The 69,212-nt window shown below is 54.1% G+C and overlaps 2 protein-coding genes across 3 annotated transcripts; one reads left to right on the plus strand and one right to left on the minus strand.

Moving 5' to 3' along the window:
• Positions 1–12,866: 12,866 nt before the first annotated feature.
• CISH (cytokine inducible SH2 containing protein) lies at positions 12,867–18,161 on the minus strand. Its single transcript, XM_002920574.4, has 3 exons — positions 17,999–18,161; positions 14,692–14,912; positions 12,867–14,451 (listed from the first exon to the last, which is right to left on the minus strand). The coding sequence occupies exons 1-3, from the start codon at positions 18,016–18,018 to the stop codon at positions 13,919–13,921; spliced, it is 774 nt and encodes a 257-aa protein (XP_002920620.1). The 5' UTR covers positions 18,019–18,161; the 3' UTR covers positions 12,867–13,918.
• Positions 18,162–22,685: 4,524 nt separating this feature from the next.
• MAPKAPK3 (MAPK activated protein kinase 3) lies at positions 22,686–49,197 on the plus strand. 2 transcript variants are annotated; one of them, XM_011226589.3, is made up of 11 exons: positions 22,686–22,833; positions 23,134–23,410; positions 40,342–40,481; positions 41,657–41,721; positions 42,186–42,265; positions 44,410–44,533; positions 45,743–45,818; positions 46,162–46,286; positions 46,741–46,826; positions 47,094–47,174; positions 47,756–47,908. In XM_011226589.3, exons 2-11 carry the CDS (start codon positions 23,186–23,188, stop codon positions 47,906–47,908), a joined length of 1,155 nt encoding a protein of 384 aa, XP_011224891.1. In that variant the 5' UTR covers positions 22,686–22,833; positions 23,134–23,185. The 2 variants fall into 2 exon arrangements, with proteins under 2 accessions (XP_011224891.1, XP_002920619.1); XM_002920573.4 differs by having other exon boundaries at positions 22,709–22,863; positions 47,756–49,197.
• Positions 49,198–69,212: the final 20,015 nt, after the last annotated feature.

The raw sequence follows: 69,212 nt of genomic DNA on the forward strand, positions 1-69,212 counted from the left end.
TCTCTCCCTTTTTTCTTTTCCTCCTTCCCATATATTCATCTGATTTCTTTCTTAAATTCCACACGAGTGAGATCATAGGGTAGCTTCTCTTGGATTTTCTACATTGATGTTTCAACCCCCCAAAATAATGACACATTTGTCTCTTCCTTTCTAATATTTAGAGCTCTTATTTATTTTCCTTGTCTTTTGGCTCAGCTAACACCTTCAATGTAATTTTGACTCATAGCGATGGCTAGAGCACTCGTGTCTCGTTTCACACATATGCAGCGATGCCCCCGTGCCTCCCTGCCAAGTGCACTCGCTTTGATTCTGGAGAGACAGACTTTCTCTGGTTAAGGATGGCTCCGCGTGGTCCTGGCTGCCTCTGTTTTGCTCGTTTATTTTATTTTATTTTATTTTATTTTATTATTTTATTTTATTTTATATTTTTAAAAGATTCTATTTATTTATGAGAGAGAGAGAGATTGAGTGAGGGGAGAGGGAGAAGCAGACTCCCCGATGAGCAAGGAACCTGATGCAGGGCTCCATCCCAGGCCCCTGGGATCATGACCTGAGCCGAAGGCTGACGCTTAACTGACTGAGCCACCCAGGCGCCCCTGCTTGTTTATTTTAGAAGCTTCTTTATTTGCATCATTCGTGTAACAAACCTTCAGTGAACATTTGCTGATGTCAGGCCTACCCTTGGTACCTTAGTATGAAGGAAAAATTGCCACCGATGCTGTCCATAGGAGCTCCCAGCCTAGTGGAGGATAGAGGCAAGTAAACAGGTCCTTGTCCTTGGGCCACATGGCACACACTTGACGACAGTGCGCTCAGCACCATGCGGGACCCTGGGGACGGGCAGTATTCAGATGAGGCCCTGCTCCCTTGGAGGCCCTGGGTTGGACCCTTTCCCACTGAAGTTCCCACATAGCAGTTGCCATGCTCAGCCTGAGGCCTTCTCTGATGCGCAGGGCAGCTTGGTAAGTGGCTGAAAGCCCATCCCCCGGAGCAGCCCTAGGCGGGCGAAGGCGGAGGTTGGCTACACACCCCCACTTGGCCACTCGTTGGGTGGAGCAATGGTGAGGTGTGTTCTACTCCATCTCTCGGCTGAGGACTGCACCTCAGTGGTCCACAGAGGGAACCCACTCATTAACACAATTGGCTAAGTGTCCTTTCCTTCCCTGCCTCGCTTCCCCTCTCCTCTGTGTCAGGAACTGGGAAGGCTCTGAGATTTTGCCCACCTCGCAGGCTAACAAGTTAGCCCCTTATATTTCCAAGGCTGCTGGCAGAAGGCGCTAGACTTGTGGCTCAGGAATAAGAATCAGATTGGGGGCACCTGGGTGGCTCAGCCGTTAAGCATCTGCCTTCAGCTCAGGTCATGATCCCAGGGTCCTGAGATCGAGCCCCACATCGGGCTCCCTGCTCAGCGGGAAGCCTGCTTCTCCCTCTCCCACTCCCCCTGCTTGTGTTCCCTCTCTTGCTCTCTCTCTCTGTCAAATAAATAAATAAAATCTTAAAATAAGAAAGAAGGATCAGTTTGGTACAGTAACAGCAGGAGCAGTATTTTCTTGCACCACTTCCCTGAACCCCAGTTCCCATGGGGTGACCCCAGAAGTGCCAGATGGTGCCTGCACATGCCGTGGGTTTGCATGACAGGAGAGGAGCCCTGGGGTCGGGGGCCTGAATGTTTTATAACAGGCTGTCAGCAAACTTGCCAACCTTGGCCTCAGAGGGAGCTACTGTCTTTGCTGTGCTGGACATGAAAGAAATCTGCCTTTTTTCCTACAGGGAGATACTGTCTCTGTTTTCTTTCTTTCTTTCTTTTCTTTTTTTTTTTTTTTTTAAGATTTTATTTATTTATGTGACAGACAGCCAGCGAGAGAGGGAACGCAGCAGGGGAGTGGGAGAGGAAGAAGCAGGCTCCCAGCAGAGGAGCCCGATGTGGGACTCGTTCCCGAAACGCTGGGATCACGCCCTGAGCCAAAGGCAGACGCTTAACGACTGCGCTACCCAGGCGCCCCACTGTCTCTGTTTTCTAAGGCTATAATAATCACCCTTGAAAGGATTGTTTGGACAAGGGAGTCATTGCCTCTATAGGCAAGGATACAGAAATGGGAGAGAACCATGGAGAATTGTCTCCCTACTCACCCTACTGGTGAGTGTATATATATATATATGTTTCAAGTAGGCTCCATACCCAGCATGGAGCCCAATGCACGGCTTGAATTCATGACCCTGAGATCAAGACTTTAGCTGAGATGGAGGCAGACACTGAACCAACTGATCCACCCTGGCGCCCCCCCCCCCCCCCCCCCCCCCCCNCCCCCGCCCCGGTGATTCTTGGCATCACCTCCAGAGTAAGCTACTTGCATTCCGATCCTTGTCTTCGGGCCTACTTCTGGGGGAAGTTCCGCCCGCCCCCCAGGCAGGGAGACAACACTAAAGGGCATTAATGCACGTCTGATGTGACTCTCCTTTCCCCAGACTGACCTGCCCTGCAAAGAATTCAGGGGAGCACATGAAGGAAGAAGAGTTTCCTCACCCAGAATTGATACTGTCGTGACCCTAAGGGAGGTGCTCGAAAGGGCTCTCAGGGTTTCCTTTTTCATGTTTAAATAGTTAACATTTATGGCGGTTGCCTGGGTGACGTAGACATTGGACTTTTCTTTTTTCCAAAGCATTCCAATACCACTTATTGGGAATTGTGCCTGGTCTCTTACTGCTCTTTCCTCATCTGCCTGGGGCCTGTCATTTAGATTGTATCACAAACACACAAACGATCAATTCACAATAAATGGACTAAGAACACGGGGGCATTACCATCCCTGGGGATTGACACTCAGCACTGGCACAGTGTGAGACAGACCCAAACGCCCACTCGTGGTGACACCATTCAGGCCCCGGGGAAACGCACAGAGGTTGTGACCCTGCCTCAGAGTTCACAGAGGATGTGAATGTGAATTGGGAAGGTTTATTTCTATAAGAACAGTTAACAGGGAATAAAAATTTCAAAAAGTTAAATAAAGTTTTAGTTTTAAATCTTTTTTATTTAAATGTTGATATCAGTTCATTGTAACATAATGTATTTTTGCCTTTTAATTTTACCAATTTTGATTTTTGTTAAAATAGCTTTTTGGAATATATTTTAAACACTTTTCAATTTTTATTTTTATTTTTTGAGAGGGTGGTGGGGAGGGGTAGAGGGAGTGGGGGAGAGAGAGAATCTTAGCGTGGAGCCTGACGCAGGGCTTGATCTCATGACTCTGAGATCATGACCTGAGACGAAATCAAGAGTCAGATACTTAACCAAATGAGCCACCCAGGCACCCCAATACTTTTCAGTTTTTAAATATATTTAATTTAATTTATATTTTTATGCTCTTTGAATATAATATTTCACTTCAATCTTTTAAATCATTACTGCCAATAGGATAGTAATTATATGAAAAATATTGATTATAATAACATAGCCAATAGTTTTACTGGAATAAAAGAAGAATAGTGAATGTTACAGAACAAATATATAATACTTTATGAATTCAGCATGTCTATTTTCTTACTCATCTAACACCACTGAACACCTGGACATGAGCAATAATCATGAAACTCAATCATCTTTGCTATCTGACTTTCTGATATTTTTATATGATTTCCAGACATAGAAAAACTACAGATTTACAGATTTTGTATTGTTACAAAAGTTTCTTTGTTGAATAGGAGGATAGAACATATATTATTAGAAGTTCATAGTTTGATTTATGATGTTTAAGTATTTAAATCCTGGGGGCTCCTGGGTGGTTCAGATGGTGAAGCGTCTGCCTTCGGCTCAGGTCATGATCTCAGGGTCCTGGAATCGAGCCCCGCGTTGGGCTCCTGGCTCTCCCTCTCCCTCTGCCGTTCCCCCTGCTCTTGCTTTCTCTTTCTCTCTCTCTGTATCTCTCTGTCGCAAATGAATAAACAAATTCTTAAAAAAAATATTTAGATTAATGTGGGCCTCCACGTGTCCTTTTGCCCAGAGCACTGCTAGGGTCAGGCCTGTGCTCCAGTGAGAAAAGCAGACGTGTCCTGGGTATTTTTTGCTGCAATGAGGGCCCGAGAAAGTGCGCTGCTGGGGCTCATGTCTACGTGGGCTCCTGTGAAGGGGGAGTGGAGGGCTGGGGTGGGACCAGGGAGGAAACCCCAAGGAGAAGGGAAATCACATTTACTCCTTACCATGATAAAGGTGAGTGATAACATCGCCCCCACTTGACAGATGGTGGCTCAGAGTCACGCAGGTCGCCTGGCTCTGAAACCACCTCAGCCACTGTATCCCCCTGCAAGCCCAGGAGTTGCCAGCCAGCAGCTCTCCCCACTCAGGGTGGCTGGGCTCCAGGTCCAGGTGTCCCATGGCGGGTTCTTCGAAGCAGCCTTGCCCTGGGGGCAGGTGCCAGGGCCTCTCACTGGTGGAGCACGCCCTTGCCAGCTGCGTCAGGAAGCCTGAGAACCGGCACTCCCAAGCGCAAGCTCGGTGATGAACTGGGTCCCTAGGCTGCCCCACCATCCTCCTGCAGGGGACAAAGGGCCTCTCTGTCACAGCCCTGCCTCACAGCCCTGCCAGGTCACTGAACCACAGGACTTCTCACTCCCAGGCCTGGCCCCGGAGGATGGGTTGGGGCCCCCTCTCTGGGATGCGTTGGGGGTGGGTGGTAGCGGGCTTGTGGCTGTGCTCGGTGAGAGGTGAAGAGTGACCTGAGGGCATGAGGGGAGAGGTGAGTCCCTGCCCCCTGTCCAGCCTTGACTAGGGAGGGTTCCCCATTCTTCTGAAGGCAAACATGTCCTGAGTGGTTTAGAAGGCTGCCCCAGGCCACGCAGCCAGAGAGGGTGGCCCTTACTTGCCCACTGTGCGGATCCTGACCTGCCCTAGTCCCCCCTCAGCCAGACTTCTCCTCTGACGTGCCAACCCTGCGATCCCGTATGAGGAACACAGAGCCACACCCGCAATGTGTAGCTGGACCCCAACCCTGTCCCAGACCTGGGTCATAGTCCCTGGGGCCTTCCTGGGGGCCCTGTAGCGTCTCCTTTCTATTTTCCAGGCAGGGAAACTGAGGCTCCAACAGGCTGGATGTGTACTGAAGGCTGCCCAACTGGGCATCGGGCTGGGACTACTCCACGTGGCCCGATGCTAAAGCTGAGGCCTGTACCCCAACCGTGGGCCAGGGATCTGAGGGAAAGGCCTTGAAGGAAAGACTGCCTATAGGAATGACAGGAGAGCGGGCCAGAAGCTGTCTGTCCATCAGGAAGGGGAAGTCTGTGAGCCAGGCCTGGCACCACTGACCCCACCCTGCTCTCCACCCTACTCGCCTTAGTCCTTCACAACCTGGCTGCGCATCCCACCTTCACCTGTGTGCCCACACCCTCATGCTGCCCCACTCTTCCCCCCACCCAGGCACCCCCCTTTCCCTACTGTTTCTGGTTGCCCACTCTGTACCAATCCCCGGGCTGGACGCTGGGTACCGCAGAGGCTGTGCCAGAACTGGGCCTCTCCTGGGGCCCCGCAGACTTAATGCTGAGATAGTGGAGCCTCAGTAGGCACCTGCAGTCTGGTAGGGCTTCCTGGAGGCAAGGACCCAAGCTGCGGCCTCAGCAACCCTGCCCCCCACCCCCACGCCGCCCCGAGGTCACTGCCTGTCCTCTGAGCTCTCTCCCTGGAGTGGCCAGCAGGTTCCAGGAAGCGGCCTCTCAGCCTGCAGTGCTGATTCCAAGAACTGCAGCTCCTGGCAGCCCTGGGTCAGGATCCTTTCCTAGAACACAGGCCTCGCCCCGCCCGGGCTGCTGGAGTCCCATTGGGCAGCCGGTGGAGGTAGTGGAGGAGGGGGTACCCTGGGAGGAGCCTCTGCAGGAACCAGACACTGGGAGGGGCAGTGAGCCTGGAGGGGATGGAGGCCAGGAGGTCAGTGAGTGTGAAGGTGCTTTGATCCCTGTTCGCTGTGGGGGGGCAAGTCCAGTGAGTTCAGTTCAGAGCCTCCCTGCACACCCGCTCCTTGGGCCCAGAAATTTGGCTGGCTGCTGCAATTCCACCCTCCATCTCCCTCTGTCCCCCACCAGCCCGGCACCCCAGGGTCCCATCCCGTGGGCGAAACGCTCGGGCCGTACTCTGGCCTCAGAGCAGGCCTTCATCAGTCACTTCCAGAGGGACAGGCGGGTGACAGGAGTGGCAAGTTCGGAGCAGGGAAAGGGGAATGGGACAGTCAGGCTTGGGGCCCTTGGAAGGATGTGACATCTGTATTATTAATCCTGTTAGAATTTCACCTAGCCTGGTTAGGACGGAGGAAGTCACCCCACCCCATACCTTAGCAAGTCAGGTCAGGTAGGTGGAGGTCTGGGGTGACAGGCTCGGATTCATGGGCAAGGACAGGGCCCAACTTCCCTCAAGGTCACTGGGCTGCTCCTCTGGGGTGAGGCCTCCACCCCCACCACCTCTGAGCTGGCAGCACGCCTGCCTGCCCGCCTGGGACCTGCCAGATCGCGTTGAGCAACCAGTTCCTGAGAAGCGTGGAAGGCTGTTTGGTTTAAAATTAACTCCCCCGCTCCTCCCTCCCCTGCCTGTGGGCCTCCTCTGAGTTCTTGGAAGAGGCGCTCTGCTCTTTCTTCCTAGGAAGAGGCCTCCAGCCGCAGCTGCTCTGGTTCTAGTGAAAACACCTCACCCCGGGTGGGGGTGGGGAGGTGCCCACACCACGCCTTCTCTGCCCTCTGAAAGGCCCAGGGATCCTTCTGGAGCCAGCACGCCCTGGTTTGCTGAGACCCCGAGGAGAAAGGGGGTGATTGTCAAGGCCCGGATAGGGGTGCTACTGCCCCCAAAGCCCACAGCCCACAACCAGGGACCCACTGGCCCTGAGTGAAGAGGTAAAGGGCTATAGAGACCCAGCCTGGGCACCTCTGGGGTAGGAAGATCATGCACGCTGGCAGCAAACCCAGGACTTTGGGGGCGCCTGGTGGCTCAGTCAATGAAGCATCTGCCTTTGGCTCAGGTCATGATCCCGGGGTCCTGGGATTGAGCCCCGCGTCGGGCTCCCTGCTCAGTGGGGAGTCTGCTTCTCCTTCGCCCTCTGCCCCTCTCCCCACTCATGCTCTCTTTCATAAATAAAGTCTTAAAAAAAACCCAACAACCCAGGACTTTGGCTTCTTTGAGACATATATGGCTCAGAGAGAGAAAGCAACCCGGGCAGGGTCACCCAGCTTTACTGGCCAGGCTGACAACACTGAGCTGGCGATGATGCCCACGGGCAGCCCCTGCAGGCACGCACATCGGGGCCAGAGTGCTCTCTGTGAGGAGGCCCTTGTCTCTGACCCACACTCCTCTAACTGCCCTGGGAACCCACCTTCTTTTCGTAGACCTTCATCTTCTACTGTCTCCTTGGGCTCCATGTCTCTGGGGTTTTGGAGAAAAGGTTTCCTGAGAACCTGTTCTCCTAATAGCTCCTCCTGCCATGGCCATCTACCCAAAAGAGCTGAGAAAAACAAAGGAATGTTGGCCAAGTGGAAAGGTCAACACACACCCACAGACACATACACACACACACACACACACACACACACACACACAAGCTCATAGTAATGTTGGTCAGAGGTGGGACTGGTGGGGGTAGGGTAGGGAGCAGTGAAGTGGTCTTTGGAAGGAGGCTAAGGGGCTAGAGGCCCTTTCTAGAGCAAAGCTTTGGCCCAACCCAGACTATGAGTAAAAATTCTCCCCTCTGATGGAGAAGGAGCCCAGCTCTGCTGAGGAAGAGCCGCTCTGGTTCACTGATGCCGTGTGAAGGGACAGTCCTCGGAATAGGGCTCTGCCGGGGGAGCATTTGCTGGGCACCAACCCCCTTCAGCAATACCATCCCAATGTGGGGCTCACTAGTGGGGATTGTGGTGGAGCAGTCCTAGAGGACTTCCTGGAGGAGTCGCGGCAGTCCCGAATGCCATTGGCCCTCAGAGACCACTTCCAGCACTCTGGCCCTGCCTGCTTCAGCCAGGCCAGGGTCATGGAAACAACTATCTTTCCATTAAGCATGAAGCTCTGGCCACACCAAAAAGTCTCCTCCTGCTCCAAGCCTACCTCATCTCCTCTGGCTCATAGGTGAGCATCATTCCATTCACTCCACGTTATCCCAAAGCCAGACCCAGCCATTCTCCAACCACCCTGGGGCACGGGCACTACCACTATTTCTGTTAGACAGATGGGGATACTAAGGCTCCGGGAAGAAGAGCCCAGGTCTGGACACGGGGACTCTGAGGGGCCATGAACCAGGCTCTTCAAGTTGCCAGCCAGCAGGCAGCTGAGTCCAGGTCAAGAGTTCTAGCGGGAGGGGAACAAGCTGTGGCGTGGGACTCCGAGCCCTGGGCTCTAACCCCATATGCCCACTTCCTCTCGGTGACTATGGACAAACTACTTCACCTCTCTAGGTTTCAGGCTTGCATCTTTGAAATGGGGCAGACCCAGAGGCACCTGCCCAGCTCACCTCCATCACCTGTAGCTCACCTCTGCAGGTGCAGACCACTCAGGGCCGGGAGAGGAACAGGCCTTGAGGGAGACCATGCCCTGGGGCTGGAGGAAGGGTAGCAAATGGCCTAATCTTTACTGTTACAGTGAGAGAAGTTGCTAGAAGGTCGGGCTGGCCACAACTGCCCCCCCCCCCCCATGCAGAGACCAGACCAAAGGGTTGGTTCACTAGAAACCAAGGTCATGGGCAACTGATGCCTGAGTATGGATGGCTGGGCTTGGAGGGCAGAGCTAATGGGGAGAGCGCCTGCTTATAGCTCCAGGCGGTTCCAGCTCAGCTCCCCTGCAGCCCCCAAAGGCACCTAAGCAGACATTGACGCCAGCCCAGCCCTCCTCTCAAAACAGACGAAAACAATGGACAGGGACTAATTATAATGACAGCCACAGCCGCTCTCCTCAGCATCACCTCATAAATCCTCCAGGGCTCCCCATATCCTCTCCTTGGGAGGCGCTGTCACTCTCCTCACTTCACAGCCAGGAATCTTCTCAGGGTCAGTGAGGTTGAGGCAGACTCCCTGGAGCCCAGCGCACAGCCCCCAATCCAAACTGGAGGGGGGGTCGGGGTAAAACCAGGGTGGGGCCGTGTTGGCCAGGATTCAACCTCCAGGGCCTGTTCTTCTCGAGTCTCAGATGTGGGAGGCTCAGCCTGCTGCCCTGGGGTGACCATGGCCACGACCCCTCCCCTCGGGCGACTGGCTGCGTGGCCTAAGCTGGGGAGCAAGGCCCACACGGTGCAGTCGGGGCGGCGAGGACTCACTGTGAGAGCTAGTTGAGTTTCTGGCAAAGCGTGAACCTGCTTTGTATGAAAACTGGTCTAACGGGTTGGTGTGAAGGGACTGCCCAGGCCTGCACAGGCTCTACGTCTCCTGGAGGAAGACGGCCTCTGTGAGGTCCCCAGAATCCTCCTGCTTTCTTGGTCAGGACTTACTGCCCGTCACTGTGGGCCGCTGTGCAGGCTGGGAGCGCTCCCGCCAGAGAGTGCAGGCTGCCCAGCTCTGCCCCCAGCCCTGTCCAGACTCGTGTTCCGCCTTGGCCCAGGGAGATGTGCTCAGTTGGCAGATTAAAAGCTGAGCCCAGGTACAGGGGCACCGATGATCCAGGGGGTGTTAGGACACTTGGTGATCATGCAGAAACATCCCAGTAGACCTCACTGCCGAGAGAAATCTGGATGGCCTGGTGGTACCTCTGTCCCCAAGTCATTCCCGAAGGCTACTGTGAGTCCAGGGAGGGATACTATGCGAGATCATTCTCCAAACCCACCTCCCCATGGCCTGGTGGAATCCTCCAGGGCCAAGCCTTCAGCCCCTGCCCCTGCTGGCTACTCCAGCAAGTGCTCCTGATGTGCCCCCCCCCCGGGTACTCTCTGCACACTGCGGATGCCAAGGCTTTAGCATGCCAGTCCCTGGAGGGCAGAGCAGAACAGTGGTTATACCAACAAGGTCTCGAGTGAGGGTTTGAACCCTGGCTCTGCCCCGTCACAAGCTATGTGCCCCTGAAAAAAACCACCTCCTCTCTCTGAGTCTTACCTCTTCTGCTGCAAATGGGGACAACCTCTCCTGGTATTCGAGGCTGCAGGGAGAATTCCCGGGTCACAAACTCCGCCCAGGATCCCCAGGTTGCCGTCCTGGCCTCCTCCTGCTCCCCACCGCAACCTCCCCTGCCATGACCTGCACCCTTCCTCCTTCTTTCCAGCTTCCTGCCCCCAGCCCCATCGGGGCCATCCCCACCCAGGTGACAGGCTCGCCCCTGAGAAATGAACATGACATAATAGCATTTCCCTGCTAAACCCGGAGGAGGCCCTCCACCACACCAGAATAAACTTCGTGTGCCCCCTCTGCTCTCTCCAGCCTTCCTCTGTCTCCTCCGCCCCCCTAGGCAGCCGTTCTGGACTTCTTACTCCTGATCACAGCGGTTCTGTTCCTGGGCCCTGGCACTGGCTGTTCCTTCTCCCCGGATGTCTTTTGCCTATGTTGTCTGCACAGCCAGCTCCTGTTCTTTGCCTGAGTGCCCGGGCTCAGAGGCCCCAGAGCTCTCCCTGCCCCCAGTCTGCGACAGGGTCCCGACACCCAAAGCCACTCTCTGCCCTGTTCCCTGTTTTGCCTTCTTTACACTCTTAAAACTTGTCCCGAGTGCCCATTTGTTCACTTGTTTATTGTCTCTTGCTCATCAGCTCAGGAGCCCCAGTAGGATGGGGACCGTGTCCCGCTTGTTCCCTGCTGTGTCCCCAGGGCCCAGATGGAGTCGGGCCCAGACCGTGCCTGAGGAGCATGTGTGTTAATAAAGCACTTAAGGGAATGGCTCCTTCCCTTGTCCCCGGCCGGTGCTGGAGGGCATGGCCCTTTTCCTAGCCCAGAGCAACCCAGCAGTGACTGCGCTGACCAGAGGACTTTCAGCATCTGTTAGGCTGGGTCTCTGACCTGGGTTTGGGCCCGATGACATGCCCACTATCATCTCTAGTGTCACAGGCATCACTCCCTCCCCTGATAGGGAAACATGGAAAGACTGAAGCAGAAAAATATCAGGTGTCTGAAGTAGCTGGCAGCCCCTCCCCAGGCCAGAGCTGGATCCTCGCTTGTACTGAGGCAAAGCGAGGGGGCAGGACCCCGTTGACCAGACCGATGTCTGGCCCAGAGGCCTTGGCACGCAAGGACATCAGGGGATAAAACCAACATCTAAGATCAACTTGCCTGAAAGCTGCCAACCCCAGCTGCCTGTTCTTGCCAGCTCAGGAAGCAGCCCAGGGGCAGGGGTGCCTTTGGGACCCCTGGAGGTGAGATCTGCTCTGTGCCTCACTTCCTCAGCCAGTGCCTTGCCCCCCCTGCGCCTCAGTTTCCTCATCCGTGGAGTATGGATCATACTTAGACCTATTCCCACAGTTGCGGTGAGCAGTGCGTGAAGTGCAAAGCCTTTATCCATTGCCAGCACCCAGCGGGCACCCTGAGCCACCTCCCCACTGCAGACAATGAAGAGTTCGTGGGCCTCATCCTGCTACAACAGCTTTCCGTCCAGGCTGTGGCACAAAGTGGGGAACGCCCTGCCTTTGGCCTTTCTGTGTCCACTACTCACCCATTGGGCGACTCGGATCCAGGGGTGGAGCAGACGGAGGAGTCACAGGGGGGCTGAGATCCAGGCTGGAGCAATGAGGAACAGCAGACATCCCTGGCAGGGTCATGGTGACCGGCAGGAGGCATGCTGTCGGGCCCTGCAGCCAGCAACAGAGAGGGTGCCAGGCTGGGCACCTGGGCCTGGGCACTAGTCCCAGTAAAGTCAGCCTTCACTCATCTCTTATTCACTCTCATCCAGTATCAGCTCTACTCTTTGCTAGAACTATCTCCATGCCCACAAGTTTCTGTGCCTCCACAGTTCCGGCTTTTTATCCCTTCCTGCTTCCTCCTTGTCATCACCATCCCTCTCCTTAGACCTTTCTGCTCTCAACCTGCCAGCATTTGTCTCTTCTAATCACCTAAGGCCCAAGAAAGCAGGAAGGTTAAAACTATTTCTAAAATAAGAAAAAGAACTATTTCTAAAATAACTCATTTCTATAAATGAGTTTCGGAGGAGCTTTCCTGTGTTATTCAAGAGAAAGTGCAGGAAATTTCAGGACATGGTGGAATTTCAGGTACGGAAGTGTTACACAGTCAGACCAGCCAAGGATGGAGAGTGTTTTCATTTTAATTGCTCTCCCATCTACTTCTGGGGTATAGGGCCCTGAGAAGACAGGGGTCCCCCAACCCTAACTAGCCTGTGCCAGAACCCTTCCAGGTCCCACTCAGGCCAGACCCTGCCAGCTTATGGGCCACTATCCGAAGCCCCATTGTTCTGCCCCGCTGCCCAGAATAACCCTTCTCCACGCCTCCTTGTGGTCGGGGAGTATGAGCTTCCCAGTCATGCCTCAGTGCCTTTGTACTCCCTGTACCTTCTCCCTGAAATGACTGGCCCTGACTTCTCTGTTGGCCTCATCTCAAAAGACACTGCCTCCAGGAGTGGGTGCCGCCATAGCACCCAACCCCCCGTATCCTCCACTTTCAATCTTTAATTGCCATCTCCTGTTTACATGTCTCAGGTCTGCTGCTCCCCTGCCGCCACGCCCCACTGGCAGCAGCCTGGTCAGTGACCCTGCAGGCAGTCCAGCTGGCCTTCACCTCCTGCCTCCCAGCCTCCAAGCGGAACAAGAGGTAGTGAGAGAGGAAGGCTGTTCCCTCTTCCCGTCCACCTTTAGGGGGTCCCCTAGCAGGGCCTGCTCAGCCACATAAGGTCGCTGGGCCCCAGCTGACCCAGACGTAAAGTGGGGGATAATAACAACATCAAAGGAGGACAAATTGTATAAGAACTCAAAAGAGGGCCCATTGAGGGCTCCTTAAATGAAAAGTACAATTTTATTGTCAATACAGAAAAATCAGTAGAAGAAAAAAGACTACCAAACTGGGTTTTGCTTGTTATAATAATTATTTTATAAAGTCTTATCAGATATGTATTCCTTTCCCTCTCATGTACAGGCACCTTCCTGGGCAGGAAGCAGGCTCAGCAGACCTGGGGCAGCACGCGTGCTCCCACAGGCCTGTGGCCCAGCCAGACCAGCTCTGCGCAGGTAGGGCTCTGCCCTGCGAGGGGGTGAGCGGCGGGCTCTGCTGGGCATTGATGCCTTGGCTTCATTTTCTTGTCCATTATTTACCCACCCTCCCAAAGCAGGGCTGGGGGCAGAAGGGGGAGGGGGACACATTCACAGGTAGGTGGGTCAGCGCCAGGATATCCAGAACCACCTTAGGTCCAGCAACAGGTCTCAGGATGGGGCTCTCCACAAGGAGGAGCCGGCGAAGCTGGGGCAGAGCTGGGGTCTCCAGGCACTTGGGGCTCAGGGCAGAGAGGGGTTGGCTCACCACGAGACCAACCCAAGGAGAATAAATAAATAAATACTGTATAACTTTGCAGTCCCCCAGCCTGGCTTGTTCCCCCAGCGGGGGACTGTCACTGCCAACCTCAGTTCCTCTGGCCGCCATCCTCCCTGAGACAGGCTGGCTGGGAAGGAGGGGGCCCGCCCCACCCTGTGGACTGAGAAACCAGGGGTGGCAAAGTCTATATAGTTCAGGAGGCCACAGCAGGCAAGTGGGGGCCTGGGCCCAGCCCACAGGGTGAGACAAGGTCCTGCCTGTCTCCCTCTCTTCTGACCCATGGCTCACCACCACAGAGCCACATGGGAGCTGGGGGCGTTGACCTCCGAGTTGTGTGACACTTTTCCCTACCCCTCACCCCCCAGCCTTGCTCCTGCTGACTCTTCCCGGTCTGGCTGTCAGGTGCACGCAGTCACCGGGCTGACTGGAGGAGGGATGACGGGAGCCCCAGTCCAGCTGGGGCCGGTGTCCCCACCAGGGTACAGCTGGGTGAGGCTAGGCAGACAGAGGCTCAGGCAGGTCAGAGCTGGAAGGGGTACTGCCGGAGGTAGTCGGCCATGCGCCGGGGCAGCGGCAGGCAGTCCACGTCAGCCACCAGGCGGTTGATGACGAGGCGGCACAGGTGCTGCAGGCTGCGGGCGCTGCTTCTGCGCACGAAGGGCTGCACCAGCTTCAGGTGCACGGCCGTGACTGAGGGCGCGGGCAGCGCCGGGTCACCGGGCACGTCTTCCTTAGGGGTAGGCAGGGCCGGGGTAGGCGCAGGGTCGGGGCTGTCACTTCGGGTGTCAGCGGCACAGGAAGCGACGTAGTGCTGCACGAGGCTGACCACGTCGGGGAAGGCTAGGATGCGTGGCCTGGACAGGCAGTTGGAATCCAGGCGGAAACTGGAGTCGGCGTACTCGATGCGCACGTTGGTGGGACCTCGGGTGGTTTTGACCGACAGTGTGAACAGGTAGCTGGGGTGGGTGCTGTCGCGTACAAGGAAGGTGCCCTCTGGCATCTTCTGCAGGTGTTGCCGGGCCTCGCTGGCCGTAATGGAGCCCCAATACCAGCCTAGGCAAGAGGAGAGGGGGCCGAGACCCCGGTCACAGGGGAATTCAGCTGGGGGCGCAACGCAGGGCTGGGCAGCGCAGGACTCTGTCTCCCCATTTACGCTTCCATGGGGAATGGTGCACCTCCCCCATCAGACTCTCCTGGGCAGGGCCACGTCTCTCAGATCAGACTCAACAGACAGAGCTAAGCCTTCCCCACTGGACTTCCCAGAACAAGCCCTGCTTCCCTCCTCAAACTCACCTGATTCCCGGAGGTAAGAGAAGGTCTTGGCTATGCATAGCAGATCCTCCTCAGGGTCCAGCACCTTGGGCTCACTCTCTGGCTGGGCCGGGGTCTCCTCTGCCATCTCCTCCAGAAAGGCCCCAGCAGGCAAAGGCTGCATAGCTGGTTCGGGCAGCTCCAGGGACTGGGCCCACAGGGGCCGCTGCCCGATCCGCTCCACAGCCAGCAAAGAGCAAGGTCTAGAAGAGAGCGAATGGGCAGTGAGTGGAGCCCCTGTGCTCGCCCTCTTTCCAGAGATTTCCTGCACCCGAACTGGCTACGTGACCTCTGGCCAGTCCATCTCGGTTCCCCCTCTGCCCACTCGTGGGCTCAATGAGGTCAGCACACCACCTCCCAGCTGTCACCACAAAAGGCTCCTTGATAGTTTCTCCCACATGGTGATTCTCTTTTGAAAGAGACTTCTCTACCTTCCTGCATTTATGTAAGTAATTAATCTCTCTATTGTGCCCCAACTGAAAACACAGATCATTCCCTATAGGCATTTCTAGCTCAGAATGGGCAACTGGCGTCCCTGCCACTGGCAGGATCCAGGGCAAAGAAGGCTCACATTGGTGCCCTGTGGGCTGAGGTGGGCTGATTAGATGGCACAGGTCCTGCTTGAGCCATGGCCTGGGCCTTCATGGGGTGCTCCCAAGAGGCCCCTGAATTATGGTAGGATGCCTGAAGTCACATGCTAGGAGTATCTGTCGGAGGGACCTAGGTCCACACTGGCCAGGGCTGAGAGGCTGGAACAATCTCAATAGGAGTCTGACAAATAGGTCAGACTCCTATTCTGCTTTCTCCTTCTCCCAGCTGAGGGTCTGGGGTGGATACTGGCCTCTAAAGGTACTGGCAAGTCCCACGTCCCACAAATATAAGTTTCCACCAAAGGGCAGGGTACTCATTGCACATTCCAGATCCCACCCTGGCAAGCCCGCCCTACTAGGCTTTATGATCTTATGCAAATCTCGCTGTTCAGCTTCTCCACCCCCTAATGAGGGAAGCTACCAGCCCATATCCTGAAGGGTTTGCCTATACCATATTCTCAGATGCCTAGGGTTGGGTTGTTGAGCCAGCCCCAATCTGAGCAGTAGCTTTTCTCTAGGGGAAGGCCACCCAGCACGGTGATCCTGGGGCTTCCTGGGAAGTGAGGGGTATGGGCCCCGGCTCCCAAGGAAGAGACTGCTGGTCCTTCCTCACTCCTCAGGAAATACATCCTCAGGCTTCAGTTCTGGGTCTGGTCCCCTGCCGGGCCTCAGGACACCAAGATAACAAAACCATGGGCCTTGCCTTCAAGGAGAACTTACAACCCAAAGTCATAAAAGCAAAGGGTGTCATGGGGGAGTCAAGGTCTGCCTGTTCCCGAGCTGAGTTTGTTAGGCCAAAGGAAGGAGCAAGAGGAAGGCACTCCAGCCAGGCAGAGATGACAGTATGGGTAAACAGTGCCAGGGACTTCTTACGAGGCGGGAAGAGGTGGACAGAAGCCTTGGAAGGATGCAGGCAGAGGAGCCAGATCTCCCAGTTAGGTTACAGATGAACGTTAAAAGGTTTTAACAAATCAGGAGAAGGGGCCACAAGACCCTGGCCTACCACAGTCTGCGTAGTACTTTTCCACACCCACTCTGGGTGCATTACGGTAGCTCTGGAATCCTACTGGGGGAACCGGAGGCCAACCTCCAGGCTGGTGGCCTGCCTGCTGGGTCCCAGAGCTCAGCTCAGGCCAGCCACTCGGGCCAGAGCCTCCAGTGGTGGCCATGTCCAGACAGCTTAGCAGGGCACTTGTGGGTGTGGGCATCTCTAGGGTCAACATGGTGTCTGGGTGTGTGAACAGCCGTATTGGTCTCCACAAGCTCCTGGTAAGTGAATGTGTATCTGAGGAGGGGTGTGTCCACGGCTGTCATCCTCATAGCGGGGGCGATGGCTGGTGTGTTCCAGGTGTGGGTGGCCTGTACGTGTGTGTGCCTGTTGCAAAGCCCAGCCTGTGAGTCCTGACGGGACACATGCCAGTGGAGCATACTCAGCCCTGAGGGAGGGCCCCTCGAGCAAAGCCGGCAGCCCAAACCTATATCTGGGAGTCTTTCCCCCCTACCCCAGGAGGGCACCAGCTGGGTCGTGGCTGTGTAGGTGGAGGTCTTAAAAATCTTGCTCCCTGACACCGAACACTGGCCCTAGGTCCCAAGAGGCCTTCATTTGGAACAAAGTAAAAAGAGAATGTGGGACCCCAGAATTGGGGGAGGGGTCCTGAGGACAAAGGTGAGGGGGTGTTTGGGAGTCCCAAAATTCAGAAGAGGGAGATGCTGGAGACAATCAGGGAAAAGTATGGTAGCACAGTCTTCCTAGCACTTGCAGCTTTCCTCCCTGGAAACAGGACTGCTGAGGGCAAGGGGCACTTCAGCCTTGCCCCACCTTCCACCCTTCTTCACTTGGTACTATGCCAGTTCTGATAACAACAGTCACTGGGCCACCCAGCTCTCCCTGGGTGTGGAGCACACACTCATCTCTCCTTTCTCTCTCCCTGGAGCTTTCTGAGTTCCTGTCAGATCAGTCTAGAGAGCATCAGACCTATTGGTTGAAGGGGATGCTGAGGCGGAAGGAATGTACCAAGAATGCTCAGCTGAGGCCAAGACTCTGTCTTATCAGCCCCCACCCCATACTAGTCTTTGGGGAAAGCTGGAGAAGGGAGGCAGGAGCCAAGTCCTCATAATGGGATCCCAGACTGGGCTGAGCGGAGGGGTGACGCAATTGTGGGGGTACCACAGGCAAAATCAAGCCACACTCAGGCTCTTCCAAGAGTTGCTGGTCAGCAGGTGCCAACGTGGGGGGAGCCATGGATCTCAGGCTGGCTTCCCAAGAAAAGCCTAATTGTTAGCCCATGGCAGAACGGTGGAGGATGGGACAGAGAGAGGCAGGGGCTAACCCAAGGTCACCAGTAGGCCCTGCGGCCTGCAGGTTTAGGGTAGCGAGCTCTGGGCCCAGAGGGGGTTCTGGGCTGGTGAGCCACGTCTTAGAGTACGCGCTTCGCTGGAGTTCAACTGCTCCAGCCAGAACCCAGGGTTAGGCTACCGTGTGTTCCTCCCGTCGCCAGCCGACCCCTAGTTTCACCACCCACAGGGCGAATAGAGGTAGTGACGGTGTTGTCACCGTTCCCTGTCGTCACCCCGAGGTCCTTCCGCACTCGGTCATCTCCGACCGGTCAAGCCCTCTTACTGGCCGGCCGCGAGCACGAGGCGGTACTCTACCGAACGCCGGGCGCCCAGGCCGGGCGGGGGCGGCGAGCCGCGCTTACCCCTGAACGCAGAGGACCATGTCCCGGCAGCGGCAGCGGCAGCTCCGGAGCTGGGGCTCGGCCGGACGGCGGCGGCTGGAGGGAGACAGTGGGCGCAGGTTCCGCTCTCAGGAGAGGCTCCCTGGGCGCACGGGCGGCGGGCTGGGACTGAGAGGCGACGGCGCGGGCGGGCCGGGAGGGCGCGAGGGGCGGGCCCGGGAGGGCGGGGCGGGGCGAGCCGCCTAATCTTTTGTCCTCTGTGTCCCAGCCCTTCCCGGAAGCGACGTCTTCCTAGAACCGCCGGCTGGGCTGCCGGGCCGGGGAGGGGCGTGGGCGGGGGCGCCGGATCCCCAGTGCGGCGCTGAGGGCCGCTGAAGGAAACACCTTTGACAGATTTCCAAGAACTTTCCAGGAAAATGGGGCGGGGTCCCGCTCGCCGACCAATCGTAGCTCAGGAGGCGGAGCCGAGTGGCCGGGACGGGCCAATTGCAGCTTTGAGATAGGAGGCTGAGGAACCAGCCGGGTTGAAAGTGACCTAGAGACCAGTAAGGAAAGACCCTGTGGGAGAAGGCCGGGGAGAGGCAGGGGTTCTGTCCTCCCGCTCCCAGACTACTTTTGGGCATTCCGCTTCGTTGGGGACAGGCCCCTTTATCTCTCTGTAGAACTGGTGGCCGCGCAAGGGCAGGGCCACGGGCCTGTCCTCCCAGCTAGCGGCTCCCCCGAAGCGGTCTGTCGGGTGTGCAAGCGCCCCCTGTGGGCCGCATTTGGATCCCCGGACTCTGTGTGGGGTGGTGAGGAGGTCGGTGGCATAGGGTGGGGTTTGGAGAAGGACGTGGGAGGAGGCGAGGGGTGCGAGGGGGGCCTCAGATCTGAACAAGTCCACGGGGGTCAAGGATCCACCACAGTTAAAAGGATCCCGGAGAGAATGTTTTCTCTGAAAGAGCTGCGGGAGAAGGCACACTCCAATCTCGGGATGGGGGCAGGTGTGGCGACCTCATTACCCACTTGATGGCTGGGGCACTGGGGCACCTATGTAGGGTGCAGTCTGTCTTCAGTAGAAACTGTCTACCGCCCTATTACTATGAAGACAAAAGGGCTTCACAGCTGCCAAGCAACAGAACTAAGATTTGAACCTGGGTTCCTTTGGGGCCAAACCCCAAGCTCTCTACCCCAGGACTACCTCTTCCCTCTAACTGTGACTACTTCACCGAACACTTCGCATGTGCCAGGTACTATCAGTGATTTCCAGCCTCATTTCATTGTCTAACACTACATATTGTGTCCTCTTTACAGGCGAGGGGATGGAGTCACAGAGAAGTGAAAATGTACCCTAGATCTCACAGCTAGCAAGTGGTGAGTTGGTGCTTGGAGCCCAGCCCCCTCCTCCTCTCTAGGTTCCTTGACTAACAACTCCTAGGCATCCTTCAAGAGCCAGCTTTAAGGTTCGCAGTGAAGCTTCACTGCCCCCAGGCCAGTCAATGTCAGAGCACCATGGATGTTCCCTTGAAAGCCCCCCTACAGATGTCAGTGATTATGCAGTTGTGTGTGTTAAACTAAAGGGCCCAAGGGTTTTGCCCCCCAACCACCTTTGGTGAATTTGACAGAGTTATGCACCTCCCCTGTGTGCGTGGTGGGCCTCTGTTTGCCCCCGGTGTTGTGGGTCCCTCTGGCCATCTCATTATCACCTCTCCAGCTCTGGCTGTTCCCTACCCACCCCTGCTCTGACTGCTGGGCCGACGATGCCACCCAGTGGCAATTCCTCTCATGGTTTCAAGGACAGATTTCCTCCTTCTCTCCAGGGTAAGCCCTCCCCGCACTCCAGGGATTGGCATTGCTGCTGGGTCTCCCTGCTCCTCCCCACCAGGACTAGTCACAAGATGGGTCAGTCACAATAAAACACAGCAGTGCCTTCCTCAAAGTCTGGCTCATTTGGTCTCTCTAGTCTCATCATTTGCAGCCTTTCCTCCCCTGGAAGAACAGTCTACACATGTATGTATGTGTGTATTTGTGTAGGGGGTATATTCAGTCCTCTACACCCCCACCCCCCCCGCCTGATACACACACACACACACACACACACGCTCACTCACTGGACCCCTTTATCACTGTAAGCTATTCCAGAGGCCTCAGCCCTCCGCCCCTTGGACGTACAGCTATCATGAGGACTGTGTGGCAAAGTCTGACACCACAAACCCACCCCTGCCCTGGCCCAGCTATCCCAAATAGTGAATTCTCCCATCAGTGTGCAAGTGGATGCTGGAAAATGAGCGACTAGGGGAAAGCACGTATTCTGAGTCTCAGGTTGAATGAACAGTTGCAAAGCATGTCTTTGATGGACCTAATTGGGAGATGTATGATTGTGTAAGCATTGGCATTGTTGCTGGAGACTGCAAAGCAACAGGCATCGCCATTTCTTACTTTTTACATTTCTCTGTGGTTTGAATTTATTATAATAAGCAAGTTTTACTTATGCGATTAACATTTGAATTAAAAAGAGATCAGTTTAAAAATACAATTATGGGGTGCCTGGGTGGCTCAGTTGGTTAAGTGTCTGCCTTGGGCTCAGGTCATGATTCCAGCGTCCTGGGATCTAGTCCTGCATCGGGCTCCCAGCTCATCGGGGAGTCTGCTTCTCCCTCCACACCTCCCCCCTGCTCGTGATCTCTTGCTGTCTCACCCTCTCTCAAATAAGTAAATAAAATCTTAAAAAAATACAATTGTAAAATGTTTAGAAAAATTGTAATCTCATTCTATTTTTAGAAAATAAGATAGCAACTGCAGCATACACTGAGATAATTTGGCTGGGACAAGAAGGCAGCCCCCACCCTCAGCTGTCCAGCACTCTGCTTGTGCGGGGGACACTGCTTGTCCAGAATGAGATCTCCCTCAGCTTTGGTTTCACTTGGTCCAAACCAGTCACCTCCAGAGGGAGGATCCTTCTCCAGTCTCCAAGCTGTGGAAGCTTCCAGTTCACAGGGCTTCCTCCAAGTCTCTGAGATCTTGGATCAGATTCTCAGGTGGGGCTCAGGGACTGAGGTTCTGGGTCCAGCTGGGCATAAATGTGTGTGTGCGCGTGTACGTGTGGTGCACGTGCATGCCCATGTGTCTGTGCACGTGTGCAAATCTGTGCTTGTGCATGTGTGTGCATCTGTGAACATGTGTGAGAGCATATTTTTACAAGTGGATATGGGAAGGGGGCAGGGAGGCCCAGGAGAGGAGGGCATCGTTTGGGCGTGACAGCTGGGCCTTGGAGTTGTTCTTTGGGGGTTGAGATGGAGACCCTTCCATGAGAGCTACTGATCTCAGGCAGGTTGCTTGATCTCTCAGGGCTTGTCTGTCTTGTGTCTGTCCTGTAGACTATGTGGGGTGGGTACAGCCCTGCCTCCTCTGGTCCCAGTGAGGTCATGGAGTGCCCAGTAGAACACCCACTCAGTGTCTGGTCCAAAAGAAGGGTTTTGTCAGTTGACACCATCATCAGGGTCTCTGCTTCACCAAACCCTACTAGCTTGAAGGTTGTCTCAAGGAGACAGCGCAGAGCCCCAGGCCCTTTCCTCTGGCTCAATGCTTGCACACAGCAAGTACACAGCTCTCCTGGAACTGCTGCTCTGAAGAGCCTTGGACCTGCAGCTCGGGTATCCACGTGCATCCACATGCGTGCGTGCGTGCGTGCGTGTGTGTGTGTGTGTGTGTTTAGGCGTATGGAGTGGTGGGTGGGAGAGCTATCTGGGCCCAATCCCAAAGCCAGAAGGGCCGAGACACACAGTGCCTGCAATACTGCAAGTGGCCTGTAGATGGCAGCAGAGGCCCACGCAGGGATCCTGACCCAAGCCTCTCCTACCTGGTCCCAAGTGAGCCGCCAAGTTCCAGTCCCTCAGCCTGAGGGTTGGGGAGTGGGCGGGGTGTGCTGGAGTAGTGCAGATTTGTCAGACCACAGAGCAACACCCTCTGCGGCTCTATACAAGTTGTTTCCTCTGAGGGGGCCTCAGTTTCCTCATCTGTGAAATAAGAGCTGTTTAACAGCCTGTCACAGGAAAACTGGCTCAAAATACCTAAGACAGTCTAAGATGGGCTCAGAATAGAGATCTAAAAGTGGAAGGAAACACCACATAGCTAATATAGGGTATATGGAGTGGGAGGAGGAGACTTTTTAAACGGGACACCAAAAGCCCAAACTATGAGGTGAAAAGTTAATAGATCTGACAAAACGGGAATTTAGGCTATCTGGTCTAAGGACGCTGTATTCCAAGGGGAAAAAATCAGCCGCGGATATGAGCAGGAGATGCACAGAAGGTGAGAGACACCCAGAGCCCCCAGGGATTGGAAAGACGCGAATCAAAACGAAATGCCATTTCACTTGGCCTGATGGCGAAAATTTAGACTTTAGGTACGCCGGCGGTGGGCCCCCACTAAGGAAATCGCAAGCCTTACAAGCCTTGCTGGAGGGCCGTCTGCAGAGTACAGAGAAAACGCCCGATTCAAGCAGCTTCCTGAGGCTCCCAGAGAAACAAGCCTTCCTGCGCTGTCACTTCCTAGGTCGCTGGTAAACTCCGAGGCTCACACAACCCTCGCGGGTGTCCCGAGAGCTTAGGTTTCCGCCTCCTTCGAGAAGCCACGCCCCCTATTCTGTCCGGGCTCCGGGGCGGGGCCCGCTAGGGCCTCCCTCCCCGCCCGGTCCTGCCAGGGCGCGCCTGGCCCTTTAAGGCTGACCGAGCCCGGCCCTGAGTCCGGGACGCACGGGGGGGAGGGGGGGGGAAAGGGAGCGGTCACGTGAGCCGCCGCCGGCGCGACTAGGCTCAAGGAGCTCGCGGCCGCGGGTTCCCGGGCCGCGGTGGGTGCCCCTCGCCGGCGCCAGCCAGGTACTCTGCTGTCAGGGACACCCTCGCCAGGTACGCCCTCATAGGGCTCCCTCCACCTCCCGCCCCAGAACCTCGCGGCCTCTAGGCGCCCAGCCCCTTCCCCTCTTGACAGGTGTCGGGCAGGACCCGCTAGTGCGCGGTTGCGCGACCACCGCCCCCCTGCCTCGCGTCCGTACTGTCGGACAGTTCGCTTCCCACTCCTGGCCCTGTCTGGTGCCCCAGCCCAGCCAGGCTCAGGCGCTCCGAGCTGGGGTGTATTGGAGGAGTCTGAGCGGAACTCATTCTTCCCTTCTCCCCCAGGTGGCCCTGGACGCGCCAGGCTGGGGTCGCCTCTGAGCGCCCCACGGGGGCCATGGATGGCGAGACAGCAGAGGAGCAAGGAGACCCTGTGCCCCCGCCAGGTGCACCCTGCGGACCCGGCTCAGCCGGTGCTCCTGCCCTCGGGGGGCGGCGGGAGCCCAAGAAGTATGCAGTGACCGATGACTACCAGTTGTCCAAGCAGGTGCTGGGCCTGGGTGTGAACGGCAAGGTGCTGGAGTGCTTCCACAGGCGCACTGGGCAGAAATGTGCTCTGAAGGTCAGTGACCCCTCACTGCTCCATGGGTGACCTGGAGGGCCCAACAGCAGAGGCCTGTGGGTATAGGATATGCCCAGGATCCCTGCTAAGCTTCTTATGATCAGTATCTCCTTGAATTCTCACACTCCTCTTTAAGGTCAGGCTCCTGGTCCTCCTTGCTTTACAGATGGGGAAAACAAGGCTTAGCCTAGCTAAGCTCAGGGTGTCTCAGAGAGCAGGGGGTGGAGTCAGTGTTGGTAGAGTCTGTTGGACCCGGAAACCGGGAAGGAGTGGTTCCTGACTCTGGGGTTATGGCTGGGCCTATGTGTTCCGGCCAAAGGGGGGGTGCAGTTCTCTCACTCAGCTTGGTTGTTCCTTCCATGAGAAGCTCTTCTTTTTTTCATGAGAAGATCTTCTGACTGGAATGGATCTGAGTTTCCCTCTGCCTGAGGCTGAGTCCCCACCAAGGCTTGGGGTGGGGCTGCTTTCCCTTGTGGCCCCTGACTGCTTGGGCTGGAGTGGTGGGTGGGAGCCTCCCAGGGCTGGCTGGTGGGCAAGGATGGTGCCCACCACACCTGTGAAAAGGAGGTTGCTGATGGGCTCCAGCTGAGTCACCGGCCCTATGTCGAAAAGGGCAGGTCTTGCTCCAGGCCTGACTCACCCTGGTTCCTGGGCAGAGGGCGGGCCAACCATCTATCTGTGTCACACCATAGGCTCCCTAGAGGCCAAACTCACTGATATAGGTGGAATCCAGGGAGTTCTGGGGGTGGCTGATCTAGCCACATAGTTCTGGCTTAAGTCATTTAGTTCTGGGCCCAGGACCCTGCCCCATACCCAAAATGCCTTGAATCTGTTGTCACTGGGAACTTCACTCAACTACAGTTTGTGCCAGTGGCCACCTGGACGGGTAGATAGTGGCAAGGAAAGTTAGAATACAGTGAAGGGTCTTCTCATTTTACAGACATTTCAATTATGAGCCTGAGTGGAGAGTTCTATGGACATAGCTCTAATCTCTTGCCTGCATTTGCCAGCTCCATGATCTTGGACTAGGGCCTGGACTCTGGAAAGCAGGTTTCTGCCTCTGTTCAGTGGGAAAGATAAGGAGTTGATGTGAACTTGGAATGAGATGATGCCTGCAGAGTAATTGGTACTGGGCCTGATGCAGGCCTGGAGAGGTTATGGGACTTATTTATGGCACAGTGTCTGCAAGTATCTGAGCAGGGACCTGGGTCCAACTCCCTGTGTCTTTCCTCGGGGCAGTAGGGCTGATAGGATGGGTCTGGAGGAGGCTCAGGGCCGGGCTGGTAAGGCTGAGTCTCAGGCACAGCTTCTTCACCTACTAACCGAGCAGCGGAGTGGGGTTGGGGGGGGGGCCCTTCTCTGAGTCCTTTGAGAGAAAACTGGCTCTTCTCAGGGGGGGAGTCTCTACCCCTTCCCTCAGCACCATCTTAGCTCTCTCACCTATGCTGGAGTCAGGGGCCCTCTGGGTAGATAGACAAGGGGCCAAGTGAAGCCAGAGAACCTCTTCTTAATACCAAGGCTTTGGCCCTGTGAACCGGGTGGAGCTCTGATCAGCCCTGTGGTGTTCCAGATGCTGTGAGCAAGGCAGGGATGGAGTGGGAGGCCAGAGATCTTGGGCCCAGGCAGCACCAGCTTTAAGCAGGACCGGGTCTAGGCCCTTCTCCGTAGGTGCTGTGTCTGACAAATGACTTGGGGAAACTTCTGACCGCAGCAGTTTCTAAAACACCTCCTCTTGAATCTAGGGCCTCAGTGCTTTCTCTGTTCTAGACTGGAAACTAGGACAGGCCTAGAACAAATTCCTCTGCTATACCCCCTTAGGCTTTATGGGTGAGTGTGGCTAGGGACCTTCTGTCTTGGGACCTTCAGGAGCTGGCCCTAGGAGGACATGAATTAGATGTGGCTTCCACTCCACTCCAACGCCTTCCTTTTCTCGCCCCCAGTTCCCCTCTAGTGAGAGAGTCTGGAAGTTTCTACCATCTGAGGTTTTTACCATCTTCCAAGAGTACACAGTACTGTAAATGGTGGCTCCAGCCTTCAGGAGGAGAGTGGCATTTTTCCGCTTAGCCTCTGCCCCTGCCATCTCTGCCCTTCTTGGTGGTACAGGCCTACTGCCCTGGCCTCTCTCCCTGCCTGTCCTCTTGGCCCTGTTGCTCAAGATGGCAGAGAGTGCTTAGTCTGAAGCCCGGAATATAGCAGGCACTCCTAAAACAGGAAAAGTTGTGGTCACAGTCCCTGTAGCTGTTACTATTCTCTGGGGGCCCTGGAGGGAATGCTTCTCCCCGGGAAGCTGGGCCTCTTCCCCTCAGCCCCTGACCACTGTCGTGGTTCATCTTGGTTTCACTCCCACTCAGAGGCTCCCTCCCAAGGCCAACTTCTGCTGCTGGTGTGGTCATTCCACTCTCCATTCCACCCTAAGCACTTGCTGCAGTCCCCTTGGCAGGACCTAGAGGGGACTGCCTGCCAGGTATGGGGGGCAGCGGGCTGCCTCCTACTGACATCTTGTGCCCCCTCCTAGGCCTAACTGATGAATTTATACCCCTAGCTGGGCACAGCCCTGCATATCTGTCCCCCATTAGTCACTCCACCACATCTGAGACACAACCCCTCCATCCTTATCACATATGTGACTTGGAGTCAGTGGTCAGAAATCATGCAGCTTGATTGGGATGAGAGATTGTAGCAGAGGCCGGAGTCTCCTCCACTCCCAGCTTCCTGCCCAGCCCACTTGTGGTCCTCTGCCTCATGGCAGGCAGGAGTGACCCTAGCACTTAAAGAAACACAATCAAAGGTTTTGAGAGGACAGAGGGGTTCTGCGCATGGGGAAAGTGGAGTCTTCTTTCCTGCCCCTGCTCTCTGGGCTCTGGGGCCCTCCTCTCTGACCACTGGAGCATGTCGGAGGCCCCTGGGGCTCCCCGTGCCCTCCTCTTCTCTTCTTCATCAGAGTAGAGTGGTGGGGTGCTGGAGCCACAGGCCGGGGAGTTCCCCACATGGCTCCATGGGAAGGGCCGGCCTGTTGGAGCTGGTGCTGTGGAGCTGGGTCTGAGGCTGGGTGCGGCTGCCAGGCGGGCCAGGTACTTTCTCATTTGGCAGCTGCCACCCCCTCACCTGCCATCTCCAGACCCAGACCGGTCAGATCAGCCTTGGCAGGGCCATCGGCTACCAAGTCAACAAATCAGGAAGCGTGTGGAGGGGCTGGCAGCCCTGTCCCATGGAGTCCCCCCAGGAGGGTTTTCACTGTACCCAACCTGCTCCCCAGGCTGCCCCTCTCCTGGAAGGAAGGAATTGGAGGAACTCATGTGCGTCCATGCTGGTGGAACCTTCTGAATTCTCAGGAGTGGGCAATTGGCTGTTTAAACAAAGACCCTGGGAAGGGCATCAAACCCTGAAGAACGCAAATAGTAGCGTTTGGGGCAGAAATTTGTTGTTTTGAGTTGCTTCACACCTGCCCCGCTGGCCTTGCTCACAGGTTTAGAAGCTGTGCTCGAAGCCTACACCACTGCTGGGGCTCCCCTCTGCTGGGACTGCCAGGATCTTCCCATCCTAGCCAGGAGCTGATGCCAGCTCTCCAGGCTTCAGGCCTTGGTACTGTGGATTCTAATACTCTCATAGATGGCTAACAGTTTTCCAGACTCCTCTGTCCGGCAGTCCCTATCCCCGATGCATGATACGTGTTCTCTTACCGAATTCTTGTCTTTCCCGTTCTGTGGGTAATGTCGCTGATATTCAGCAAGGTGAATGACTTGCCCACGATGCACAGGTGAAGAGTGGCAGGGCTGTGATGTGAGCCAAGGCAGTTTGATGCCAGCCTCATGCTAGTTTATGCAGACATGGAAGGGTCTCTAAGACTTGACCCCTGGAAGGGTACTGGCCTCCTCCTCCATGGCTCCAGTGGGAGCCTGAGTGGTGCTGCTCAGATTTGTCTCTCTCTGCCCAGCTCTCCTCACGGTGCAGGACTCCCTGCTTGTGAGTAGACAAATGGTCCCACTGGCCGGCCCACAAGGGCCATGACGACTGTGGGGCTATCTCAGAGAGGTTGTGTGGTTCATCTCAAGCCTGGTGAGTCTCAGACAAGGCCAGCCCAGCAGAGTCCAGACTGCCACAGGCAGGAAGTGAGGTTGGTGAGTGGGCGAGAGGAAACTGTGTCTGGGCTGGGCCAGCCAGGGGAGACTTCCTGGAAGAGACTGCCGGCTTTAATCCAGGCCTCCGGTCTGAGAAGGATGTGGATGACAGAGGAGGGCACAGGGCGTGTGTGATGGCGTGCCTGGTTTGGACTGCTCAGCACCTGCCGCGGAGTACCCCTTCCCCGCTCCCAGCCGTGGGTCCTGGCAGAATGCCGCTGATCTCAGCGGGGCAGGCGTCTAGGCCCCGGTAGATGCTGGGAGCTGCCGGGGGGCCGTGAAGGCTCTGTGGAAGAAGAGGCCTTTACATAGGCCCTTGAAAAAGGGTCAGCGACTCTCCCTCCCATTCTCCCACAAACCAGAGTCATACTGCGCCCCCAGGGACCCTCTGTCTTTGGTGTCCTCCCTCACTAAGTGGGCAGAAATCCTCCCTCCTTCTCCCAGAGCTTTCTTTCCTAACATTGCCAGAACCCTCGTGGAACACTGTTGCTCAGGGTGCTGTAGAAGCTTCTGGGTCACCCGGGCTGTCCTTTAGTTCAGACTGTGTGGGAAGGGCCTGGTGTCTGCGACAGCAGAGGTCTGTTCTGTCTCTGCTGAGGCTATTTCCCTACTTGGATCCCTCATCTTTTTCTCCAAGGGCCTTCTTGGGATATCGTCATGGGACACCCCTGTGAGGGGGCAGCAGCTGGAGCATCTGGCTTTGCAGTCCCCTCACCTCCTTTGGTTCCAGCCTGGTGTCCAAAGGTGATGGTCACCAGGCAAGAGTTGAAGACAGCGGCCATCCCTAGGTTTGGTAAGAGTGTGCACCCAGCCCTCCTGCATGTGTGGTTCTGCTGCTCTTGGGGCATTAAGAACATGGCTCCCATCGGCTCTTGTGTTTTTTCCAGGAGAACTGCGGTTCTGCTGGCCTCACTCCCGTCTATTCAAGATCTCATGTGTTCCCACATTGAGAGGCTGCCTGAGTGCATTTTTTTGGTGGCATGTTATTGGCCTTAATGAGGATTCCCTTGGGCTCATCGTGCACCTGGAGAAGCCAGCCCCTTGTGGGGTGAGAAAGAATAGTGTGAAAAGAATTTTGGGTGCTGGACTCCTCTCTTCCCTCCCACCCTTTTGGAACTAAGTGGATTAGACCCTGTGTAATTGTGAATAAAATCCTGCTGCTGGGAACCGTGGGGGTTTTGCTTAGAGCAGGAGAATGAGAGGAGGCTGCTGTTTGGGGGAACAAGGAGCCTCAGGAGGCCTTTTCAGCACTGAACAGGCCAGAGACGCTGAGAATATTGATTTTGGGTTTTTTGCGGGTTTGGTGTTAGGATTGCCTTTTTCTTTAGACTAGGGCTTTGTCCTTGCTGGTTTCTCTTTGTGGCGCTTTCTGTTCTTAGCTCCTTGTCGCTTTCATTTCTTGTTTCTCCTCTCTATATCCCTGGTTGTCACTTAGTTCCTCCCCTCTCTGGCCTTGCTTCTCTCTGGCTCAGGAGCTTCAGGCTTAATGGGCCTCTTCTCGGCAGCCCTCAGGCCAAGGGCAGGCAGCGGACAGATGGGGGCTGGTCAGGTGCTGGGGGTTCATGCTAGTCACCCTGAAAGTCTCCCCCCGACAGGGTAGGGTAGGGGTAGGACGGGAAGGAGGAGCATCTGGCCGTACCCCTGCCACTCACAATGTCCCCTCCTGCTGCTGGCCTTGACCAGGTGCTGGTGGCCTTGGCAGCCAGAGCAGTGGAGTCAGGAACATTTGGGCCAAGCTGTAACCTGAGGAGTCCCCTGTGGAGTGTAGGAAGTCAGCTTCGGCTGTGGCCTGTGCTGTTGGGTGTCCTTTTATGGCTCCGTGGTCTGAGACTTCTGCTCGGGACAGCAGCGTGAGATCAGGAGCAGTGTGACTCCCAAGGATTCTCTGGTGGCGGCTGAGGAGAGAAGGGGCCGGGGTCAGAGCCAGAGCCTCAGAGCCAGTGGGAGGAACTTGTGGAGGGACTGGGAGGGCTTGAACATGAGGCGCAACCTCCCTCTACTCTAGGGGACCAAAGTGCATGTGAGCTGCCCCGCACTCGCTGGGATGAGCACCCCAGAGCATCTGACTCTCCAGCCCGCACTCTGCCCCTGACCCCGTCACCTGTGACACTCGAGGCTATTTTCAGGGGTGTGATGGGCCAGGGCCTGGGCCTGCCACACTCTTCACCCCATTCCTAAGGGGTCAACCTCCAACAAGGGACTCACGACTTGTTCTGTAGATGTTCCCCCAACATAAACAAGCCCCCTTCTCCGGGTGTGGCAGAGCGACAGACAGGTAGCCTCCGTGCTCTCTGGCAGGCAGTGGCACATGGGGCAGAAGTTGGGTGTGGGGGATGGGGGTAAGAGCCTCCACTTATCCCTCGAGTGCTTCCTACATGCTGAACCCAGACACAGAAGGATCTAAGAATGGGTTGTATCACCCCCGTGTCATGGATGCAGAGGCTGAGATTCAGGAAGGCAACGCTATGCCTCAGAGCCGCCTGTCTGGCCTGTCTGGCAGTCAAGCTATCCCCGGGGATCAGGAGTCAGACCTCTCTCCTGGGCCACAGTCTACCCATCTGTAAGGTGAGGGGCTGGGTGCTCTGCTTGACAAGACCCCCCCCCCCCACTTCTAGCTGTGAAGACCTTTTTGGTGGGCAGTGATTGTGGGCATTGCCAGGGAAGCAGGCAGGTAAGTAGTGGTGCATATAGATGGGCAGCATGGAGACGGGCTGGAGGGGCCCCCAAGATGCCTCTCCTAAGCTAGCTGGTACTTGGTGTTGCCAGGCGGACGGTCAGCTGTGCGATTCCACCAGCGAGGTCTGTGTTCTCCTACGGACAGGAGCTCTGGGGTTAGGCTGGAAGACCCCTTTCCACTGTACTCCATTGCTCAGTTAAAGCCTTTAGTACCAGGGCGCATCTTTACCCTAGGAAGGCCTGAGAGAGTGGGGATGAGTCACTGTTGCCCGTTCCTGTGGCAGGAGCGTCCCTCAGTGTGGCCAGGCCATTACCCTGGTCTTTCAGAGGACTTCCCCTTCCTCATCGGTATGGCTCCATGGCATGTTCAAAGACCAGGGAATTTCCCCAGGAGTTGGACCCTCAGAGCCCTCTAGCAGAAGAGGAGCAAGAGAGGGAGAGCAGTCAGGGGCCATTGGAGGTTGGAAGCTCCTCTGGGAGGAGCCTGAGTGAGGCCATGGCTGCCTGTGCTCACCCAAGCCTGTGTGGGGAGCTGGAGAGACATGGATGAAGCCAAGGGAAATGCGAGAGATGCCAGCAGATATGATGTTGGCTGTTGGCTTCAGAAAGAGCAGGTCTGGGGAGGGGGGTGGAATCAGAAGTTTCCCTAGGGTCTCGGCACTATACCCCTGGGAATAGTCCAGTCTGTCTCCCCCCTTCCCCCAACACACGCATTTATTCCTTTGTTATCTTTGTGACACCTCGTCCAGGGGGAGACCAGGCGTCACTATTCTCGGAGCCAGAAGGTGTTGGGTCTCCCGTCTCTAGGGCTGACCAGGGGCATGGCCTGCTGGGTGCCTCAGTAGGGGTCCCTGGGCATGGCCTCACTTGCCCTGGTCACTCCCTGCTTAGGGAAGGTGGCCACTGTCCTCTGTAGCCCCACTGGCTATGTAGGCATTCCTGTGGCACAACTGGCCATTTGCAGGAGCAGACTGTGGCGAGGTGAGGGTCTCTTCATGAGGAGCGACCATTAAAGGGACATTGCTTCTGAGATGACAATAAAGCACTTGTGTTTGCTGAAATTTTCCAGTCTTAGGATGAAAATGTCCTATTTTTACACTGTCATAGGAGAAATAGAACCAGGGTAATGTTTCACCGGTAACATAGCTGATTTTGACAGAAAAATGCCTTTTCCTCTAAGAACTTTAAAGGAGGGTAATAGAACCTGGAACCTCTGAGTATGTATTCCGGGGCCTCACAAGGCTCCTGAGTGGCCTCTCCTCAGGCCCCCTCTCAGAAGGCTCTGGGTGGAGTGCTGGGATCTGATAGCTGCCTTGGGCAAAGGGAGTTCTGGTCCTGGCTCTTACTCCTGGTGTGATCTCTGAGAGACAGAGGATGTAGCTGTCTCTGGGCCTCTTTTCCCTCCTGTGAAGTACATGTTGATAATCCCAGACCTGCCTGTCCTGCTGTCCCCATTGTCATGTGTGAGGAGACTGCACGCCCATTTCCACAGTTGGGGAGCCGGAGCTCAGAGAGGTTAAGGGATTGGCCCAGAGTCACCACACACTTTGCAGAAAGGGCCATTGCTCAAAAGGATGCATGGGGGAGTTGAGGGGTATAAGGGTGGCTGCCACCTGAGAGAGTGAAGTTGTGCCCCTCCTCTAGTCTGTCAAGCTGAGAGCTGGGCTAGTTCCTTGGCTTGGGTCCCTTGGTCTCCACCTTGCTCCCCTACCCCACCCCAGCGTCCCTCCTCTGAGATCAGCCTTCTCACCCTCTCGCCACCCTGGAGGGTCTGTCCTTTCCTCACTGGGCTGTTCACAGCAGAGTAAGATGTATAGACTCTTGATTCTTGGTCCATTTTTGCAAAGCCAAGTCCAGTCCTGCCCCTCTCAGGGTTTGAGACCAATTCCTGTGACCTGCTGGTTTTCAGGGAATCTGTCTCCCCTTGATCCCAGAGGCTGCATCTGGATTTACCCAAGTTCTGGAAGTGAAGAGTATGGGGCCACCTCAGGGCAGACCTGGGGGAATCCTAGAGCCAAGCAAACCTCAAGACCCATTTCCACTCAGTACGTACTTGGCACTATGCTAATCTGAGCTCTCTCTGTGTTCTTAGTCCGTCCTCATGGCCACCTGGGAACATGTGTACTGTCACTGCTCCCATTTTCCAGATGGGACCAGTGAGGCTCAGAGAGGTTGAATGGCCTAGCCAAAGCTAGAGGCAAGTGGAAGATGGAAGTCCAGGACTGTCTGAGCTGGAGTCCCGTGCCCACAGCTGGTCCTTCATAGTACGTGGTCTCTGGCTGGGGGCACTGGGACCCCCTGGGCCTGCCCCAGCTAACACTTATGTTCCTGCTGTCCCTCTCCCTCCCTGTCTTGGAGCCCAGCTCAGCTCCCTCTTTCTGGAAGCATTCTTCCCCTCTCCCACCTGTCTCCAACCATCTCCCTCCCCAGACCTGGCAGCGCTTCTGCCTTTGTTTCTAGGTCATCTGTGGCTGGTGGGAAACAGATAAACTGAGGCTATAAAATTTAGCAAATTGAAGGAATCTTGTGTTCCTGAGACTCGACCATTTCCAAACGTGTGCTGGATCTCCTGTCGACAGAACTTCCTGGGAAGACAACCAGCCAGGAGCCCCAGCCATCCTCTCCTCTCCCAGGACTGTGGTGGGAGGTGGTCAGGGAGGCTCCCAGGCTATCAGCGGTCCTACCCTCACTCCCGTGCTCTACCCCCTACCATCCGGTGCTCTGGCCTTGGCCTGGAAGGGGGTTGTTTCGGGGCTCCTCTTCTTCCTGGGCTCCCCTGGCTGGGCTTCCCCGTCTTGCCTGCTCTGCCGGGGTTCTCACTCTAGAAAGGAAAGAACAAGGAGAGAAGGAGCCAGGACCAGTTCCCTAGGGCTTACATCCTCATCAAGCACTCTGATTGGCTGTAACTCATCCATAGACCCCCAAATCCTTGAGGACAGAGTACCTTCGGCTATACTCCCAGCCCCAGCTCCAGGCCTAGCCCTCAGGCAGGGCCAGTAAACGTTGGCAGAAGTGGGGGAGGATCTATAAAATGCGCAGGCCTCCCTGGGCATGAGGATGAATCTCGGTTCCCAAAAGACTTCTGGATGTAGAGGTGGCCACGTGTGAGCCGTGAGACCCTGAGAAGCCACAAAACCTCCCCGAGCCTCAGTCTCCTCAGCCACTGTTATCGCAGAGCCTCATTTAGAGCCCGAGGTGGGGGGCCAAACCCCACACAAAAGGAGCAAAGCAGCTATCTGTGTGATCCCCACTGCCTAGAAGCGAACAGAGGGGTTCAAGTCCTGACTCTCACTTCCCTGCTGCGTGACTTTGGGCAAGTCACTTAACCTCTCGGAGTCACAGTTTCCCCGCAGTTAAAAGGATGATGCTGGTTCTTCTCAGGATATGGTGAACACTGAATGAGGTGGTGTCGGTGATCCAATGCCGTGGCCAACACACCTCTGGCTGAGTGCCAGGGCGAGACAGCTGTCATGAAGGGGTGGCTAAAACTGCTCTGACGCTATCGGTCCCTGAGCATCTAGCTGGGGCCTGGGCACTCGGGGTCAGTGGTGTCATGTGAGCTGACCTTCCTGGCACGTAGCCTCTGAGAAGGAGAGGTAAGTGGACAGGGCGAGAGGGAGGACAGGATCCCAGAACTTAATGAAGTGAGGTCTGATCTGGCATGAGGGCAGCTAATCCATAGCTGCAAAATTGGTTCCATTAGCTCCTTTAATGAGCTCCAAAAGCTGGGGAAATGAGCGTGTGTGAGAATAGTGGCACATGTCGGAGGCTCTAATTTGAAACTGTGGCGAAAAACTTAGACCTGCTGCTGCCGGCAGCTCTCCAGATAGCACCAGCGCCCTCGGATGGGGCGGGGAGCGGGGACTCAGCTCTGGCTTTATAAGAAGATACCGAGGCCTTAAGAAGGCCTGAATCCTGAGCCTGAATCCGGGGTCAGTCTATAACCTCCCAGGCCTGAATCCGGGGTCAGTCTATACCCTCCCAGCCCTGAGGCTGTGGCCTCTGCTCTGAGTGGACTGAGCCACTGGAGAGGATCAGGGGCCGGCCAGGGGCCAGGGGGCGGTGGGGAGGAAACCCCCACTGGTGCCGGCAGCACAAGGCAGCAGCGGGCGCAACAACTGGCTGTAAAATGGATTTAGCTCTTACGGCTCTTCTTACGTCTCTCATAAAATCAGAGCTCTTTCTCAGGGGACAAATAATCCCATATAATCAGAACAGGGAGCCAGAAGGGACCTTAGACATGGCTGAGTGGGACGCTCTAGTCAAGGAGGGAGCATGGTAGGTTCCAAGTACATTTTCTTACCCGCGACCTCTCTCTGCGGAGAAATGGAGGTTTCCCACAGTGAACAAGATGGGAGTTGAAGACCTGTATTTTCCGATACCATCCCATTCAGTGCTGCTGCCTGGGTGTTTGGCATTGAACGTGTGCACCACGAAGCAATCCATAGCCCAGAAATGCAGCTCTTCAGTGCTCCGGGCTGCCCTTGCCTGAGGCTGGGGTGAGATCCCCAAGTGCAAGAAGAGCTGTTGTGGGGGGACATACCGGTCCTTCCGCCTCTCTCTTCTCCGTACTCTGACACAGAACAAAGCTGGAATCTCCAGAAAGTAGAGGGTCTGGTGAGGTTATCTCCGGCTCCCAGTGGGTGTGCCAGGCTGCGATGCCACATGCCAGCCCCCGTCTTTAGGAGGAAGTTTATATCAGATAGGTTCACGTGAATCTTTCTGTGTCTTGCAGAATTATTATTGAAGGCATTGTCAGAATGTTGTACTTTTCCCTCATGTAAGGTCTGATGCTAAATCCCTTTAAGAATTTGGTCTTGAGGGGCGCCTGGGTGGCTCAGTTGGTTAAGTGTCTGCCTTTGGCTCAGGTCATGATCCCAGAGTCCTGGGATCAAGTCCCACATTGGGCTCCTTGCTCTCTTCTGCTTCTCCCTCTGCCTCTACTTGGTGCTCCCCCTGCTTGCGCACGCACGCGTGCTCTCTCTCTGACAAATAAAATCTTTAAAAAAAACAGAAATTTGTCTTGGAAAAAGTTCAATGACTGTCTGTACTTCTCTTCACGGGGTGATAAAAGCAGCAGAGCCTATCTGGTTTCCTTCTTTGCCAAGACTATCAGGAAGCTCAGAATTAAAATGCGTCCTCAATTATAGTTACTAGCTTACATGGGTTTCTGGTACCTTTTATTTTTCTCTGCATTCTAAAGAGAATCTGACGTTTTTTTGGTTGGTTTCTGTCATGCTTTAGGATTATAAAATGCCTGAACTCCTGTTGTCAGTGAATAGAGCAGAGGAAATAATGAGACTTAGAGTGGCCCACTGGGCAGTGAGAGCCCCTGGATGCCTGGCCTCCAGGAGGTTCTGTTTTCTGTAAGGATGTTGTCTCTCAGGCTGTGGGTTTTCATGAAATCTGGAGTTAATATTTCTTAATTTGTTAGTGCCTCACTGATGGGAGAGATTGTAAGCCAGCTCTCTTCCCCCGGAAGGAGTGGGTGTTCCTGCAGAGGCCACAGAGCAGCTTGGCCTGGGCTGCAGGTTAATTGGCTGGGAGTGTGGAGGTTGGGTGGGGGGAGGCTGCCTGTCCAGGCTGGTGGCCTGGGGCCTCCAGTGTGTGAGACAGATGGAGAGACTGTGAGCACTTTTTACTTGAGAAGAGTCTGGCTGCCCTTAGCTGGTTGTGGACACTAGATACGTGGGTGAGCATAGGAACCTGGGTAGGTGACTTTTCTGGGGCTGGGAGGTGGCTGAAGTAGGGGGTTGGGGGCTTGTCCCAAAGCTGTGTCACTACAGACATCCCATTCCATCTGTTGCTCTAGGAAAGCAGAGTGCTTTTACAGCTCTGGACAATGTGAGGTGATAGAGAAGACAGGGCCTCAGTGTGAGAGGAAGTCTGAGTGGAGGGTTCTGGGCTTGGGCAAGGCGGTCACAGGTGGAGTAGTGGCAGCAAGACCCCCAGTCTTTCTTGGTCACCTCTCCATGCCCAGTACTGTGGTAAGTACTTCAGAGAGAGAGAAAATATTGGATGAATAAATGGACAGATGGATGGGTCCCACTCTCTGGGGGTTCAGAGCCACCACTGCAGGGGCTGGAGACATGTATGCCCACGGCCCCACGCTCACACATGTCCCCCACCCCCATGCTTCCTATACCCGTGCACCCGCAGGGACACACCCCTATACGTACGTGCCTGTATCCATGTTCCCGTGCACCCCCCCCACCCCTGTGCACCCACAGCAGTGCACACATTCATTTCAGAGCAGGTTTCCCGAGGACTGTAAGCAATAGTTTTGGTCGGTGCTACCCCCTCCTCTCATTTCTCCTCAGGGAGGGTTGTCTGGACAGTCTCTCAAAAGTCCCTTCTCCTCCCTGTTCAGCCTTGCCACACATTCCAGCTTGGTGGCCCCAGGGCAGTGACTTCATCCTCCTGAACCTCCCTTTCCTCAGTCTGTAAATTGGGGTTCCCGGCCCCGCCCTGCTCGCCTCACAGGGCGGCACCAGCATTCCCATGAGATAAGGGGAGAGAGTGTTTTGTAAACTGCAAATTGTTTTCCAGTCCAATGTTGCTCTGGTTTTCCCAGCTCCTGAGCTCGGGAGCTCCTCCACCCACATGTGAAGCCTGTCCTTGGGTGGGACAGGAAGCAGCACGGAGGGAGGGAGGGGGCCAGGCGAGTCCTGAGGCTCCCATTCCACCTGGTGCTGCTGGGGGTGGCGCCCATGGGCCCCTCGGCCTCAACCTTTGTTGGGGTCTGCTATCTGGTGGAGTTGGCAGGGGTCTTGGCCGTTCGGCTGTAGGCTCTGGGGGCAGCTTGGAGAATTTGGCAAAGGAAAGAGGGAGAAGGGAGAGGTCGAAACCGCTTCATCAAAGCCTGAGGCTAGAGCAATGTCGTTTGTTCAAAGAAGTGTCATCTCAGATTTGGCGCTCATCTGACTTCAGCGGGGGCCCACACCTCAAGTGCAGCCAGGAGCCCCTCCCTTTAGGAGGAAGCCAGGGCTCTGCCTCGTGGGTATGTGGGTGCCTGCTGGGTGCTTGGTGGGGCTGCCCAGGAGCCATCGCAGACCCTCAGCTTTGGTGGACCCCGGGGAGGCCCAGGGGACAGGGGGGTGGGAGTGAGGTAAGGGTGGGGGTCTGCCAAATTGGCCTGTCAGAGAGCTACACCATCTTCTTTTCTTCCCAGCTGTGACTGGGACCAGGTGGCCCCCACTGGGTTCAGGCATTTGGATATGGGTCCGTGGAGCTTTAGGGGCTGCTCCACAGGGGCAGTGATGTGGGAGGGGGGCTATCGTAGTTATTTTGCAAGGAGCCCCTGACCAGAGGTTTCCCTTCCCCCAGTCTAACCCAAGTGCTGTAGCTCAATACTAGGGAAACAGAGGCCCAGAGTGGCAAAGGAGCCACGGAAGGTTACGCTGAGAGTAAGAGTAGACCTGACCCTCCTACCCCCAGCCCTGTGCTCATTTCCATGCCTGGGAACATGGGGCTCTTGCTTGGGGACATCTTTTATGAGGGTTGTGTGGACTCATGTACCTGCATGAATGAAGCCAACGAATTGCCATTTGTAGCAATGGTCTTGTGGGCTGGAGCAGTCAGGATGGGCTCCTTGGAAGAGGAGGTAAAGTCTGGCTCACCAGGGAGGGTGGGTGAGGTAGAGTGGGGAACAAGTTTGTCCAGGTTGTCATGTCTCTTGTTTGTTGAGCCTTCCTGGGCCCTCCTCAATTTAATCTTATTCTGTCCTCATGATGGGTTGTGAGGGTTTCTTCCTCTTAACCCCTTTATGTATTTGTTCCATAAATCTATAAATATTATCTGAGCCGGTGCTCTGTGCCAGGCCCTGAGCCCCAGTACTGGGACCCAGGGATGACCAGGCAGGCTGGCCGTGCCCTTGTGGGCCCACAGTCTGTTAAGGGAGGCAGCCTAGTGCCGGCCTGGCTGGGGAATCAGCCGTGTGGTCTGCGACCAGTTACTTCCCCTCTCTGTGCCTCCATTTCTCTGCTAAGGAATGGGGATAATGAAGCCCCTTGCTCCTGATATTTATAAAGTGCTCAGAACAGAGGCAGCCACGTTGAGAGTGCAATATCTCTATGTGTGTTTGTTTAAAGTGTTATCAAAGGAACAAGCTAATTGTAGGTTGTGAGCCAGTGCCGCACAAGAGGGAGGTAAAAAGGGCGATGACGCGGGAGCTCGCTGGGAAGCTGGAAGGGTTTCTGTCTGGCCGGGGGTGTGGGTCACAGGGGGGTGTGCCGCTGTCAGAACTCATTGAGCTGGACTCTTGAGACCTGTGCATTTTCCTGTGTGTGAAGTATACCTCCAGGAACCAAACACATACATTAAAAAAGAAAAGGTGAAGGGAGAATGAGGGATCCTTGAGGTCCTCTTTAGTCTGGGTGGTCAGGGAGGGCTTCGGAGAGGAGGTGATATTGGGGGGACTCCTGGAAGAGGAGACAGCTCTGGCTATGGGGAAGACAGATTCCAGCCTGAAGGATCAAGAGTGACAGCCCAGGAGGTTTCTCGGCAGCTGGGCCTGGGTGGGCTCTGGCCCTCGTGATCTCCCTGCAGAGAGGCCAGTGGGGGCATTTACTGTGTTTTCTGGGGGCAGCCCTCTCCCCACTCCTGTGCCTGTTGGCAGGGCCTTGGCACTCAGAAAAGGACTATTTTAATCCGTGTGGGAAATGGGTTCCTAAATATGGCCCGAGTAGGGTGGGAGGCATTCGGAGGTTCCAGCCCAGGGCAGCTCCACCTGCTCCTACCCCAGCAAAGCACAGGGCGCAGGCCCAGGCCGTGAGGCCCGCGGGGCCCCTCCTTGGCCATCCCTTCCCCTCCTCCTCTCCCTCCCACACCTTCCTCCTAGCGCCGTGCCCACCCTCCCACCCTTTGTTTGTTCAGGAGCCCAGTGTTTTCTGTCGGCCCTGGCCAGGAACCCGCAGGCCAACCTGCCCTGAATTGCCCTACAGCTGCTCTCAGCCTGGTGGGACGTATAGGGTGCTGGGAGGTCTTTCCAGAGGTGGAGACATCTGAACTGAGCCCAGAAGTTTCCTCAAAAAGAGGGAGTTGACCCAATGGAAAAGGAGAAGGGCAAGAGTGTACATGGCATAGGCAGAGTGAGGGCTGTTCGGGTCCGCAAGTACGTCATTCTGACCAGAACAGAAAGGGCTGGGGGCCAGGGGTAGCAGGCAATGGGAGGAAAGCAAGCCTGAAGGCCAGGGGAGGAGGTGGCCGTTATGTGAAGGAACAGGGATGGGGATTTAAAGAGTGGGGGCAAAGGATAGGTGAGGCTGAGGACCGCACTGGGAGGTTTTCAGCTGTGTACTGGGGATTTTACCAGAGAAGAGAGAGGACTCGGGTGTAGGGGTGAGATGCCAGAAGCAGCCAGGTTGGCTCCTGGATCCCCTCCTCACTCTGCCCTGCTTCTTCTCCTCCCCTATGCCTCTTCCGAGCAGGACCACTCCGGGGCCTTGCTCATTTCTGGTGATTGGCCTTCTGGTTGGCACCCATAGCCTCGGGCAGAGCGAACCCCAGCAGGGATCCTGATGCCCGCCCACCCGCTGTGTGCCCTGCTGTGATGCGTGCTGTGGGGATGACTCCGTTATTACTCCATTTTACAGACCTGTGGGCTGTGGCTTGGAGCTGTGAATGTTTGCCTGAGGCCACACTGAGTCACTGGAGGAATTCAGCCCCAAACACAGGCCTCACCGGACAAGGCTGTCGCCTCCTTCGGCTAGGGTCCTTCCTGCCCTCAGACTCTACCTCTGGCTCTACAACTCTTGTGCCATCTCATTGTAAAAACGCAGTTCTGGGGATGTGTGGCCCCTGGCCTGGGGGTCTCGCATCTGATGTGTGATTTGTCTACAAGGCCCACTCACCTGCAGCCCCCAGAAAGGGAGGCAGGGCTTCTCGAAGCGGCCTCGGAGCCTTTCCAAGCTGTCAGCCACCTCCCAGAGCCTTCTAGTGGTCATTGGACCACAACTCAGAGAGACCCAGATTTGAATCCTCATTCTGCCCTTCATGAGCTGGACGACCTGGGGCAGGTCCCAGGCCTCTCTGAGCTGGCAGATTCTTGTCTGCAAAGTGAGGGCGGTGGCACTATCTGGGTGGCTGCTGGGGAGGTGGGCTGTGTGCCTGACACTTCCTGTGCCTACCTGCCCTCAGCTCCTGTACGACAGCCCCAAGGCCCGGCAGGAGGTGGACCACCACTGGCAGGCGTCGGGGGGCCCGCACATTGTGCGCATCCTGGACGTGTACGAGAACATGCACCACGGCAAGCGCTGTCTCCTCATCGTCATGGAGTGGTACGCTGGCCCGCCCCGCTTCAGTGCCTCACCGGCACTCTGTGGCCCCCAGGCTCCCACCGTTCTTCTAGGGGCCCTCTCGGCTCTGGGAGGCGGCCCAGCCCCTGAGGAGGAATGCAGGGGCGGTGGCAGGCCTTGCCCACGGAGCTTAGCTGCGTGCCACAAGGCCGTTGCCACCAGGGTGGGAAGGGAACTTCGGGGGCTCCAATCTGGCCTCCCTGGGTGTGATTTCTCTCTGTGAGGAGGGGCTGGAGGAGTTGTCAGAGAAGGCAGCTGCCCCCTGAGTGTGTGGGTGTGGGGGATGTGGGAGAAGCAGGACATACAGTCACTTCCACTTTCTCCTTCCTACCTGGGTTTGGGCTCCCGTGGTCCCAGGAGACCACAGGGTGATCGAGGAGCCAGAGGCTTCTTCTACCTTGGGCTTCTCCCAACAGCACTGTGGCGCAGCCCTAGGCTTCCTCAGAGGCTGGGTCTCGTGTCTGGACCTCGAGCTCCTCCCCATCTACCTTTAAGCACCCCTCAACCTATAAGTTAGCAGCTCTTGAGTCAGATTTGGGGTTCAGATCCTGGCTCTGCCTCCACTAGCTGTGTGATTTTAGGTAGCTCTTAGCCTCTCTGAATTTCTGTTAACTGCCATGTAAGATGTGGAGGAAGATGTTAACATGGTATTTGCCGTACGCCTGACTCTGTTGTAACTGCTCCGCGCGTACTGCTTACTCAGTTTGCGCAACTCTGTGACTTTGGTGCTAGAAATCCCATTTTACAAAAGAGGAAGCCGAGGCACAGAGAGGTAAAGGGACCAGGCCAGGGTCACATAGCTCTGTAGGTGTTCAGAAAACAGCGGTTATGATGACAATTGACATCTCCTCCCTTATTTGAGGGAACTGAGACTTGGATGAGGGTTGGGCTGCCCAAGGGTCAGCCCAGTGGGGGTAGCACCCATGGGAATACAAGGGCCCCCCGCTGATCTGAGGATCTGAGCCTACCCTAGTTCTAAGAGTCCAGGTCAACCCACCCAAGCTGATGTCCTCCTACGCACCAGGTTCTGCAGGGCATGGGGAGGCTGCCCGTAACTGTTCCCTGGGGGCAGGGCAGCCAGGCCTAAGCTCTGGGCATTCAGGGGCAGGCTGACACCTGATTCAGGGGGCCCTGCTTCTAGTTACTTTCTCTTCCAGCATGGAAGGTGGTGAGCTCTTCAGCCGGATTCAGGAGCGTGGCGACCAGGCTTTCACTGAGAGAGGTACGTGCGTGCAGCAGGACCAGAGGGGGCATTCGGACTGAGATGGGCCACACAGAGTTGCTGTGTGATGCCGGGAAAGGCCCTGCTCCTCCCTATGCCTCAGTCTCCCCCGCTGAACAAGAGAGGTGGGACAGAGTGTCCATACCCCAAGGAGTTCTATGAGTTCATTAACACCTTGTCAGAGGTGGACTGTCCATGGCCTTGGGATGGAGGCTTCAAAGCCTCTTGGTGCCAACCAGCACCTGGGGTGGGAAGGGGTAGCCCAGGCCTGAGGAAAGAGGTCCAGCTGGGCTGGGGCCTCCCCAGAAGAAATTGGGATGACTGGGCTGGGGGTATAGGATGGGCGTCCTGGGTAGCAGGGCTGCTATCGCCATATTGTGCCGTTGCAGGGGGGATGATCGGGTGGAAGGCCCAGGCTGCCTGACCTCTGACTGGCATCACTGGCCCCTCCTCTGTGTCTGCAGAAGCTGCAGAGATCATGCGGGATATCGGCACTGCCATCCAGTTCCTGCATAGCCAGAACATTGCCCACCGAGATGTCAAGGTGAGGCTCTGGTTTGGGGGACCAGAGAAGGGAGTCCACAACCCCCAATGGCTCCCAGCACCCACTAGTGGAGGCGAGTTTCCTTGATTGGCATTCAAGGCCTCTGCCCCTTAGCCCAGACTGCTCTTCCCAGCCACTTCTCCCATGGTTCCAGCATACTCAGCCTGCTCTAGCCAGATGGGTCTCCTTGTTTCTTTCAAATACCATGTAATCCCAATAGGCTTAGAATAACCGAGTGCCTACCTCCAGCCAGGAGACCCTGACAAGCATCTTGTTTAATCCTCACATAACCCTGTGGGATCGGTGCCATTACCCATTTTACAGATGAGGAAAAAAAGTCTCAGAGAGATTGTGTCTTGCCTAAGCCTGCACAGATGCCGCACTGGTACTCATTCATTCATTCTTTCAGCAAGGCTTTTTTTATTTTAAGGATTTATTTATTTATTTGAGAGAGAGAGGGTGAGGGGAAGGGCAGAGGGAGATGATCATTCAAACAGACTCCCCACTGAGTGTGGAGCCATCCCAGGAGCCCAAGGTCACCACCTGAGCCAAAACCAACAGTCAGGATGCTGAACTGACTGAGCCACCCAGGCCCCCTCTGCAAGGATTTTTGTGAACATGCAATGTACCAGATCTCAGGCAGAGGCTGCCTGACACCGCTGGGGCTTCTGGGAAGTAATAGCCTTAGTTTCGATAGATTAGGCCCTCTAATGCCAGCATTTTTAAAAAAGACTTATTTCATTTATTTTAGAGAGAGAGAGAGAGAGCACCATGTGTGCCCGTGTGCAGGGGGAGGGGCAGAGGGAGAGGGAGACAAGTTGACTCCCCGTTGAGCAGGGCTCCATCCCAGGAGCCTGAGCTCATGGCCTGAGCTGAAATCAAGATTTGAAGGCTCAACTGACTGAGCCACCCAGGCTTCCCCAATGCCAGCAATTTAAGGGAAAGAAGCCATTTGCTGGGAGGCAAAGAGGAAAGAGCAGAGGTAATCCTGGGCCTGCTTGCCCTTTCAGTGGACGAACTTCAGACATGTTCTGGAGGCTTAGCTCTCCAAATGTCCTATCCAGGGAGGACTGGGTCCTAGAGGTCATCAGGATCAGATGGGTAAAATGCAAACCATGTGAGGCAGCCCCACATACATATGCATATGTGTGCCAGCCACCAGCAGAGGAGAATCTGCAAGCCCTGAGCCCTCTGCTGCAGGCCCAGAGCATTACCCTGAGGCCTGTTTCGTCCTGAGACTGAGCCGAGAGGAGCGGAGGGCCCAGCTGCGCCAGCAGGTTCCGCCTCTGGCTGACTACTGCCAGCCCATTTATCCTTTGATTCTTCGACAGACTCACCTTCCGAACCCTTGCTGTATTTTGGCCCTGGCTTCCTTTTTCTCCCAAGGAGAGAGTAGTCTTCTGTAGAGGTGACTCCCTCGTACAGACTAAACGTGCTTTCCTGTTTTTATCCCAATCCAAGGTCAGATCACCTCAAATAGACCAGAGAAAAGGCTTTCACTGGCCCCAAACTGGAACTCCATCCAACACCCTGTCCTTCTACCCCAGCTCTGCTTGAGGGTCCCCCCTTTCCTTCATGGCCCTAGGTCCTACCCATTCATCAAAAACCAGCTTTAGGGCTGCCTCCTCCATGCAGACCTCCCCACTGCCCTCTTCCCTCAGGCCTTTCCGTGCTCTGCAGCCAGGAAGAGCTGCCTCTGTGTAGCTCCTGGGGCCTAAGCAGCAGGGGCTTTCTGCCTGAGCAGCCTCAGGTGGGCTGCCCTGCTGGCTTGTTCTGGGCTGGGTATAGGACAAGTGCTTGCCTGGCCCAAGAACGCTCATTTTGGTATTTCATGGCAGCATCACCAACTCAGGCTCCGAAGTTCCTACCCCTGGGCTGTCTGTGGCACTGGGCTCTTCAGAGCTTTGGCTGAACACCTGCCTCTGTTTCCCTTCTGCGAAAGGAGGCATCTCCTCCCAGCCACCTTGGTCTTCTCCATATTTGACCCACACTGTTGGTGACCAAGGCCCGGGTCTTTTTAATGAGATGGAGCTGGCTCCTCCTGAATTGATTGGGGTGAAGGAAATCTGCCTGAAGATCATCTTGGGAACTCTTCCCCCACCTGGTGCCTAACTCCAGACCAATGCTTTATCTTCCTGGCCCAGCCTGAAAACCTGCTGTACACGTCCAAGGAGAAAGATGCAGTACTAAAGCTCACCGACTTTGGCTTTGCCAAGGAGACCACCCAAAATGCCCTGCAGACACCCTGCTACACTCCCTATTACGTGGGTGAGTCCTTGGGTTGTGGTTTGTACGTCCCTAACCCCACTGGACCCTGCTGTGGTGTGGGGCAGCCCGTGGGTTGCAGAAGCCAAAGGGTTAAAGCCCAGTAAGGAGGGAGGGAAGGATTCTGTCTTCGTGGAGGCGGTGACGTGGGGGGCCGGAGGCTGCAAAAATATTCTCCCAAACTTCAGCTTCTGCTTTTGAAAATAGATCCAGGAAAATTCTGGCTGTGGCCTATGAGCTGAATGACATCACAGCAGCTCTAAATATATACGTGATAAAAGGCTGCCATCAGCTTGGGACGGAGCCCAACCGCGGTTGTTTTTCTCCAGTTTTTATCTTTCTGGGATTCATATTCAGAAAGTAGGCAGGCCTTTCCTATTACATTAGAAGGATACAGGGTACCAGCCACTTGTCTTGAGGGAGAGGGTCCCTTAGGCCAGGGTAGCGACTGGACTTGGGGATGTCACATACTCCTGCTTCCTTGGAGAAGCTCCCCGCTCCCTTGTGAGCGGGCAGCCCAGATCTGGAAAAGCCCCTGCTGAAGGTGCTCCTCACCCAAGACAGGGGTGATGACTTGCGTTACAGAGGGCTCTTTTGTCTCAGGGGAGGCCTTCCAAGAGAGCTGCTCAAGGAGTGGGGAGCCCCCGAGACAGCTGAAATGGTATCCTGTTTACCAGGATGTGTTTTGCAGTATTTTGGCTTAGAAATCTTCTGGCCTACCCATCTCATTGCACAGGTGGAAGGAAAAGGCCCCATGGGATGGTGGCCAAGCTGGAAGTGAAAACCAGAGCCCTGCCCCAGCCCCTCCTTGCCCGTGGCCTAGGCTGTGCATTCAGGGGGACAAGGGACACAGGGCCGCTGGGGGATGGAGGCCCTCTTGCCTGTGGCAGGACCCCACCAAATCCCAGACTGGCCTTCTCTCCCTTTCCTCCCTCGCCAAGGCCAGTATCGGCCCAAAGAAGCTAGGAGGCTACCATAGGCTATCATTCTTTACAGCCCAGCCTAAAAGCGGGTTTATTTTTTTCTGGGAGCTGCTTCTCCTCCCCCAACTTCACGCACATGCTGCTTTCCCAGAAGGTGCCAGACACCAGTCTGTTTTGCCCCACCCCCCAACCCAGACACCTGCTCCCCACCTTGCTCAGGCTTCAGGCTCCTGTCTGGGCTCCAAGACCCTTGGGGCTGAGAGCCATCCTGTGCCCTCTGCCCTGGTAGCTCCCGAGGTCTTGGGTCCAGAGAAGTATGACAAATCGTGTGACATGTGGTCCCTGGGCGTCATCATGTACATCCTGTGAGTACCACCACCTCTGCCTCCTACACCACCCACCCCCTTGTACCCTCAGCGCCACTTCTGCCCCCCTTCCCCTGACCCTTGGTGAGGGGCTTGAGTGGGTCATTCCTCATGCAGGCGGCCCTTCCCCTCCGGTCAGGGGACACCCCTCCTTCAGGTTGCCTGACGGTCTCTCCTTGCAAGGGCAGATGGCATTCCTAGGATGAGCCCAGAGTACAGAGGGCTGGTCTTCTTGCCAAGGGGGCTACCTCGGTGGCTGCCCAGTCAGGGATTCGGGGAGGAGAGGGGGTCCACCCTGGCGCTGCCCTCACACCTGTGCCGAATGACCTCCACTCTCTCCCAGCCTGTGTGGCTTCCCGCCCTTCTACTCCAACACGGGCCAGGCCATCTCCCCAGGGATGAAGAGGCGGATCCGCCTAGGCCAGTATGGCTTCCCCAACCCAGAGTGGTCGGAGGTTTCTGAAGATGGTGAGTGAACCTCTCTGCCCCAGCTTGCTCCACCAGACCCCACTAGCCTTCATTCTGGGAGATATGACGTTGGTGTCAAAACAACCTGTGTTCAAATCCCGGGTGTGTGACATCCCACATCCCATATCCCAGCTGTATGACCCCAGGCAAGTCACCCAAACTTTCTGAACCTCAGTTTCTATATCTGCTAAATGGGCTCAAAATTTGCCTCCTCAAAACTTCCTCTGACTCCTACCCCTTATTAATATTTTCCCTTCGGGAACCACAGACAAATTTGCCCTATATCCATTCTCTATGGCTGCTTAATGAATTACCCCCAATATGTGGAGGCTTAAAACAAGAAACAGTCATCAGCTCACTGTTTCTGTGGGTTAGGAGTTCGGGAGCCCATGCAGAACTGGGATGACTGGCTCTGAGGAACTCTGCCACCTCCCCGCTCCCCTCTCTTCCCCAGCCAAGCAGCTGATCCGCCTGCTACTGAAGACAGACCCCACAGAGAGGCTGACCATCACGCAGTTCATGAACCATCCCTGGATCAACGTGAGCGCCTCCTCGTTCTGTGGCGGGCAGGGTGGCAAGCTGGAGGGGTTGTGGGCAGGAGGGTGATGGCTCTGGAGGCCACCACACAGGCCACAGATGAGCGGCAGCACCCTGCCGAGAGCCTGCCTTTGCTCCCACTCCAGTCAGCCCCCTTCACCTCCCCGAGCCTTGCTTCCTATACCTGAGACCAGGAGAGAGGGGGTGGGGGCAGGGAGCCAGTGCTGTCCCAGGCGCCTGTTCTAATCCATGGGTTTGGGCTCCTTCCAGCAATCAATGGTGGTGCCGCAGACCCCGCTCCACACGGCCCGAGTGCTGCAGGAGGATAGAGACCACTGGGATGAGGTCAAGGTGGGTGGACGCTGTCTTTGTGACCCAGGGTTTTGGGAAAAGGGATCCAGGGTGGTGGCTACCAGAGCCCAGGGTGTCACTGACTGCCCCAGGGGTCCGGCTGGGGCACTCAGAGCACGAGGCCGCACTACCACATTCCGGGTGGTGCTCCTGGCTCACTGGGACTTGGGGCCGGGGGCTCAGGGAAGGAAGGGGCTTTGGCCATCAGCCCCGGACTATCTACTTTTGGAAGGGTGGTCAGCCTGGTTGGAGCATATGGGACAGCAGCGCAGAGCCCCAGGACGCCCCGGGCACAATCTTCAGGCTTCAGTGCCCCGGGTGCCCCACAAGATGGTATCCCCTGGAGGTCTGTGGTTCTTAGCAGGTGACATTGGTCCAGGTCTTTGTCCTACTTACCCTTGGTGTGGTCGCAGGGAGTCCCTCTACTTTCTGTGCCTTGGTGGATAAGCTCAGTGTCCACCACAAAGGACTACGGTGTGGATTAGGTGACACAAGGGGATGGCCCAGTGCTGGGTCCAGTGCTGGGTGCGCAGTGGGCGCTCGGGCAACAGAGGCTGACCTTCGTGGACATCTGTCACCAGGAGGAGATGACCAGTGCCCTGGCGACCATGCGTGTGGACTACGACCAGGTGCAGATCAAGGACCTGAAGACGTCTAACAACCGATTGCTCAACAAGCGGAGGAAGAAGCAGGCAGGCGGCTCCTCAGCCTCACAGGGCTGCCACAACCAATAGCGCGTGGGGCCACGGAGCCAAGGCGGGGGTCGCGGATGAGCCGGGCCTCTCAGCCTGGGGGACAGACGGGAGTGTGCTGGGTCCCTGACCCAGAGGGCCCCGGGTCATTTTTTTTTTTTAACAAAAGGATCATTTTGTCATGTTTTAATTTGTTACTTAGAACTTCAGGATGGGAGACCGTGACTCCAAACCTCCTTAGACAGGGCCCAGAGCCCGGGACTTAGGGAGACACCTGCCACAGCTGCAGCACCTTTGGCCAGAGGGGCCAGAGGGAGACGTGGCTCTGTTCGGTGCGCCGGGGCATGGCTTTAGACTTCCAGGCCGCTGGCAGTTGTGGCAGGCTTCCCTCCTCCCTTGGAGGCACACCCAGTAGGGTGGGCAGATGGGCCTGGCCTTGGGAAAGGCATCTGGCCATTGGTTGCCATGGTGACCACCGACCAACTTGCTGTCTGTGAATGCTGAGTGAGAGCGCAAGGGAGGGAGAAGGGGCAATTGAGGGTCTGCCCCTGCGTCCTGGGGGAGGCTGGTCTCCCTCACACTGTTCCGGGCCCTCTCAGGCTTCTTCCCTCTAGTCTCCCGAGGGAGGCCACAGGGTCAATCTGCCTGCCTTGCTGGGTGGTCCAGCCCTATCTTGCTGCAACCCCATCCCACAGGGCCCCTGGAGTGCCCTCCCCGCAGAGGTCCTGGGCCTACTGATTCTGCTACTACCCCTTGCCCAAACAGTGGCCTTTCATCTCAGGGGATGGTGGGAGGTATTTTTAACCCTTTTTTACTTTGGAAAATGTCACTGTGACAAAAGCCAGTACAGTTCTCCTGCCCCTACCCACTCACCAGTTCCCAGGCAGGAAAGCTTCTCTGTAATGGTTCATTTTCCACTTTGTCCTGGTTGATGGCAGGGGCTGCCTCCTCGTGTACTTTTGTGAGAGTGGATGGCTGGGGCAGGACCCAGGGGCTCCCCATTAATCAGGGGTCTCTTTCTACACTCTGGGTCAGACCCGAGGCAGTGAAGGGCTGCCGAGTGATGCTTAGAAGGTCTGGTCCTGTGTGCCGGCTTTGGCCTGAGTCGGAACAGAGAGGATCCCTTCCTTGCTGGTCCAGGCTTACCCAGTCCCACACTGCCCAGGGTAGCCTCAGGGTTCTCAGTGCCTGATACAGGCCTGGCAAGTGTCTGACACCCAGCCTGGTTCCTGACCTCTTTCTCACTGGCTGGGAAACCCTAGCCCACGTCAGATAGGAAAACACTGCCGGGTTTTACATCTAGATAGTAATAAACACCGTTTTGGCATTTCCTCCTGGTTCCTGGGTTTCTCTGTCTACACGAGTGGACAAAAGTGGCCCAAGGGTGGCTGCTCACACCTACTAGTGATCTCCGGACCCCCCCCCCCACACTTTAGGCCTATAGGGTAAATATACCAGGCTGGCTCCAGGGCCACTGTGGCCTAGCCAGGCACGGAAAGGTCAGAGGAGCAGAGGAGTGGCAGCTGCCTCATGCCACCAGCTATGGGGCGCCTAGTGCACTGTGTGTGTGACACCCACCCCCGGGGCTCCGCGTGTGCCAGCGCCTGCCCACAGTGGCCACCCCCAGCTGCATGCCAGCCTGCTGAAGGGCGGGCAGAGAGACTGCTGCAGCGCTGAGCTATTTTCAGAAGCTGCCAGATTTCATTTGGCTGCGAGAACGTCGGGGAGGGGAGGAGGCAGGACGCTGGAGACTGTCTTTTGACGATTCCGGCAGTAGAGCACCCTCAGCCCTCGGGAGCCCTTGCGGGCAGCCTCGAGGGGGGGCCCTGACTCTGGCATATTCCCTCAGCTCCTATCTTGAAACCTCCCAGTTTTCCAAGAGCTCAACTGGCACCCAGCTCGCTGTCCTCCACCTCCTGTCCCCTCAAGGCGTGGGGGAGGGGGTGGAGAGGGTAGAAGGCAGGGAGAAGCCTGCACTCCTGAGATGTGGGCTGCTTCCTAGCTTGGCGACCTTGGACAAGTCCCCCAGCTTTCCCTCCTCAATTTCCTCAACTGCAATGGGGAGGTAGTGCCCCCCCCCCCCATCCTGGGATGTCATCTGGGGGATCCAGGCCGGTGATGTGTGTGAAGTGCCTAGGGAGGTGCCTGGTGCATGGCTCATGCCCAGCACCCATTTGCCGCCCCAGCATCCTTAGCCATCAGGAAGGAGAGAACTACCTGAAGTTGCTAGAGGGAAAAGCAACCCAGCCCCAAGTCTATCTCTAGGACTTTCCACCCCCCCCCAATCAGGCATTTGCTACCCATGGGGTTTCACTCCCAAGGGCCTGCTCTCCAGAGCAGCATCACATGGGTTTCCTGGACCTCGGGCAAAGCCCTGGGCTTCAAGGAGGGTGACCCACCCTTCTGAAGGGCCCCTGGGCTCCTCCGATGAATTCTGGGGGCCTCACGGAACCTGTGGTTCGGACCAACCCTCGCCGTGTACTCTGCCCAGTGAAATACTGGCCAGATGCAAAGGTAGATTGTCTAGTCACAGGGCTGCAGACAGACTCCCTCACTGCGCCCCTGAACACCCACTACGCTTGAGCCCCGTGCTGGGTGCAGGGAAAGCAGCAGTGAAAGCTGCATGCAGGGCTCTCTCCTCGGGGAGAAGGACAACACAGCACACAATACTACCGAATCTCAGGCTATCTCAGGCTCCGTATGGAATATGGAGGAAGGGCGTGCCTTGAGAAGGGGCTGTCAGAGGGCCTTTTAAGCCAAAGAGGGAATCGATGCACCCCAGTTGGCTGGGGAGGGTGTCTGATAGTTTATAGGTTTGAGGGCAGAACTGCAGGGACTGGGACCGGGGCCCTGGGGACGGAAGGACTCTGCACCCCCCAGCTCTGCCTGACTGTGCTTCTCCCTGGGGCTGACCTTGGTCTGACTGTACAGCCTTCTCACATCCAAGACTGCGGCTTCCGCAGTTCCAGCGGGAGGGCATCTGCCAGGGCCCTACCCTCCAGACCCAGGCAGGGAATCTTCTAGGCCATACTTGGCCCATTGCTCTTGTGGGGAAAAGGAGGGTGGCTAAGTTGGTGGGGGTGCAGCAGAGGTAGTTAGCAAAGGAGAGGGTTGGAAGGATTGCCCTCATCTCTCCCCTGTCTGCTCAGCCACTTCCAAGAGCTGAAGAGAAGCATGGTGCCCTGATCTCTGGCATCAGGGACAGCTTTCATGAGCCAGGGCTAGGAGGCTGGAGGCCTGGCTAAAATCACACTCTTTGGGCCTCAGTGTGGCTATCTGTGAAATAGGAGCAAATCCCTCACAATCAACTGGAATTAGGTGAACTAAAAAGCTGTGTGGCCACATGGTCTCATCAGCCTGTTCAGACATAGGCATTTACTGGGCCTCCGTGGCGGCATCCCAGGGAGCTTTCAATAAAGGATCCACGAGAGGTGTATTCACATGTGTGCATGAGTGAGTGAGTGTGTGTGTGTGCGCGCGTGCGCACGTGCGTGTGTGAACCATTGCTTCCCAGTGCTTCCCCATGATGCTCCCCTGACCCAGCTGACAGCAGAGTTCTCTGTCTTGCAAACCTGGAGCTGGCTGGCTTCCAGCAGCCGAACTCATTGCTATTCCACACCAGCCCCTCTCCGCCCAGGATTCAGCCCCTCCACTGCAGCGGATGCAGCCTGCCACAACCTCTGCAGGGGCTCGGTGCTCCCAGGCCTCCTGCAAACTCTCTCTCTCTCTCTGGGAGGCATGGGGGGCGGGGAGGGCCGCATAGGCCCTGGGGTAGCCATCTCCAGACCTGACTGCCTTGGGCTAAGCTTTCCCGTCTCTAGTGGGTCCACATAGCTGCCCTCACACCCAGCAGGGCAAAATTCTTCCCTTTGTCCCACTGGGCACCCAACATGTTCACCCCTTGGAATCAAGGCCAGCAGGCAGGGAAGGGTCTGGGAAGTCCCTCTCCCTCCCTGCGGGTGGGGTGGGGGGGTGGGGTTATTTAGTTCAGAACCACAACACCTGAGCTTGGGTTTACGTGAGAACTTGGGCAAGGCTGTTGCTCTTTTTGCGGTTCCCCATCCTCATCAGTAAAATGAGACACTGATCAAGCAGGCCCAGATCCTTCGGCACCCTGGGCGGACATGCTGCCACCAGTGAAAGGTTTTCTTATCCTTTAAATGGGAGTAATCATCACAAGGGTGGGCAAGGCTGTGGAAGAGGGGGAGGCAGCCAAGTCCAAAGGCCATGGTCACCAAGCTTACATGCCAAGGTGCCAGGACTCCACCAGTCCTGCCCTGTCTTTGTTTCCCGTGACCAGGAGAAAGACGCTGGAGACTCAGGGAACCAGCTTCCCAAGGCTCAGAGCAGCTGGTCAGGGCAGGTTAATGGGGGTGTGGGGCCACCTGCTGGTCACCCGAGTGAGTATTCAGTAGATGCCTACTGTGTGCCAGAGCCCGAGGGAGCTGTGGTCCTGCCTGGATGGAGGGGGAGGCCACGACATCACGATGAACAGCTGCTGTTTATTGAGTGCCTACTGTGTGCCAGGACAGTGCTGGGACTTTACATGGACCATCTCAGTCCTCGCATTCCCATCTTACAAATGGAGAAACTGAGCCCCAAGCTCTTAGCCACTGTCCTCTCTGCTGGAGAAGGTCAGAGGAAGGACTGCTACTTTTGGCTGGGGACAATCATGGAAGGATTACCAGGTGTGGTGATGTGTGAATTTGAAGGGCAAGTCAGATTTGGAAAGATGAAGATTTAGGGAAAGGGCATTCCAGCTGGCAGGTAGAGGGGAAGGCAAGGCGAGGAGGCAGGAATGGGTTCAACCTGTGTGAAAAACAGAGAACAAGTCGGTTTAAGGGGTGAGAGGCAGCCACGGCAGGAGATCTCTATTTTTCATTCCGTCTCCTACAGGAAGGCAGAGTGGGGACCCCAGATGTGAGACATTGGGCACTAGCTTCTCCTTCTTAGCGTTCCCAGGGCACTCTCATGTCTTCCCCCCTCCCCACATCCATTTGCCCCTCCCCTAGAGATACACCCCGTGTTTGATGCTAGTTTGTGGAACAACCTGTCCACCTCCTTTCGCTGCCATGGCACTTCCAGGTGGCTCCCGTGTTTCTTGTCAGGGGCCAGATCTTTTCACACCTACTCCCCAGGTCTTCAGGATGTCATAGAAGAGTCCTAGGGCCCTCCACCCCTGCTTCCAACAGAGCTATTTTGTATATTGGAGCTTCTCCTGAGATGTAATTTGAACAAGAGTTTATGTGCTTATATGATCCCATTTTACAGATTGGAAACCAAGGGTCAGAGTGGCTAAATGGCTTGCCGAGGTCAATGACTAGGCTCTGAGGTGGCAAAAGGACTTCAAGATTGTCCTTTCTCCACTGTCCCTGCCCTCAGAGAGTCCAGACTCCACGGGGTGCACTGTCTGGTGGGCTGCAACCAAGCACCAGGTGACTGGTGATCATGGCTCTTGTAGGCAGGCTTACTTTCCTCTTTCTTGTGGGGAGTTCAGAGAAAGTTAGGACAAAGAGGAAGTGATGGGGATGAGGAGGCACTGGGGAGCCTGCCTTATTCCCAAATACCTGCTGCTGCTGCACCCCCACCCCCCACCCCCAGCCTTCATCCGTGTTCACAGCAGGCCAATCAACTCTCAGACCTGGCCAGGATTTTCTGTGTAGGAGCTATGTGAGTCCTTCAGCCCCCCGTGGAGCAGCCCCCATGTCGAGACCCTCCCCAGTACACCTTCACTTCCAGCTGATGAGACTTTGATTCGTGGGCCATGTCTCCCCATCTGGGCTGCCGGGGCTGCGTGGAAGGTCTCAGGGCCCACCAAGGAAAGGTCAGGCGGGTGAGAGGGCTGGGCTTCCCAGCTCTGGGCTTAGCCTTCCAGTCACATTTTGAGCCCATGTTTTGAACACCTAGAATGTGCTGAGGAATGTCTCATACAAGATCTCTTTTACATTTATTTCCTCCAATAGCCCTTCTAGGCAGATGTCATGCCCATCTTGCAGACAAAGTTGCTGAGGCTTGAGCAGCACCGGGATAGAGTGCCCAGGTTCCTATATGTGGTGTGTGGTGGGGCCACGTCTGAACCTGGAGGTATGGGGCTCTATAATCCCCTCCCTGGGTGGAAGGCTGTTCCCGTCCAAAGAGTCCCAACCCCGGCTGACCCCTTCCCTGACCTGGCCTGGCTGAAGGTGTCACAAACCTGCCCCTTCTTTCCCCTGGTCTTCTCTGCCCCGTTGCCAGAGGAAGGGCTCTTGGGGGTGACCTCCCATGCCTTCTAACCCCTGAACCTGGAAAGGGAGCACCAGTCCCCGTCAGGATCATTTAAGGTCAGGGCACTTCCCTGCGGATGAGATAGAAGTTGGGCCTGGTCACGCAGCCTGAGGTCTCCTCCCAGCTCTGTTCTGTGACCTTGGACAACTCCCTTAATTTCTCTGAGCCCATCTCCTCATTAGAACATGTGGACAAATGACACCCGTCCCCTGCACTATGGGACTGAAAGGGAAATCCCAGAGCCCCGCAGAGCTCTCAGCATGTTTTAGGTCCTGAGAAATATCACCTCACATGAGAGACTGTGGGGCCTGATGGTGTCCGGGAAAGTATTGAGTTTCAAGCTAAAAGCCTCTAGAAAGGAGGCTGTCTTCCTGGGAGAAGCTACAGTCAGAGCTCCTGTCTGATTGAGATGCCCGCCTGCCCTTGGGGGCTCTCTCCGAAGGTTCCCGTCAGACCAGGGCCTGGCGGGCTGTGCAGAGGGCCTGGCCTGGGCTGTGAGGGGAGACAGGTCAGGCGGAGGAGGCTCTGAGCAATGGCAACCAGAAGGGTCCAGAGAACTCCTCCTCAAGGGTCATGAAGGGGTCCTGTGGGACACAATGCTGGTCACTACACTAGCCAGATAAGGGGATGAGCTGACTCGGAGTGTCTAATGTGGGCAAACCTCTCTGGGCTACTGGGAGGGGCAGGCTAAGGAGTTGGAACTCCTTCTTTAATGACAGAGCTCATAGCCAAAGTGGGGTGACAGACAGGGATAGGAAGGTCAAAGAAGGTCTCTGAGAAGGGGACACTCAACTGAGGATGAATGACAAGGAGTTGGTTGCAAGAAGAGCAGGAGGAAAGGCATCCCCAAAAGAGAAAATAGCGAGTGCAAAGGCCTGGGAGCTCAAAAGACTTTCAAATATCTGAGGAGCAAAAATGAGCACAATATGCCTGGAAAGTGCTGGTCTCTTTCAGCCTCCCTTAGACAGAAGTGGATGTGTTAGGCTACCTTATGGAGCACCAGGAAATAGGAATTTTGGAGGTATCTTTCTCTAGGCTCTGCCACTGACCATCCAGAATAGGGTCTGGCCCAGGGCTCAGGACAGCTTAGACAGATGTGAATCAGCCCTCACTGGGCCCTTACTCAACAAATAGAATGCCAGCTCCGGAGACAGCTTTAATATCTAATTGTTGGCAATAAATTAAACCCACTAAACTGTGGATATAAAGCTTGCTGGAGCTGTTAACATCAGCAAAGCCAGTGGCCCTGTCTGTTTCCACACAGAGAAGACGCAGTAAGATATAATTTCTCTCTGGAGGCAGATCTGCAGAGATAGGGTGCGGCCTCTGGGCCCAGGAGAGAGGGGCTTGATTCCTGTTAATGAGCCCCTGTAACTGGGATTTACTCTTACTGGAGTTATGTGACTGCTCAGATGGGAGATCCTGGGTGGGGGGTGTGCAGAGATTCTCAGCGATAGTCACTCACCATAATCTCAGCTAAGGGAAGAGAAGGCCCTCCTCTCTCCAGTTCATGAGTCAGTACAGGCCACCAGCCTGGGCTGGGAACACTGCCAAGGGATGAGGGTACCCCAAGGTATTCTTCCCAGGACAGGCACCCCACCTCCCATGCCTGCCCCTCAGGGCCTGACCCTGGAAGATTTTCTTCTTTCTGTTGCCCTCAAGGGGCATTTAATTCTCATTTAATTCTGTGGAACAAATCCTGTCCACATGAAGCTGGGAGGGCTGCCTGGGGGAGACAAAGATGGAGTGGGTGGGAGGAGGTTTAGGAGAAGGGCAGGCAGCCAGGTTTTGTCCTCTGGGAGGAAGGAAGTCAGAAGTCAGGTGGCTCATCCAATGCCACAGAGAAGCTGGTAGTGAAGCTGTGAACAAAGGAAGGCTTCCTGGAAATGGCCATAAAGTTGGGAATGGGGAGGAGGGCATCAGGATGAGAGGGGCCTGGAAGAGCTTGTGGGTTCCAGGTTCAGGGCTTCTCAGAGTCCGATTACCTGGAGGGCAAATGGTGCCTCTCAGGCCCCTGAACTTTCTCATCTCTCGGTGTCCCCTCCTGGATGGGCCAAACCCAGCCCTCCAATGATGGGAGTGGATCCAGGGCCAGTGAAAGTCAACAAGTGTGGTTCAGACACTGTTTTGAGAGCAGTTCTAGGTTGGATCTGAGAAGGTCAGAACTGGAAAGGGCCTTATTGTATTTGATTCCCATTTTATAAATTAGAAAGTTGAGGCTGACAAGCCAGCCTCTCAGCCTAGACTGCTACCTCCACACTGCTATCCCCGCCTGTCCACTGGTTTGCCCAGGGGCCCTTCCCCCTGTTCTCCCTCAGCCCTCAGGGCTCTCACCTCCTTCTGCAGAGCTCTTCTCCCTTTCACTTGCTTCTAAATAGGACTTTGTCAGCGACTTGCCTGGGCCTTCATGGCTCTTACTTAGACTTCCATTCCAGAGGCCTTCAGGTGAAAGGAGTGTCAGTGCTTGGCCCTGGGAGCAGGGGTACAGGGCTCTGCCAAGCGCATGCAGAGAGGGACAGGTGTGCAGGGAAGCTGGTCCTGGGGGCACTGGGTTGCTCTGGCCTAGAAGCCTGGAGGCCTGAAGTGGGGGACTTCCCTGGGCAGATTCTGCTGGAGCCCAGGGGGCTTCTTTGAGTCTGAGACCTCTGGCTCCTGGACTGGCTGCTGACATCCCCCTCTCTGCCACTCCCAGGACTGGGACTGCCTGAGGGCTGGGCACATAAGGGATTTCCTGGTTGTGCTTTGAGGATGGAGAGGACTGCAGCTATGGAAACACTGGACGTTGTGGTCTGTTTGATCTGGAGTCCTGGCCTTCTGGCTGAAGGTGGGACTACTCCCTACGGACTCCTTCAAGGTGGAGGCTACAGAGAAGAGAACCTGCCTCAGCCTGTATGGCACCTATATTTATGACTAGCTCCTTGAGTAACACCACTACTCAGCTTGGTTTGGGGACCTTGACCCCAGTGGGCCAACCCTTAGTTCTCGCTCACCGGCCAGTGGTTGCCAGCACCAAGGGCTACCATCACTTTCCCCGCTGCTCAAGGGCCCTTGGGATTCTCTCTGCATCTAGACGAGAACCCCCAAATGTGGGCCACATTCTTGAGATGGATGCGAGTTGGGGGGAAGGGAAAGCCTCCCCTACTGTCCTCTCCCCCAAATTATCTTCCGCAGCTTCCAGACTTCTCCCTTTGGATGTCACAGTGCTGGATCTGGCCCTGCCTATTCCAGGTTCTGCAGGAGGCTGAAGGCCAGCTCCTCCAAGGCTGGCTGCTGCTCTTTTCTGGTATAGAGAAGGGGGTTTGGTGTTAGGAAACACCTGGAGCTCTGGGGCTAGCTGCCATGTGTGATCTTGGGCAAGCCTCTTTCCCTCTTTGGAATCTTCATTTTCTTCCCCATAAAATGGCCACAAGGATGCTCACAGTGTTCTTGAGAGGGTTCAAAGTGAGAACATAGGAGAAAACACCATAATCAAAGATTCTGCTGCTCCAAGAATTGAGATAGTCCAACTCAAATGGAGGGAGCTGGGGGCTCTGGACTCTTCCCAGTGTGGGGAGGAGAGAAGGGTCTGAAGGGGAGGTGGCAACTGATCTGACAAGAGGGCCAGGGTCGCTAGGAATCCAGAGACTCCTATGCCTTGTCAAGGCCTCTGCAGTGCAGATGCTGAGGGTGATAAGCCATTTATCCAGAAGGGCTTCTAATAGCCAAGCTTGGGGTCCAGGGAGCCAGGAGAAACCACTGTTGGGAGCCAGCCTGGAGGAAGGAGAGAATAGAGGGAGGGAGCAGGAGATGGATTCCTCTTCTCCAAAGACCACGTGAACCTGAGTCCTCCCTCAGGCCTTGGATGTTGGAGTCAGTCTCCCACCTCCTGCCCACAGGCCAGGTTGATACGGATTGGTGATGGCCAAGGACAACCTCCCAAGCGGAAGACAAACCCTGAGGGTACCAGCTGGTTCTAGGCCCAAGGAGGGAAAGCCTTCAGCCTCTGGCTCCAGCCCATTCCCTGGCAGTTTTGGTCCATCTCCCGGAGCACAGATCCATACCCACTCCTGCTCTCCAAGGCCAGATTTCTGAGCCCAGAAGTCAAGGCCTGATCTTGACCTGATGAGTGAAGCAGGTCAAATACATGCTATATGCTCCCAGACCTAATTTATCTAGCCCTCCAGAGCACGTCTGAGGTGGAGCTATGGAAACGTTCACACCTCAGTGTCCATAAGGAGTAGCATTGTGTCTGTGATGGGCTCTAAGAACAGTCCTAGGTTTGTCAGGTGGCCACTGTTATGGTTAAACAAGTAGTTTCCGAAGTTTGTTTCTGCATTCTAATTTATATTCTTAAGTGTAAAGGTAAATAATTTTATTTATTTTAAAAATACATATTTATTAAAATATTTATTATATTAATTTTAATAATACTTTTAAGGACATACACATTTTTCCTATTTTTTCAAGAGGTTTACTTTTTTTGAGATAATTTTTAAAAATTTGAGTATATTTGGGGTGCCTGGGTGGCTCAGTTGGTTAAGTGTCCAACTCTTGATTTCAGCTCAGATCATGATCTCAGGGTCGTGAGATCTAGCCCTGTGCTGGGCGTGGAGCCTGCTTAAGATTCTTTCTCTCCCTCTCCCTCTGCCCCTCACTGCCTCCCCACTTCCCTCTAAAAAAAAATCGCATACAGTTGGCATACAATGTCACACTAGTTTCAGGTGTACAACATAGTGATTCAACTTCTGTGTACATTGTGCTGTGCTCACCCCAAGCATCGTCATCATCTGTCGCCATATAAGGCTGTTACTGAACAATTGACTATATGCCCTATGCTGTGCCTTTTATACCTGTGACTTATTTGTTCCATAAGTGGAAGCCTGTGTCTCCCACTTCCCTTCACCCATTTTGCCCATCCTCCTATCCCCCTCATCTCTGGCAACCATCAGTTTGTTTTCTGTATTTATAGGTCTGACTTTGCTAAGTTAGACCATTTTAATCTAATGCATATACTCATGTTACCAGGATCCCAGTCAGGATATAGGACGTTTCCATCACCTCAGAATGTGCCTAATAACCTTCCATCACAGATGCTGATCTGATTTATTTCACCATAGATAAGTCTTGCCTATTCTAGAAGTTCTGTATAAGTTAAACAAGTAGGTAAGTATGTAGCTTTTTGTGTTTGGTGTCTTTTATTTCTTTTCAAGTTTTATCCATGTTGTTGTATTAGTAGTTCCTTTCTTTTTATTGTTGTGTATATCACATCTTATGAAGATACCACAATTTGATGGTTATTGGGCTGTTCCAGTTTTTGGCTATTATGAAAAAGGTTGGTATGAACATCATGCACAAGTCTTTATGTGGACATATGCTTGCATTTCTTTTGGGTAAGTATTTAGGATTGAAATGGCTAGTCAATACCTAGAAGTGAAATTTCTGGACATGCATTAAAGATATATTTAACTATTGAAGAAATGCCAGATTTCCAAAGTGGTTGTATCCTTTTATATTCCCGCCAGCAATTTATGAGACTCCTGATTGCTCCACATCCTCATCAACACCTGGTATTATCAGTCCTTTTTATCTTAGCTATTCTGATGGGTGCATAGTATTTCATTGTAGTTTTTCATTGTATTTCACTGTAGTTTTAGTTTGCATTTCTCTAATGGTTAATGATGCTGAGGACTTTTTTTGTATGACTATTGGCCATTTGTAAATCTGTTCAAGTCTTCAGCCTATTTTCAAACATTGGGTTGTTTGCCTATTTATTATTGAGTTATGGGAGTTCTCTGTATGCTCTGGATGCACATCCTTTGTTATAGGTATGTGTTGAAAGTGATTTGGCTTACCTACTTGTTTTCTTATCTACTTGTTTTCTTATCTACTTGTTTTCTTAATGGGTGCTTTGATTAGCAGGAGTTTTTAGTATTTTTGAAGTTCAGTATTTATGATTAGTGCTTTTTATGTCCTCTCTAAGAAATCTTTACTTACCCCAAGGTCATGAATATCCTTTTATGGTTTTCCCCTCTATAATCTGTATAATTTTAGCTTTTACATTTGGGGCCATGATCCATCTGTCATTGACTTTTTGAGTGTGGTAGGAGCTTAGGATTGAGGTTTATATTTTTCTTGAAGAAAAATAAACGTTTCTTTCCCTGTTGAATTGCTATGGCACTCTTATCAAAAACCACCTGACTATATATGTGTGGGTCTAATTCTGAACTCTATTCTCTTCTGTTGATCACCTGGTTGTCTACATATCTGCCAATACCATATGGTCTTGACTACATTCAATCCATGAACATGGCATATCTTTCTATTCAAGTCTTTTAAAATTTTTTTCTCAGCAATATTTTATAGTCTTGCACATTTTGCATTACATTAACTGCTCGTCTTTTTAGTTTTTGGATGTTATTGTAAGAAGAATTAAAAAAATTTAAATTCCCCAATAGTTTATTACTAGATTATGAAAATACAATTGATTTTTTTTATGTATTAATCTTGTATTCGGTGACATTGTTCAATTTATGTATTAGCTCTAGTAGTTTTCTACATTCACAATAATGTTATCTGTGGATAAAGACAGCTTTCCCTGTTCCTTTCCAATCTTTATGCCTTTATATTTCTTGCCTGTACACTGACTGGGACGTCTAATACAATGTAGACTAGCAGTAGTGAGAGCAGAGTAGAGGCTTTGTTTCTTGGGAGGTCATTCTTTTGGCTGGAGGAATGACATACTGTGATTTACACTTAAAATTTTTTTTTCTCTGGCTGCCTGGGAAGAATTGTAGGGGGAAAAGTGGAAGCAGGGAGACCAACAAGAGGCTGCAGAATTCTGAGTGAGAAAGGGAGTGGTTTGGCTTGGGATGATGGGAGATCTGGGATATAGTTGGAGGTGGAGTCATAGAACTTACTGTAGAATGTATGGGGGTGGGGGAGGGTGGAGGGGGGTGCCAAGGAAGATTGCTAGTGTTGCCGGGAGCTGTTGGGGTGATGGAGGTGCCGTCTCTTGAGATGTGGAGACTTTGGGGTGTGCAGCTTTGGCCACTTTCATTTCAAGATACGATTAAGCCATGCAGAGTGTCAGGAGGGCAGCCTGAGTGATGGAGGTTGGGGCACAGGTTTTGGGAGACATTGTGACTTAGATGGGATCCAAAGCCACAAGATCAGAGAAGAAAGGAGAGAATGTGGAGTGGGATGAAAAGGAGATTTAATCCTGGGGCAGAGGCCCAGGAGACTTGAAAGAGCCAGGAATGTAGACTGAGAGGGAACCATAAGGTAGGAGGAAAACCAAGCATGTAGTTTTTTGGAAGTCTCTTGAAGCAAGTGTTCCAAGAAAGGGATGGTTACTATGTTGGATGCTGCTAAGCAGGAAAAGTGGGACAAGGATAGAGAGACAAGCAACAGATTTTCCATCACAGACATCCTTGGTGGCCTTAACACAGGCATTTCAGTGGAGTGATAGAGCTTGAAGCCCAGCTAGAGAGGCGGGAGCTGTAGGTAGGACAGTGGAGACGGTGAGCGTAGTGAAGGGGAGTGGCAGCCTTTCTCCAAGCACCCAGTAGGGAGACTTGCAGAGCTCTAGGTGTCTGCTAAGACATCACAGCCCTCACTGGCTGTGGGGAAAGAGAAAAATGGGCTCTGTGCTCTGTAAGTCAGGGGCTGGGCCAGCCAGGGTGAATGTGTAGACAAGACACCCTGGGGAAGGAGGAAAGGATGAAGCAAACAGGAATCCATGCCCAGTGCTGTCCCTGGCTCTCTATAACGGAAGTCCAGCTTCAAGAACTCCTCCGTGCTCATCACCAGGAGGGATGAGCTCCAAGGAGGGTGGGAGGTGGACCCCAGGGTACAGGGCAGCAGCCCAATTCCACGTCCTGCCTGTGTGTGTTGTTTCTTGAGAAAGCTGCACTGCTTTGTACAGGTAAGTTTGTCTTAAAAGCAACACATACTCTTTGGAGAATTGCAGAAAAGGGGGAAAGGTTGACTTCTCGGTATATTTTACTCTGGTTTGTTTCCACATGCAATTGTTCTTGCATAATTCTAACTGAACAGGGTTTTGGGCATGATTCTTTTTCACTGAATGTTATATAATAGACATTCTTCACGTGGATAAATGGCTTTCATTGTTGTTATTGGTTGCATAAAATCGCAGGGGGTAATGGCCATGTTCAGTGAATTCATTCCCTACTGGTGGTCATTTGGGTTGCTTCCAATATATACAGACAGTATTGCAGTGAATATCTATGTGGATGGAGCTTTCCCTCGATCCATTTTTTTTTGTTTGTTTTGTTTCAGTTTTCTTTCTTTCTTTAACTTATTTTTTAGAAAAGATTTTATTTGTTTATTTGACAGAGAGAGAGAGAGCACAAGCAAGGGGAGCAGCAGGCAGAGGGAGAGGGTGAAGCAGGCTTCCAGCTGAGCAGAGAGCCCGATGTAGGACTCGATCCCAGGACTCTGGGATCATGACCTGAGCCGAAGGGAGATGCTTAACTGACTGAGCCACCCAGGAGCCCCTATTTATTTATTTATTTTTATTTAAATTCAATTAATTAACATATTGTATATTATTAGTTTCAGAGGTAGAGTTCAGGGATTCATCAGTTGCATATAACACCCGGTGCTCATTATATCACATGCCCTCCTTAATGCCCATCACCCAGTTACCCCATCCCCCCCCAACCTCCCCTCCAGCACCCCTCAGTTTGTTTCTGATAGTTAAGAGTCTCTTATGGTTTGTCTCCTTCTCTGATTTTGTCTTATTTTGTTTTTCCCTCCCTTCCCCTATGTTCCTCTGTTTTGTTTCTTAAATTCCATATATGAGTGAAATCATATGACAATTGTCTTTCTCTGACTGACTTATTTTGCTTAGCGTAATACCCTGTAGTTCCATCCATGTCGCTGCAAATGGTGAGATTTCAATTTTTTGATGGCTAAGTAATATTCCATTGTATATATGTACCACATCTTCTTTATCCATTCATCTGTCGGTGGACATCTGGGCTCTTTCCATATTTTGGCTCTTTATTTTGGGGGTTTGTGATACCCACTTGCCTTATTGCTGGTGGGGGGGGTCAATTAGACCCACCCCACTGAGAGACAACGCATGAGGCAACTTACTCTCATAGTACCTAACTGCACACTGTCATTTAATTTTTTTTCTTTTTATTTGATGGACCAGAGAAGAGGTCTTGTTGTCTCATTCTGTCTTTCTTTGATGGTTAGAGAAGATGCTCATTTTCCCATTTGTTCATTTACTGTTTCTATTTCTCCTCTCTGGGGGAGCAGATTCTATCAAGTGATCCACACTTACACCTTTCCCAATGTGGCTCTCCCAGTGGTTTGACAGGCCCTGCCAGGGTTTTCCTTATCCAAGGTCAAACTTTTGTGTCTTCCTGGACTGTCTCTGCCTCACCTCCCAGCCAGTTTTCAGGTCACATTCTTCCTCCTGAAGGCCTCATGAGGTCTCCGCTGCCCGGTTTTCAGTGCCATTTTCCCAGGTTAGGCCCACATCCCAACATCAGGGACCCATGGGATAGTCACAGTAGCCTTTTAGCCCACCCTGTACTTTCTCCTCTAAATCATCCTCAACTCTGCCCCCAGTTACTTTCCCTGGACCTGGCGGAGCCTTTGGGCAACATGCTTTGACTGACTGACCAATCTAGTCTCTACTGACTGCTAGGAATTCTGTCATCTGCCTCAACCCACCTGCTACTTCTCCCAGGGAAATCTCAGGCTCTGGTCACATTGGCCTTATTGTTGCTTTCCCCATGTCTTTGCTACTTCATCTCTCTGTGCCTTAGTTCATGAAACCTCCAGCAAAAGTGCCCCCTTTACTCCTGAGCTATGTTCAACCAGACTTTTCCTCAGAGACCTTGCCGCCTCAGCCAGGCCTCCCTGGATTTTTCCAGTCCACTTGGCCTCCCTGCCTCTGAACATCCATAGCATGTATAGTCTATGGGGGCTCTCTGAGAGGGCCCTCAAGAAATTGTCCCCTTTCCCCCATCCCACTTCTGAATAAGTTGAGAAATAAAACCCAGATGGAGGCTAAAGCATCACCTTCTTCATTGATGAAGGCTGGGGGGAGAAAGCAGCTTAGTGTGAGGTCAGTTGGACCTGTGAACTGAACCCAAGATTAAGCTGACCTCCTCCCTTCCCCCCAGTGTCACTGCTCTGGGTGAGTGAGGCCCGTGGAAAGGAGCATCAGGAGTGAGAAGTCCACCCTTGCCCCACAGTCCGTGCCCCAGGGAGAAGTGCTCAATCCTGTCCTATTATTTAGTCACTTTCGGTGGGTGTTGTTTCTTCTACTCCACTGTGAGCTCCTTAAGTCTAGCACGTACGGCTTCTGATCCTCACAGTGCCTTCAAATGGGTGAAGAGAACTGGCGCTTAGCAAGTCCCTCCTTCTTTGTGCGCACCCACTCCAGTGAGGGCTGCAGTTCTGTTTGGAGGTCTTCATTTCTCCATTGATGCTGGCCTGAGTAGATGGAGAGCCCATGGGCGTCGGCAGCCGTGTAACCACTGCCATTCACTCAGGCTTCAGTCAGGAGGGTAAAAGGCCCTTTCCTCAGAGCAGGCTTCCATGGGGGTGTAGGGTGTGGAGACACAATGACTCCCGGTGCCCTTGTACTAAGAATGAGAAGAGAACCAAACAAGCAGTTGGGGGTGCTACAGACTTGCTTCGCTTAACTCACAATTGTGCTAAGAGTCTACTTTGGGCCTTTCCTGGACTGACTGACAAATGACTGGATCATCCAAGGCCTGGGGGATTAATTATTTTCAGCTGGGCAGGGGATTCCAGGTACAGAACCAAGTCACAAACTCCACTGCTCCACTGCCTGCTGCTTTCTAGAGGAGTCTGAGCCCTCACACAATTTGGAGCCCACCTGGTAATGCCCAGATCCCAGAGCTGTGGGTGCACACACATCATTGCACCACGTAGAGTTAGAAAAAGATTTCTCTAAAAATAACCACCGAGGAATATTTAATTTGATAGCAAGACTGTGACTAATGCATGAAACAGAGAGAGCCTGTGTGACAAGACACAGTACAATAATGGGGAAAAATTCATGTTTGACCTTTAAACCGGTGCAAAATGAAACAGATCTAAGCCTTGGCAACTGAGCACCCTGTGGCTCTAGAGAAAGTGGCTATGAGCAGGAATGTGATGGTCATGGAGGAAAAGTGAGGGGAATAGGTGGCTTTCAAGGGTGTTGCATCCTGGAAATAGATCAGGGAAATCAATACCTTTTGGTGTGAGATAGAGAGAAGGGGCTGGTGTTGAGCTAAGTGCTGGCTGGTGAGAGGCGGATGCGGGAGGCCAGCCCAGTTGGATGGGGGTGACTGAATCACAGGCTGGCTCCAAGGAGAAGCAGATTCCACAAAGACAAGGAGACCCAGCATTTTGGGGGAGCAATTGGAGCTGGTGGGGCAGGGAGTGGGGTCCCACTGTTGAGTGAACACTCACCCTGTGCTAGGCTCTGTGTTGAGAGCTTCATAGGCACTATCCTCCTAAGCATCCCTAACACAGAAGCTATTATTCCCACTTGACAGAGGAGGAAACTGGGCTCAGAGAGGTTAAGGTACTTGCCTGGGATCACCCAGCTGGGAAGTGTCTGGTTGTGAACCCAGAGCCTTCGAGCTCTGTTTGCTGCTACTAGGTCACTTAAACTTGAAAATGCCCATGAGTGACAGGTTGGGGTTAGGGCAGGCTGAGTGTAAGTTGTGGTTTCATCTGGGCCACATGGTGATGAGTTCTCATGGAAAATTGCCATGGATCCTGGCATGACAGGTTTCTGGATTGTGATCATTACCCCAGTCTTTCCATAATTCATGGCTGCATATGATAGACTCGGATCCATCAACCTCAGTGCTAACTGAAGAAGAAAATAGTCTCCATTGCTTGGAGTTGCTCTTCCTCAGTGTCAACAGGGCAAGTCCTGGTGCTGCTGTGCCTGGGTCGGGGTCCTGCATGTTCTGAGAACACAGACAAGGTGTGTTCTCAGAAGAGAGTTCTTCAAGGATTTCTTTTTCTTGCATCCTCTACTATACAAATGTTCTTGAAGGAAAAGATTAGCCCTGATTGGACTCAGGGCCAGTTGTTTCTTGGCATGCTTGGTGATGTTCTTTCTCTAGAAACCTTAGCATGGACAGGGCTGCACATGGTAAGCAAGGTGTTGAGATCACAGTTGAGGAAGGGGACAGAGACCCTTCTAGACTTTGGAGAGTTGGCTTCTCTTCCCCTCTGAGCCTGAGAGATGAGGGCTGAGCCTATGGTCAGGTGTGCCATCATAAGAATCAAGGAAGGATTGACTTGAACAGGAGAGGGAAGTCTGGTGTGGTCCTGCGTGAGAAGTGGTTCTGTGCAGCCTTTGTTGAGTGCTCTGAGAATTGGGGAGTGTGCACTGGTGCCTTTGAGCCCAGCACGCAAGGAGGCAGGCCTTTGCCTCTGTTGTCCTCCCAATAAGCCCAGGATCTCCTTGAGGAGCCTGGTCTTAGGGCCTGGACTTACTCATGTCTCTCATCTCTGCTTCTGACCCAAGGCCTGGCAACAGTTGGTGCCCCAAGATCATGGGACCCAGCAGGGCCCCTGGACCTGGCCTGCTTCCCACACCAGCCACATCTTTCCCCACTCTCCACTTGCTTGCTCACTTATCACATCCTGGTCACACTGGCCTTTCCATTCCTCAGACATATCAAGCTCCTTCCTCACTAGACCTACCTCTCCAAATGCTGCTCCCTCTCCCTAGAGCACTTGTCTTCTTTACTTGGCTGATTTGTCTGCATTGTCACGTTCCAGTTTAAACACCATTTCCTCCAGGAAGTCTTCCCTGATTTACCAAACTAGGTCAGGCCCCTTGGTGGATGCTTCCTTTGTATACTGTACTCTTCTGTTCTGCTTAGGTCTCCAATTAGAGATTCGCTTGTGTGATAATTGGTTCAATTCTTCTTCCCCCCAGCTAGATGGCAAAATCTGTGATGAGAAAAACTATGAACATCTTCTACTCTGGACCTGGCCCATAACAGGTGCTCAATAAATATTTGGTGAATGAATGATTAAGATTTCCCTTACTTCAAGGTGAAAAGTGCGAGGAGCTGGTGGGAACGAAGGTTCCCTTTCTAGCACCAGCCCAATTCAGAGAGAAGCTAGGTGGTGCCACACCGAACAAACAGGCTTTGTTTCGCACTTAACTCAAGTGAATTAGTGAAGGCATTGCAATTGGTTGCTTTTTATGTGTAGAGAAATTACCTCTGTCCCGATTTGCAATATCCGTGCTATTCTGGGCTGTTTTTCTCTTTTGGGCCTATTTGTATTGGAGCAATAATTTCACCATTTGGCTACGCAGAGGCCCGATTAATATTACAAATATGGTCCCATAAAATTCACTTCTTGACATTAGAACGTTTTGTTGCTAATTACCCTCCAAGGTTTTTAATTTCAATTCCTCCTTGGTGACTTAGTGCAGAAATTCAAGGGCATAGTTATTTCCCCTAAAGGGAGAGGAGAACTGAATAATGACAAGTTTCTATCTACTTGCCCTTCCTTCTGGGGGGCGGGGGGAGGGGGGAGGGAAGGTATTTGTTTCTCATACTTTCTCCTCCCTTTTTCCTGGCCAGAAACAAACAACAAACAAATAAAATCTGTTTTGTAAAAGTGATATGCATTTCTGGAAAAATAAAGAAAAACCCTCATTTGGTAATGTGTTCATTCAAGCAATAGTCACTGAGCACCTACTATGTGTCAAATCCTGTGTGCAAGGCACTAAGAACACCAAAAAGAATACAGCAGGGCTCTGTCTCCAGGGAGCTCACAGTCTTGAGTGGGCAGCAGATCTGAGGAGCCTGTGACATCTCCAGGGCTGCATCTCATGGTGGGGCTGGATAGCCACAGCCCATGCTGAAGTGCCCATCAGTCTCCAGTGGTGGAAATCAGGGAGGTTTTGGTCATTTCTCATTTGAAAGACCTTGGCTAACTGCAAGGTATCTGCATTTTAATAATATTTTGAATGGGTTGATAAAATAGGAACAGATGGTTAAAGTTTGTCATTTTAGGGAAAATAATGAAATATTGCGCTGCTTAATCTGTCTCTTTTTCACACTCTTCCCTATCCCCTCCCCACCACGAAGATATTCAGATGCAGCAAAATTTAAAGCAAAATACTAATAATATCTTTTTTGTCACTTAGGTCTATTACCTGAAAGGACCCTAACTTTGTCAGCCAGCTCTGTGTTAACCTACTCTGTTAGCCCTTTGCTCCAATGTTGCCTCCTGAGAGGAGGCTTCCAAAAAGGTGTTGCTTTGGGGGAACATAAGGGGTGCAGGTGAAGTGTCTCTCTGCCATGAAGTAAACTGGCTTTGTAGATGCTTTGTTAACCAGAGCAGACTCACTCCTAGAGGACCCCAGTGGGGCAGAGGTGAGTTGGGTAACAAGTGTTTCTGAGCCTCTGATCCACCTGCCCCTGGGCTGCATATGGGCATAAGCCCTAGCTGCAGGTGCTGCCTGATGAAGAGAAGGCAGAATGTCACCACCACATCACCTGTACTCTTAGATTTGCGTCGCTGCTAGCCCCTGCATTTCTCTGAAATTTCCCCACCGTTCTGCTTGGACAGAGTATCAGATGAGATCAACCACTGGGGGAGGGAAGTGAGTGTGGCTCTGGCACTGTGGCTGGAAACTCTTGGGAGATCGAGCATCGTGCACCACTCACAGCTCACTGACTTCAGTAGCAAAAGCCTCCAGGATGCTCCTGGATAAACATCATCCTTGTGGCCACACATTGTTTTATGAGCTGAGTCATCAGACTGGCTGACTCCTTAAATGCTGCTATCTGATTCTCCAGACAGCAGAAAAAACGGGAGAAGATATGAAGTGTAGCTCATTGAGCTTTGTAGAGAGGGCTGGTCTCATTGGCCAAAAGTGATGGGGGGATTTATCATTATGGGTTTTGCTTATGTTAAAAAATTGTTGATTAAGTTCCATTTAAGTGAAAAAGATGATGGTGCCTGCATTTCTTGTATGTTATATACAAAATCTGTTTGGTTATGGGCTGTTTTTAATAGGCACCAGTCTTAAAGAACATCTTGCTGAAGACTTGATTCCCTC

Source organism: Ailuropoda melanoleuca, chromosome 4 (assembly GCF_002007445.2).
Source record: "Ailuropoda melanoleuca isolate Jingjing chromosome 4, ASM200744v2, whole genome shotgun sequence".
Classification (NCBI taxonomy): Eukaryota; Metazoa; Chordata; class Mammalia; order Carnivora; family Ursidae; genus Ailuropoda; species Ailuropoda melanoleuca.

Bases quoted from the DNA above. Each gene is read 5' to 3' on its own strand.
- CISH (XM_002920574.4), bottom strand. From the start codon at position 18,018: ATGGTCCTCTGCGTTCAGGG. The intron at 14,913-17,998 runs GTAAGCGCGGCT...GCTCTCTTCTAG, and splicing joins ATGGTCCTCTGCGTTCAGGG to ACCTTGCTCTTTGCTGGCTG. The intron at 14,452-14,691 runs GTGAGTTTGAGG...CCTCTTGCCTAG, and splicing joins CTCTTACCTCCGGGAATCAG to GCTGGTATTGGGGCTCCATT.
- MAPKAPK3 (XM_011226589.3), top strand. From the start codon at position 23,186: ATGGATGGCGAGACAGCAGAGGAGCAAGGAGACCCTGTGCCCCCGCCA. The intron at 44,534-45,742 runs GTGAGTCCTTGG...CTGCCCTGGTAG, and splicing joins CTACACTCCCTATTACGTGG to CTCCCGAGGTCTTGGGTCCA. The intron at 46,287-46,740 runs GTGAGTGAACCT...TCTCTTCCCCAG, and splicing joins GTCGGAGGTTTCTGAAGATG to CCAAGCAGCTGATCCGCCTG.